The 60,948-nt window shown below is 34.7% G+C and overlaps 9 protein-coding genes across 11 annotated transcripts; 5 read left to right on the forward strand and 4 right to left on the reverse strand.

Annotated features, from left to right (window-relative positions):
- Positions 1-332: 332 nt before the first annotated feature.
- LOC115444277 (zinc finger protein 391) lies at positions 333-7,063 on the reverse strand. 2 transcript variants are annotated; one of them, XM_030169998.2, is made up of 12 exons: positions 6,862-7,063; positions 6,504-6,669; positions 5,916-6,107; positions 5,275-5,403; positions 5,024-5,088; positions 4,382-4,587; positions 4,039-4,134; positions 3,302-3,436; positions 2,976-3,086; positions 2,537-2,742; positions 2,125-2,216; positions 333-1,372 (listed from the first exon to the last, which is right to left on the reverse strand). In XM_030169998.2, the coding sequence occupies exons 1-12, from the start codon at positions 6,979-6,981 to the stop codon at positions 1,325-1,327; spliced, it is 1,566 nt and encodes a 521-aa protein (XP_030025858.1). In that variant the 5' UTR covers positions 6,982-7,063; the 3' UTR covers positions 333-1,324. The 2 variants fall into 2 exon arrangements, with proteins under 2 accessions (XP_030025858.1, XP_030025859.1); XM_030169999.1 differs by lacking the exon at positions 6,862-7,063 and adding an exon at positions 6,744-6,844.
- A 1,288-nt stretch (positions 7,064-8,351) lies between these two features.
- On the reverse strand, positions 8,352-14,022 carry LOC115444276 (zinc finger protein 483). The gene is made up of 12 exons (XM_030169995.2): positions 13,792-14,022; positions 13,443-13,611; positions 12,900-13,091; positions 12,481-12,627; positions 12,109-12,179; positions 11,792-12,006; positions 11,525-11,620; positions 11,241-11,375; positions 10,517-10,627; positions 9,858-10,063; positions 9,251-9,348; positions 8,352-8,815 (listed from the first exon to the last, which is right to left on the reverse strand). The coding sequence occupies exons 1-12, from the start codon at positions 13,909-13,911 to the stop codon at positions 8,771-8,773; spliced, it is 1,605 nt and encodes a 534-aa protein (XP_030025855.1). The 5' UTR covers positions 13,912-14,022; the 3' UTR covers positions 8,352-8,770.
- Positions 14,023-14,381: 359 nt separating this feature from the next.
- LOC115444274 (phosphatidylinositide phosphatase SAC2) lies at positions 14,382-35,885 on the forward strand. 2 transcript variants are annotated; one of them, XM_030169993.2, is made up of 18 exons: positions 14,382-14,629; positions 14,995-15,368; positions 17,001-17,285; positions 18,428-18,612; positions 19,537-19,648; positions 22,712-22,784; positions 22,980-23,172; positions 23,495-23,660; positions 24,403-24,564; positions 24,726-24,796; positions 25,662-25,800; positions 26,514-26,641; positions 27,042-27,210; positions 27,557-27,719; positions 28,024-28,130; positions 28,415-28,538; positions 29,628-30,409; positions 30,708-35,885. In XM_030169993.2, exons 1-18 carry the CDS (start codon positions 14,533-14,535, stop codon positions 30,807-30,809), a joined length of 3,432 nt encoding a protein of 1,143 aa, XP_030025853.1. In that variant the 5' UTR covers positions 14,382-14,532; the 3' UTR covers positions 30,810-35,885. The 2 variants fall into 2 exon arrangements, with proteins under 2 accessions (XP_030025853.1, XP_037295718.1); XM_037439821.1 differs by having other exon boundaries at positions 25,662-25,785.
- A 322-nt stretch (positions 35,886-36,207) lies between these two features.
- Positions 36,208-38,001, forward strand: LOC115444275 (zinc finger protein 766). Its single transcript, XM_030169994.2, has one exon. The coding sequence runs from the start codon at positions 36,299-36,301 to the stop codon at positions 37,973-37,975; it is 1,677 nt and encodes a 558-aa protein (XP_030025854.1). The 5' UTR covers positions 36,208-36,298; the 3' UTR covers positions 37,976-38,001.
- A 4,197-nt stretch (positions 38,002-42,198) lies between these two features.
- Positions 42,199-43,559, forward strand: LOC115444240. The gene has a single exon (XM_037439825.1). The coding sequence runs from the start codon at positions 42,498-42,500 to the stop codon at positions 43,293-43,295; it is 798 nt and encodes a 265-aa protein (XP_037295722.1). The 5' UTR covers positions 42,199-42,497; the 3' UTR covers positions 43,296-43,559.
- A 1,382-nt stretch (positions 43,560-44,941) lies between these two features.
- On the forward strand, positions 44,942-46,963 carry LOC115444243 (zinc finger protein 726-like). Its single transcript, XM_030169938.2, has one exon. The coding sequence runs from the start codon at positions 45,832-45,834 to the stop codon at positions 46,846-46,848; it is 1,017 nt and encodes a 338-aa protein (XP_030025798.1). The 5' UTR covers positions 44,942-45,831; the 3' UTR covers positions 46,849-46,963.
- Positions 46,964-47,057: 94 nt separating this feature from the next.
- On the forward strand, positions 47,058-50,696 carry LOC115444241 (gastrula zinc finger protein XlCGF17.1-like). The gene has a single exon (XM_030169937.2). The coding sequence runs from the start codon at positions 47,563-47,565 to the stop codon at positions 48,664-48,666; it is 1,104 nt and encodes a 367-aa protein (XP_030025797.1). The 5' UTR covers positions 47,058-47,562; the 3' UTR covers positions 48,667-50,696.
- On the reverse strand, positions 49,506-52,422 carry LOC115444244. Its single transcript, XM_030169939.2, has 2 exons — positions 52,034-52,422; positions 49,506-51,632 (listed from the first exon to the last, which is right to left on the reverse strand). The coding sequence occupies exons 1-2, from the start codon at positions 52,269-52,271 to the stop codon at positions 51,439-51,441; spliced, it is 432 nt and encodes a 143-aa protein (XP_030025799.1). The 5' UTR covers positions 52,272-52,422; the 3' UTR covers positions 49,506-51,438.
- A 472-nt stretch (positions 52,423-52,894) lies between these two features.
- LOC115444282 (zinc finger protein 287) lies at positions 52,895-56,012 on the reverse strand. The gene has a single exon (XM_030170007.2). It carries the CDS (start codon positions 53,969-53,971, stop codon positions 52,928-52,930), a length of 1,044 nt encoding a protein of 347 aa, XP_030025867.1. The 5' UTR covers positions 53,972-56,012; the 3' UTR covers positions 52,895-52,927.
- Between the last annotated feature and the right edge of the window lie 4,936 nt (positions 56,013-60,948).

Raw genomic sequence — 60,948 nt, forward strand, 5'->3', positions numbered from 1 at the left:
AGTTACGCAAGTCGAAGAAATGAATATAAATATTGGCATAAAAAACTGGACGGGTTTCCGACAATATCGAAACATATTAATGATCTTATTTATTCTTTTGGTATCTCATTCACTGGTTTGTAAATAGCAGTTTCCTTTTACTATACTCGATTATAAGAAGCCGTAATATAATTATAATTATGAGTTTATATTTTACATTGTAAATCCATAGAACTCTTTAGCCACAATAGAAAACAAAGCATTATGAAAAAAAAAACCTTATAACACCCACAATCCACTGTGACTGCGTAAAAAAGGAGATTCAACGTTTACCAACCTGATAAAAACAACACTTCATTCATAATACAGTTTTATTTAAAAGAAAATACACATTTCATAATATTATAGGTGGTTTATATAAACGAGCTATAATAATGAACAATGATTCTACGCGCATAGAGAATGGACTGAGCAAAACACCTCACAAAATTAACAACTTGGTAATCTACAAAGCGAATATATGACCATTATTAACTCTCTTCTGTATGTAATATCGAAAGGACATGCGCAGTCAATTATAATTCCTGCAGGGGACTAATCGAAATTCCAGAAAAAGACAAATACTGGCAGCACAATAGCTTTATCTCTCTCACTTGTCTACCAATATGTAGTTTGTAATTTTAAAACCATTTTCATCTATGTTTCAGTACATAGTTTACACATTAGATACTTCGAAAATACGTGATTTCATTTTGATAGTCATTTGATGATTTCATAGTCTACTAAGCTCAGGATCTCTTAACAGCTCACTACAATAATTATAATAAAACTAAAATGACAATATATAACTATTATTAGTTTATAATATGCCGTTTAAGTGATTTAGACATGATTATAATTAGTGCCATTTCTATTTACAAAGGGATAACTTTTACACACGATAGGGATGATTACCCTTTCTTCAGAATACCTACTTTAAATACATTTAATACAATCAGTTTTATAGTAACTATGTAAACATTTTAAGGTATGAAAGTGATTAAAATACTTTATTAGACATAGATGACATGACCAGTGACGTCATAGTTCTGTCAGCCATATTAAATGACAGATTTGCGACAGAGACTAAAGATTCTCTTAGAGATAATTTAAACACATATATTTGAAGTATTTTACATGAGGCGATTTTTCTGAATTCATATTAGTATTTCATGAGTGTGTAAAATATATAAGTAACTTTCTTTGATCATATCTATCACATATGTTTAGATATTAGCTAAAGTCTACCTGTTAGTATATTTAAGTGCTGATTACATCAATAGTATTACTGAAAATCACTTAAATATCATTTAACGTCATCGTCTATACAAAAATCGGAGGCGTCCAACACCACCTGAAACAAAAATTGATTACATAAATATTGAACAATAATTAATTGAACAATATAAATATTAATATAAATATAAATCTAATGCCATGTGTATGTAAGAGCGTCACTTGAGAACGACTCGACCAATTTGGGAGATTCCTTTCTTGTTTTGTTAGTAATTATTCGGACAAAGTTTGTATGAAAAAAATCAATTTTGGAAAATAAACAGAAAAGTGATATTTTGATAAAGTTTTTGTAGGAAAATGACTTTCGTGCACGCTAATCTCCGAAACTGGTTAACCGATTGCAATGAAATTGTTTGATTGCTTTGGTTAGTCCCAGGTTTAATTAAAGATAAGATAACTTTCGAGTTGACAACGCGCTGTTGTCGCAACGTAAATGATGAATGGGAGTTTACGTAAAATGTGGTCTATGGCAGGACATGTGCCGAGCCCAACAATGTAATAATAGTAATCATATCTTGCTGTACTAACAAATACCCAGGCAAATTATAACTGCCACTGAAACTTTGAAAAAAAAAAAAAAAAAAAAAACAGACACGCAAAAGCTGATTGGTACCCAAGAATTACTTTTCAAAGTATATTTCGTCGGGACTAGTGCAATACTGCAGTGATAAACAAAATTTTAATAATATCAATCCCAACTTTAGTATAGGAAACATCAATCTCAAATACACTTGTTTCGCCTTTAACTCGATATTCCAATATCCCCGACGCTTGTACACATAGGATTTCAAAATTTTATCTATATATTACCGCCTGCATGCCGGCCACAGCTCTGTCGGTTTCCTTCACGTCATCCTCCTGCTCTTCGTCAAGCCCTTGCATATCGGCTTCTTGATCACCATCTAATTACATAAAAAAAGATATATAACGACTTTACAGGGGAAGTGGGTCAGGTTGGTCGTTCGGGGCAAGCTCTAAGGGCGTCTAGTGTCAAAAAATCGATGCAATATCTATTTAGGCATTATGTATAAAAGGAAGCGATTCCCACAAAAAGTGGAAATATTGTAGTGGCCTAAAATTTTCCGCCCAAGGTATCCCGGTATCAAAGACCGGCTCTGGCAAGGTTTATAAATTGTTCTAGAATTATCGCAAATTATTTGACTATTTTACTTTACCTAGCAGCTACGGACAATGCTTTTTTTAAAAGAAGAAAACATACTACCTTCCGAGTTAGTCTGTATGAACTGCAGAGTACCATCGACCATCTGTCCGGATATGACGCCAGAGAGCCCGGTGACGTTCATCTGGCGGCGCATCTTCTTGGCCTCCTGCTCGAGCTGCTGCTGGATGTACAGCTCCTTATGGTGTACCTTATTGTGGTACTTCAGGTGGTGCGCCTTCGTGAACTTCTTGTTGCATGGACCACATCTGTTGGCAGCAAATGCAATGAGCTTTTTGCTTTTTACTATGTTTGACTCTAATATTGCTATCTCTCTTGCACGCATGCAATATAACAAATGTGACGTCATTTCTGCATAACAGTTTTTTTATTACCAATTCTAAATTTAGCGAGGGCTGAATTCATTTATGTATAGGTTAATATATTTTTTTCTATTTTAAAAATATATAATGGCTACATTTATGAAATGCTAGGTACTTACGAATATTTCTTGACCCCGGTGTGCGTGAGCATGTGGTTCGCTAATACGTACGAGTACGTAAATGACTTGCCACACAGTGAGCATTGGTACGGACGGACACCCATGTGCAATCTGTAATGTAATATCTAGTGAGTAATTATGTATATGACTAATGAATTTTGGTTTTAAAATTGAAAAAGAAAGCAAACACGTTCTTTACAAATCTAATTTGACCGATGTGCCGATAACAGCGCCTTTTACACAGTATTAATAAGAAAACTGTAACCTTATGTAATGTGTGAATAAGTTCTATTTTCTTATCAAAATGGTGAAATATATATTGTTACCTCTCGTGTTTCTGCCGGCTGCCGTAGTCTCCGAAGCGTCGGTCGCACACGCGGCACTTGTAGGGCCGCTGGCCGGTGTGGCGCATCATGTGACGCCGCAGCTCCATGTTTAACACACACGCGTACCCACACACACTGCAATACAACTTTAATATGTTGAGAATGTCTTCTTACTTTTAATAGCATAATAGTCAGAAAATCCAGAAAGTTATTACAGTAGCAAAACCAATCCCTAAATTGATTTGGTTCAGAGGTTTGATGAGTACTATGTAACTATATATGATAAACTACATCGGTTATATCAGCCTTGTATAATATACTGTTGTCCCACTGTTGGGCACGGGCCTACTCTACTACTGAGAGAGATTAGGCCTTAGTCCTCCACGCTGGCCTAGTGTGGATTGGTAGACTTTACCCACCCTCGAAAATTCCTATAGAGAATTTCTCAGGTATACAGGTTTCCTCACGATGTTTTTCTTCACCGTTAAAGCAAGCGATAATTCATAAAGATTACACACATAATTTTTTAGAAAAGTCATAGGTGTGTGCCCTTGGGATTTAAACCTGCAGACATTCGTCTCGGCAGTCCGTTCCGCAACCAACTAACCTATCGCCGCTAGCATCGGTATCTTTATATAAATGTATAGATAATGTGTAAGTTATTAGGTTTCTACAATTATCTAATAGACTAATACAAAGATAAAGGTGCCTCTAGTACATACTCTCGTATACTTTACCTGCACACAAATGGTTTGATGCCCAAATGCCGACGTATGTGCGCCTGTAACGAAGCGTTAGACGCGAACGAAGCTCCACACGTTTCACAGGTATGCCTGCACAAATAATATTATACATAAATTGTGTATAAAGTATATAACCATATAAATAGATATCTGGTATTCAGTTTTATGCTTTATCCATTCTTTTTTAATATAAATAGATACGAAATAGATTTTTTTATTGTATTTTGTTTGCGTTTCTTCTTTAATCCTTTTTGTGCGCATTAAATAAAATGTCGTATAAATAAATAATACCAAAATCGTAATAAAATGATCAAAAATGATGAAGGACAATACTTACGACTTTTCATAAACATATTTCTTTTTATTTACATTTGTTGTGTATTTTTTGGTTTTAGGGTTAAGTAAGTAGTCGGGTAATGGTTCTGATAAGGCCAGCATCGTCTCCTTTGTTATCATGTCATCACTTTCTTCGTTCTTTACAATAATTTTTGCACCAATTGTGTTTTTGCGTGGACGGCCGCGCTTTCTCGGCGCCGGTGCGGGCTGTAATAATGAAATTGGTCATAAAAATGACTGTTGATTATGATAGACTTATGACATGTGCAAAAAAATTCAAAATTCTGTATAAATGTAAAATGGTAGATATTGTTACTATGGACTTGCGGACGACCAACACCTTAGTCCGTCCCGTAACCATGAAGGCAGCAGTCTTTGAAACGTCGGGAGAAAGTAATAATACAAATAACCGCGATAAAATCCGTAAAATAGTTTTATTTAAATGTGCAAAAAGTTAAATTACATAGATTAATTCATTCGATACAACTAAGACTTTAATTATTTTGTAACCAGTTAAATTAAAGTTTGAGGTTTAAAATGGTAGAACCATGCTGTCTTTGTCCCCCACTTGTAGCGCAATGCAATGCAAGTGGTGCAAGTCTACCATGAAATTATGTCTATGCAATAAAAAAAAATATGTTACCTCTACTTCTTCATCGGGCTCAGATTCACCATCAGGAATAAAATCAGGATCATCGTTATGATAACCTAAAACAATTAATAACACAAAATTACCCATCTGATACACATATTATTTTGAAAATTTAACATCTATGCTTTAGTAATTTCCATAATGATTTAAAAATAATAATCAATGACTTAAAAGTATAAAGAATCTAGAAGAACCTATCTACAGATTGATAAAAACAATATCAAAATCTATAAATAACTTACTTTCACCAAAATGCTCATATTCTGTTGGTTCCTGCTTCAAATCCAGGGAACCGTTGGCCAGCAGTGTGGTGAGAGCTTCAGGCTCTTTCTCTGCTTGCTTGGGTTTCTTGCGTTGGTACGGTGATACATCTATCATAAACAATATGTTCAATACGTAAAAAATTCTACACTTAGTCAATTTTTGTCATAAAAATAATGAATTCAGAATAAATAATTTGTTGCTTCAAGCATTTAGCAAATGCCAAAAACTATTAAGTCTTTGGCATTATATTTTGAGAGTAAAATACTTTTCTTAACTCTATTCAGAAATATCTGCTATTTCTTATATATAGCATTACAGTAACATGCCTTACGAACCCAAAAGACTGGCTGCTAGACTTCAAAACATTGAGAGCTCATTCTGCATATCAGACCATCAACAATTTTATTTTATTTATATAATTGTAAAATATGGGTAAATATTATTTTTACTTTTTTGATGAAAAACACTGCAAACTGCCACGTTACCATGAAAGTTGAAGTCTTCAAAATGTCAGAAGGCAATTAAAATATAAAAAAACGCAATAAAATCCGAAAAATATTATTACAAGGATATCTAACATTCACATAAACACTAGAAATCATTATGGCTTATAAGTTACCGATTTGTCCCTGCTCATTCGGATACTTCCGAGGCCGGCCCCGCTTCCTAGGTCCCGGTGCCTTTGTGACAACTGCAGAGTTGGGGGTCTGCACCACTGTCCTAGTCCACTGGCCTTGGGAGTCATTATCCACTGCCAATTCATATTTGAACAATGAACCATTCTCCTGCTTTATTGTTATTGTGTCTGTATCTGCAATGGAAAAAATATGTTTGAAATTTTAGTTAGAGACTAATAGTTACAAAGTTACATAGAGGAATATAATATGTGTTCTGCATATTACAAAGTAATATATTTTATTGACTAATAAATAATAAAATAATAATGATAAATTTATTTGTAAATCAGACAAATGGTAAATATTACAAAACTCAGTTAGTGTATAAATGTTACAGAGTTGTGCATTGCTTTTTTTTATTATATTTGTCACAATAAGAAAATGATCTACTGATACTTATGCTAGGAGAACCTATGTTATAGGTATCAGATATATTCAAAACAATAAAATTCCTATAACCATAGCTTGGTTAATGTTTTTTGGTAACAATTTTTATGCAATATTCACATCAGCAGATATCCAAAACTAACCTTCTGAAATGGATGATGTGGAGGCTGTAGTCTTCAGGAATTCTTCCAGACAATCCTTCAGCGTGTCGTTCGCTATAAGACACTGTTGTTTAAACTGATGCGCGACGGAAAGCTTGTCTACACAAGGCAAGCATATTAGTGTAGGCAAATTGTCCGTACGCGGCACCTGATAAATTCACAAGTGTTGAATATTTTAAGAGGTTATACGTATTTATTTCGATTATAAACATAAACAAATACCTGGGATAACATCAAAAAACGAAAACCAGCAAAATAAACCGATAATAGCAACATTATTGTACGAAAAAATTAATAGGGTGGCCATCGCAACCATTTTGGTGTGGTCATTTCTACTTACTTCCACGCCGCAACAAAATGTGTACTTCTCGCCGAGTTGTTCGTTATTTTCGTCACAGTCGAAGAGGGAAACTGTATCACCACTCTCTAAACATACACGACACGTTTGCTGCCAATCCATTATGAGTTTATTTTATGTTATTGTATTCGTACGCCGTAAAACGCTTGCATGTTAGGGTTGCCAGTATTAACTCAAAATTATACAGTCTCGATTTCCAAAATCTAATATACTAGAATTTTTATGACTGATGATATTTCAACCACTAATATTATATTGCCCTAATAGATATTTTTTTTAATTTATAAATGAAGCTTATAGAAGTATATTGTTTAGTCGTGGTATGAATGATGTTATAGAAAAATCATTCTTTATTTTTAACGTACTAATTAAGTACTCACGTACTAAGTGATTTCGCCGATATTTAAAGCAATATAATCTTTTAATCATTATCATCATCATTCATCACTCGCCTGGCCAATTCAATTTATATACTTATTTTGCTACTGTACTTCTTGTGAATACTAGATACTAATAATAATACTACGTTTGTCGTGAATTTTACTCTGTTAGTATTACAATCCCACTTGTAATAAATTATTTCTATTAAATATCAATAATAAAGTCAATTACATCATGTTCATAGTTGTTGGTAAAAATCTTATGAATAATACTTTGTATGATACTGGCAACCCAATCTATAACCGGAAGTTGATTCATTACTAATAGTACCAACCTTACGTTATCGGTTATTGTTATCATACTTGAATCGTCGTCTACTGGGATTTTTTTATTTTTTCGCGTATAATACTCAATGTACGGCATTACATTGTACGGCAATACAGTTAGTCTTAATAGTCTTGAATAAGAATGCCGTAATCAGGGGGAGGGAGAGTGTAACGTTATCGTTTATCGCAAAAAGTATCAAAACCTATCTATGAATTCACATTGATATTAGAGATTCGTTACGTAACGCCATAATCGAGTTTTATCTAAGGAATACAAGTACTCCGGTCGTAACTTGTAGCATTTATCATAAAAAATATAATATTCTTTTTACCCTTGGTAGCAAGAGAAATACTATTATACTGTCACCTTCGTCTAATGGTCAGTAATGCTGCCTAAGTTTGATAGCATATTCAGGTGTAGCACGGAATATGGAAGTTGGCACTGTTACATCCCTATGCTTTACTATATCCACCTAGTCCACCACCAATGTGATATGACCAATGTCCTACGTCTGATTTCTTTCCAGTCATGTAGAGTTGCCGTCTCGTCTTATTACGAGAGCATTATCATATCTGTTGCGTATTTAGTTTATCTCTATTCTCAATCGAGATATTAATATCTCTATTCTCAATCGAGATATTAACCGCCATAGCCGAAATTAGTTTCCATTCTTAATATTTATAATAGAATATTAAAATATCTTAGTAATTGTATTAAATATAAACAAAATGAGATATAAAGGATGGTAGTGAATTAATTACACGTTTGAATGACATAACCGATATATTATTTATGTTCAAAAACACAATTACGGTGTATAATATCATGTATTTGCAAAAAGTAAACTTATGAGCCTCTTATAAAATAAACTTAACAAAATTTTTATATTTTTTGTTTTACACTAGAAAACTCGGCATTTTTTCCTTTATTACATTTATTGCATCTGATTACATATAAACTATTATAATACGTTAATCAATTTACATAAAACTACTGTACAAGGAATATTTCATCTTCACATAAAAAACAATCTTTTGATCCACTATCTAGGCTATATTCTAAAGAGTTAACATCAAACATTTTAATAAATCAATAATTGTTACAAAGACAATATTTACAGTCATGCTTTACGAAACACATAATTGATGCCAACTTATAAAATAAGTTTATTCCATTTATTACATTATTTGTCATTTGTACGGATACAAAAATCTTCATCCAACACAACCTGAAAAAGAGAAAATTCGATTTAATTTATATTTATCTAGCCGTACCCGGCAAGCGTTAAATGCTACGAACAATATAAATGTCAAAATATTCATTAAAAAAGGGAAAAAAATATTTTGGAGAGGAACCCTCGCGAGCGTCCCCAGAGCATTCTACAAAAGTTTCATCACAATCTGATCGATAGTTTCGGAACGCATTGAGAAGAAACTTGATTTTTATTTATATAACTGTCAATTTACGTTCCACAGAGGTGGTGCTATAGTGAAAGAAATAAAATTAATGGTCATCTTTACAGACACTTAATATCTTTCATTTTTATAATATGGACTTTGGAAGAATGAAAACATTTTCTTTATATACTTTTAAACTTGTTTTAGAACTAATTGTAATTCGATTATTAAACACTATTAATGTTACTCTATACCTATATGCTTACCGCTTGCATGCTGGCAACCGCGCGGTCTGTTTCCTTCTCGTCATCGTCTTGGTTCTGATGCTCTTCCACTACTTGCATTTGGTTATCTTGTTCACCATCTGTATATAATAAAATAGTGGATAATGAAATCATATTTACTGATTGTCAATGATTGAAGGCACAGTGATTATGTGTCATAGGGTCAAAGTAGTAAGAGTGGTCATTGTTTAGAAAGTCAAAACTAAGATCAAGTTTCGGGTATATTAGGTGCAAGTAGCGCTACAACTGATTAAAGTGGTTCCACATTTTAGAGAAAAATATTATATAACAGTCCCAAGCTGTCTGTATGTGATCGATTTTCTCAAAATCTACTGAATGGATTTTTGTACGGTTTTTACTAAAAGATAGTACAATTCTTAAGGAAGGTTTAGGTTAAGAGTACATTACGGTTTTATATAAATTGACTGAAATATAACGATTATTGTTGAAGAGGTCACATGGTAATAAAAAATGTCGTGGGCTGGGATTTACGAAGGAAAAACTTTGTGTTACACTGATTACCACGCGGGCGAAGCCAAGAACAAAAACATCTGAAAAAATTCATTATGCACACGGCATCAATTATTACCTTCTGAGTTAGCCTGTATGAATTGCAGTGTCCCATCAACGATCTGTCCGGATATGACTCCTGAGATTCCGGTGACGTTCATCTGGCGGCGCATCTTCTTGGCCTCCTGCTCGAGCTGCTGCTGAATGTACAGCTCCTTGTGGTGTACTTTGTTATGGTACTTCAGATGATGCGCCTTTGTGAACTTCTTGTTGCACGGGCCACATCTGTCCAATAATAACAAAGTATTCAAATAACAGTTTCAATAATATTCATATGGAATTACCTAAGTTCGGATGAACGAAACGTTGCGTGAAAACGAAAATTTAATGGTGCGTGAACATGATTAACGGAATGAAACATCTTTGAGCAAGAATGAATTCCATAATACAACCAAGCCGCACTAGCATTGAGACAGCTGTGCATCCTTTGAAGAAGCGAACTGGGCTACCAGAAACCGGGGAACTTTTTATTTCTCCGCCTGTGGCCTTGCGTCTTTTTTGTTTCTTTCGCCTTAGGCCATATGTCGTTTAGCAGCAATGTAGCTATGCTTGTATTATTTTATATAAGGCAATGCTTCTGAAGCCAGCTTCATACTGCTTAGTTTAATAGACATGAGACACATTAAATATGTCCAAATATTTTAAAGAGGTGTTGAAGGATATAAATTAATTACTAACGAATATTTCTTCTCTCCAGTGTGCGTGAGCATGTGATTCGCCAACACGTACGAATATGTGAACGATTTGCCGCACAACGAACATTGGTATGGACGTATGCCCATGTGTAACCTGCAAAAAAGATGTTTTTTTTTTACCTAATGGCATAGCTATAATCCTAACATCACAATAGGAGGAATGAAAATACAGAAGTGGTAATATTTAAAATTATGAAGAATATTTGGTTCTATAAGAAAAATATCCCAAACAAATATTACATGCAATATGCAGATCAAGCAATTGAATTTTTTACAATTAACATCTTATTTCACCAAATTATCACATAGTATATGCCAAAGAGATGTTAAAACTCTTTTTAAAGGGCTGTGAATGTGTTATAACTAATGTTTGCACTTAGGTTCAAGGCACCATACTAATTAAGAAAACTCATTTCTGAGTAGAATCTCAAGTAGACATTCAGTTAATTGAACTATTTAATTATCAAAGCTTAAGATGGCATTTAAGAGCTTCTTCTCAACTAGGGCGACGTCATTTAATAAACAAAATACAGATGTCAATATCAATTATATGCTGTGACTTAAGATATTTGAAATATCGATATCTGTCTATTAAATAGCGACGACCTTAAGATGCTGGCTTTTATTTAACAGTATCTCAAGTGCCATCACACTTCTGCGCGAAACTGAGTTGTTTATATTTATATGTTCTTATGAAAATTGCTCACCTTTCATGTTTTTGCCTAGTGCCGTAGTCTCCAAATCGCCTGTCGCATATTCTGCACTTGTACGGCCTCTCTCCGGTGTGTCGCAGCATGTGACGCTTTAGAGCTTCTTTCATCACGCAAGCGAACCCACACACGCTGTGAAATCGATTAGAGATTGTATAACTTGGAATAGGGTATGTGTGAAAATAATGTAAACATGCTACCTTCAATATTCATTCATCAATCATGTACCTAACAAACAAGTTCAATGATGCTTAATAATTTTACGAGTATTTGAAAATTACCTGCACACAAAAGGCTTGATGCCTAAATGCCTACGTATATGGGCCTGCAGGGAAGCATTAGATGTGAACGAGGATCCACAGGTCTCACATGTATGACTGAAAAAACAATATTTGTCTTCATTAGTGGTAGCACAATGTTGACTCATCATTAGAAAATGGTTCAATAAATGTAACTTAAAATGATATTTTACATTGTACACCATTCATATTATTTAAAAGAACTAAGATCATCAATGATTCAACAGTAAGATTTCAAATACAACTTACGTTTTTTCATACACATATTTTTTCTTTTGTTGTGGATACTTTTTCTTAGGCTTGGGGTTGAGGATATGATCTGGTATTGGTTCCGAGAAAGCAAGTATAGTCTCCTTGAGCAAGACATCTTCCCCATCCTCCTCTTTAGGTTTTTGTTTTGGTTCCTTGGGTGCTTTGCGCGGTCTACCCCTCTTTCTTGGTTGCGAGTGCTCTCTAAGATGCAACTTGAAATAACAAATTAAATTAATCTATCTGCCACTAAAATAATAACAATAATAGTATAGTGTTAAAAGAATAAAGCTTAAGGCAAACTTTTTTATACATACCTCTTCATCTTTAAGTCCTTCTCCTTCTGAATCCCCATCAGGTACAAAATCGGGATCATCATCAGGAAAATCTAGAATACATATTCTTGCATGAATAATGAGTAGTTGGATAAACAATGACAGCAGACTGGTATAAATACCAATTTAAGATTTAGATTAAGCAAGGTTTGCAGTGTAAACAATTATGGCAAGCTGACACATGCAAATTTTAAAGCTAGGATGACTTGCAGCATGTTGGATTTCTATAGAAATATTCATATATTGTTGCTAGTGTACATCCATCTAGAATTACTTGTGCAATAAATTGCTGCAAGAATTTCCTCATCTGAACTTTACATTATAAAGGTAGAATTAATTTCTCAAATGTCTTACCACCACCACCACCAAACGGTTCATCATCTACATCAGCGGGTTCCTCCTTCAGTGTCCCTTCTAGTCCACCATTTGCAAGTAGTGTTGTAAGTGAATCAGGTTCCTTGGCGGGTTGTTTTGGCTTCTTACGTTGATATGGGGATATTTCTAAAATGACAAGTACAAAAATATGTATAGTTTTTGTATTTAAAATAAAACAAATTGTATATTTAAATAACACATAGATAAGGTAACCTTTAAGGCAAAATTCATATATTGAAAATAATATTCATGCTGAAAATTAACAAAAACCAAAAGGAAAGTTTTGAGTTATAGTGCTTAGTTCTGGCTAATTTTGTCTAATCAGAATATATAATGCAAAGGTTTCTTGTTTAAAACAACTATTTTTCAATAAAAAAAATGTGATAAGAACATGTTACCTATTCCTCCCTGTTGATTAGGGTACTTCCTAGGTCTTCCCCTTTTTCTCGGTCCTGGTCCTTTAGTGACCACCGTTTTGACTGGACTCTTGACAATGTTCCGAGACCATTGCCCGTGTGGGTCATGCTCCACTGGCAACTCGTATTGCAGCATCATTCCATTTTCCTGCTTTATAGTGATTGTCTCTGTTTCTGATACAAAATTGTACATCCATTAGATGTTAATATAAAAGTTTGTTCATATTTTAATGGTGAATAATAATCAATTTAACCTAATGTATTGAGTTTCTTATTAGTAATGTGTTACGTACAATCGAAGTGATGCTCTATGATTATGCAATATTCTACAAGCCTATGACCTGGTATAAACAAAGTACATTTACATGTAGAATATATATATTAATTAAACTTATGGCACATTCCTAAACCATTTTTTAGTATTTTGAAGCGTATCGTGGCCCTGAATTCATGAATAAATATAAATTGTTTGTAGGATAACAAAAAGGCGCGGTGTACCAAAGAAGAGTTGTGAAGAAATCTTACCTTTTGAAGAATTTGCTGTAACAGCTGCAGAACTTTTCTTGAATTCTTCTAAGCATTCTTTCAGCGTATCGTTGGACGTGAGACATTGTTGCTTAAACTGGTAAGCAAACGTGAGCTTATCTACGCAGTTCAAGCAAATTAGCGTTGGCAATGTATCGTTCTTATTTACCTTGAATGTGAGGAATTTTCAGATTATCTATTGTCCGTAATTACGACACAAAATCAGAATACTTCTGGGATGTCAGGAAAAAAATAACAAAATCGTCAAAATAAACCATAGCAACATTATTATACGAAAAATTAATAGGGTGGCCACTGCAACCATTTTGGTGTGGTAATTTTTACGAACCTCCACGCCACAGCAGTACGTGTACTTGTCGCTCAGTTGTTCATTGTTTTCGTCCCAATCAAACAGAGACACCATATCACCGCTTTCCAAACATACTCTGCACGTTAATTGCCAATCCATTTTGGCGTAAAGTTTTCTGGATCATGAGAAATATACCAAAATTGCTGTAAATTGATAGCGTTCCCAGAAACCGGAAGTTTGCGTTTACGGTTTTGCCAACATGACGTTAGTTATGACAACACAAAAAAGTTCTACTGTCACAAGCAAAGGATGTAAACCATTAAGTCACGTCCAATAAATTTATTTTAAATTAATTAGTTTAAATATTGAATATAATATTGTAAAATATAAAGATAGTTTGTATTTTAGAATAATTTTACTTTTAAAAATAAAATATTAATATCCCTTATGATGTGAATTTTCAATTATAGTACCAAATTTAAATCAACAATATGCATTCATTATCATAACGAAAAAGCTTTGTATTAAATGTTATTTGTTTTTATTTTCTTTATTCAAATGATAATTTAATATTTTTTTTAGGATAAATACTACTTTGTATTCTGTGGTTAGTTTCCTCTCTGAGGGTTCTTCGATACAATATGACAACATAAAGGAACTGGCTGTCAATCTTTACTCCCCTCCCCATTTTCAATCCGTCAAATTGGCACAAATTATAACAATAACAAACAGGATGAAATTAATTCGAGACACAGTGAAATTGTATTAAACACGACCAAAATGGAATTGTTTAGATCAGATTTGTATTATATATTTGTTAGAAACGAATCGAGTTTGTGGTGGAATAGAGTAACGGGATCTTTTTCAGTGCGATCAGGTGAGTCTGGATTTCTGTATTATCTTTCATCTGTTTGACCCAATTTACAGAATTTTACCATACTTAAAAAGAAAATTAATTCTAAAAAATCGTAATAGAAAAAAATATTGCTAAATTAACTTCGATAGAATATTTTAAATAGAAGATCCTTTGTTTCGCAAGAAAAATCAAATGAAAATTTATTTAAATTACCTTAAAAATGTTATTAGATATATTATACAGCGTGTTTATGACAACTTCCCAGTAGTCGCCGTGCTATTTTTCTTTTTTTTTAAGATTGCAATTTATTTTCTCAGAATTAATAATTATCTAATAGTTGTGTCATAGTAAGTGGATTATTGTACCGACAATCATATTTCTTATAGCATGGGACATGTCCGACATCGAAGATATAGAATGTCTAGGTATAACGGAAGGAATCATAGGTAAAGTGGAACACTCAAATATTTTTGAGCCATGTCTGATGATAATAAAGGAGAGTGTGCCCGTTGGCAATATATACTTCCATCACACAATTCACAAAATAAAATCAATATGCTTCCTGAACATGGGAGTGTCAAATCAAGAGTTGGAGCTGTGCGTCTGCACAAAACATGGCTCGTCCAGTTCGGTAGCTAGTACTAACAAAAAGATTGGGAGCAGGCTGTTTGAGAATTCAGCCTTTTTGAACAAAACTGTAGGGGCAGTCAAGAATGTCAGCAACACCATCAAGACCACAACCCAGCAAGCTGCTACTCAGGTAATGACTTATAAATTGAAAAATGATTTTTGGTATAGAGCAACAATAGTAAAGTACAATAATTCATATGAGAGGAGACTTAATTTTACATTAAAAGGAAAATAATAAGTAGAACCACTTTGATAATTTTATTTTTTTATTGTAACTGGAAACAACAAGATCTATTTAGTATTGTAATTATTTCCTGCTTATAAATTATTTCATGCTTTATATTAACTAGAATAGAATTAACCTGAACAAATAATATATCAAGAATTTATTGTTAGTTCAAAACAGGAAAGGCATTGATTACTATGATTCATATTTATTTAATCATAAATTTAACTGTTTATACACTATTATCATTCTGATAACTGTGATATGCAAGTGATGTTGCTGATCCACTCTAAAACTCATTTATATTACATAAGTTGGCAATTATAAAGGCATGTGTTTTTTCTGTTATGTAATTGTTGAAAGAAAATTAACTCATCTTATTATTCATTGATTTCAAGATACCTACTGCTGAACCTCAGTCATGGGTTTTTTTAAATAATGCTATTTAAAATTTCATTTTCTGTACTGGTTGTCGTTGATAAAAAAAAATTGTATAGGTGCAGTTGATATTAAATAACAACACAACATCACGCATTTTATCCCCGAAGGGGTATGCAGCGGCGCAACCATGGCACCCACTTTTCGCCAAGTGTGTTCCGTCCCATGATGTGATAGGGGGCGAGCCTACCGCCATATCGAGCACAAATTCCAGACTCCGGGCTGATACTGAGCAGAAAAACCCAAATATCACTTTGCCCGACCCGGGATTCGAACCCAGGACCTCAGAGCGCTGCCGTACCGCGCATGCAGTACAACTACGCCACCGAGGCAGTTATTATAATACTGATATTAAATATCAGTATTATAATAATTCTTCTTTGTGAAACCAATTCATGAAATTCTTTGTGCTATTTGGAAAATTCAAAGAAAATTGTCCTCTTCAGGGTGAATACAAATTTTATGTATTCCACATTCTATGACACGCAATTTGTGTTGTCAGAGGTCATCTGCACAGTACTATTCTATTATTGTATAGCGCCCTTTAAACCTCTTCCTAGCCGAATTTCGACCACGGCGGCCAATCTCAACGGAGATCAGCTAGGTACGCAGGAAATATTATAGTGCACATGTGTGTGCGCAATACACAGGTGCGCTCTCTGGTCCTTCACTCTCACAGTTCGGTGAGGCGGAAAGCCGACATTACCGAAGAGAGATCATTAAATATATAGATACTACAGTCACTCAGCGGCGTAGCGTAGTTGGGTTATTGAGGGGAAAGAAACATTAAACTTAAACAGTGTATGAGAAGGGGCGAACAACGGGCGCGTCTCATCCCGGGACGTGAGATTCTCGAGCCTCTAGAGCCGGCTCAAAACCTTTTTTTACCCGGGGCGTCCGGATAGCCTCCCACCCGGTTCCATGGGGCAGCCAGCAGATCGTGTCCGCCCCGGGAGGCAAAAACCCGTGCTACGCCACTATAGGTATTCAAAGATGCCCCGCTTGAAGTCGACCAGTCTTGACAAAATTATCATTTTAAGGGAGCAGCACATAAGGCCAGAATATGAGTAAACATGAACAATATTTCTTGCTTATCAGGTAAAACAGACAGTGAAAAAACAGAGAGATCCAAAAGTGGCCGAGCGTTTCGAAAAGCGCCTCACGGATGAACTGCACAAGATCTTCGACGACTCCGACAGTTTCTATTACTCTCGCACTCTGGACCTGACGAACAGTCTTCAGCGGCAGTACGAGATAGAGAAGGTTCTGGAGTCGGAGGAAGGCACGGGCCGCCCGTTGACGGACATCACGCGCTGGTGGAAACACGTCGACGATAGATTCTTTTGGAATAAGCATATGCTCAAAGACATCATCGCTTTAGGGGTGAGTACTTAAATGTGGATTACCTTCTTTTTATTTTTAAAATTATACCTTCATCATTACAGCTGTGATATTGCCGACATGATAAAAGCGTAACTTTTAATTTGATTAGTTATCTTTATAGTTACTAATAAATACATACATAAAATAGTCTGTTTTGTTTTATAACACGGATTTTTTACTAACAAATAGCCACATTATCCGAGACTCTTATAACTACTTTTGTTTTCGGGTATGGACTTTAACCGCAAGCCAAATCTAGTAATTTGTGTTACAATAATATATCCCCTCACAGGCCTACATTATCCTGTGCCATATATAACTAAACTAAATATAATTTATTTGATCTAACAAGCTAAACTAATAAGGAGATCAGTAGACTATAAACTACCTTATTATACTTATAACGGTATGGAATTTTGGTTTTTTTGCTGACTTGAACGAAGCCGTTCGCCTGATGGTAAGCGATACGACCGCCTACAAATAATAGAAACACCATCCAACGACACCTTGAATTTCAAAGTATTATATGGTATAGTACTAGTATTATACTAGTACAATACTATTTGATACTAGTTCTGTTTTTTCGTTTTGTTTTGTTGAAATGCCCCTCTTTTTACTCTCACCCAGTGTCATTTAAATGGGATCGCTAGAATCTGCCTTCCAGAGCCTGCCTTTAGTACTGACTACTGAGACTGCTAGTGATCTTACGTTTGTACTGAATACTATGTTAAAATTTAAAGCTTCTATAATCCGTATTGGCGGTTAACATGTTCTAGTTGGTTGAGCATCAACATTACTATGAGCAAGGTTATATGATATATCGCAATTTTACAACATATTTGGTATTTGTTTTCATACGTTTCGTTAGTATAGGTAATATGTTATCATGTAGGTAAGGATTTATTTTAAAGACTGCATATTTCTTAGCATAAAGATTGTAAGAAATTGAAAGTTGTTCATTCTTTTTCTATGTATAATTTTCAAATATCTCAAATTCGTATTAAACATTTGTGTATATTTATTTACAATCAACTATACATACTTCCTGCTACTATTATACCTATAAAATATTATCATCCTTCTGGAGCAGTCTTCCATCACAATACTTAAAAAAAAGAGAAATACACATTAGCAACTTGTAGAGCCCGGACTGCGACCAATGGATCCTGCCCGTAATCCAAGGGTACGTGCACCTGTCACAAATCGCAGTGGAGCCCGCGGACGCCAACCCGCTCAACACTGAGAGCCTCTCCAGCACGAACAGCTGCGACGAGACCTTTACACTGGGACTTATATCCAGGCGCTCGAGGTACCAGGCGGGGACGAGGTGAGTTTACCTTCTAGAATGGTCTAGATGTTAAATATTTTTTGGATGTTTTAAAAGGCGTTGTTTTTAAATTTGTTTACAGCATGTAAGGTTTAACTCGCTTCGGGTATTTTTTCTGTCTCAAAAACAAGGAAGCGACAGTTTGCTGTTCAGAACAATGACAAGCAGTTTGCTATTATGTTTCGTATACTTAGTGAATCTTTCGAAAATCTAAACTGTAACCATCTACACTTTTTTTATAATACTGATAGTTCTTGGTATTGTTGATATTAAAAATTGGTGGACATTTACTACTGCCGGAGTTTCTTTAAAACCAGCTTCTAGCATGAAAGATAATGCCGTAGGTCATACGATCCATTTGCTCGTTCGCCGTGCCATGCTATAAAAACAACATGTTTTAAAAATCCAATATTCCACATTTGGCAAAGGAAGATATTGCTTCCCTATGTGGTATTGGTGAATTGGCGACATTGTTGTTTTGGCGTTGGGCCAACATTTTCTATGACCGTCCGGCCTTGACCAAATTGCCATGCATGGGCGGGTTGTATGGCTCTCATCTCGCGAGTAGGAGTGGCAGGAGTAACTTGACATTCATGATAGTTTATATACTTGGAAATGTAGGAAATGAATAAGTACATTAAAAAATCTTTACATCACAAAATGTGGATCAACATGACAAAGTAATTACATCTTAACTAAAGGTCCTATTTAGGTATCTAGGGCAAAAAGACACGCCAAATATGAATTTCTCTTTATGATCCAATAGATCGTATTAGGCTTTATTTTTATCGATGTTTTTATGCTTATTCCTTGTCTTAAAATCTTCGAGTCTTCTGGTGTTGTCAATATTCATCAATTCATCATTCACAAATATAACTTATTCATATTACATATAGAGTCAAATATCGATATTCCTGTTCCAAGGTACAACCGGCGCGGTATAGAGCCAGGCGGCAACGTCGCTAACTACGTGGAGACTGAGCAGATCGTGTCAATTATATGTACCGACAGCATACACAGAGCTTCCTTTGTACAGGTCAGTACATATGCTACACATCACGCCTTTATCCCCGAAGGGATAAGCAGGGATGTAACTAAGGCACCCACTTTTCGCCATGTGTGTTAATCCATTATATGCTAGGAGTAAGCTTATGGCCATATCACATATATTCCGGACTCCGGGGTTATGCTCAGCAGAAAAATGCAATATCACTGCCCATCCCGGGATTCGAACCCAGGAGGGGACGGAGCGGTGTTGTATCGTGCACGCAATACAACTACGCTACTGAGTTACTATGTACACTAAATACGCCGGAACTATTGATTATAGTTATAACTAATATAACCTATGATTATTATAAGAAGCTACGTCAGGGATTTCATCAAAAACCTATTAACTTCGTGGAGACCAGCGATCATACTACTTATATGTACCGATAGAATACATAGGATATAGTATGTGCATAATAACAAACACACACTCATCACGGCTTTATCCTGGAAGCGCTAGGCAGAGGTCCAACCAGGGCTCCCACTTTCGAGGTGTAATCGGTCAGTATCGACTTTCACTTTTGAACGTAGGCCTCTTCAAGCGACCGTCGACCACCCAGGTCTTAAGATTGAGGTTCCATATTTAGTGACGATGCCAACTAAGTACCACGATAAATGAAAATACAAATTCAATATAAATTTTACAATTAATAAATAATACAAATGAAAACTTTTGTTGCTTACATGTACAATGTATTATTTGTTAACTGCCGTTTATTTTGGGCTCAGATACGTTGACATTACAACAGTTCTACTTTTGAAAGGTCAAACCAAATAATGGTGGAATTAGGTTATGTGGGAGTGAATTTTTTTTTGATAAAATAAGCAAATATAAAGATATTTAGTTTGCAAGTATGGGTAGTACAATTGTCCGTATTATGAGATTGTTACCATAATTATATTTAACCAAAAGTTAGTATTTAAATCGTAGTAATTTATACATTTGTTATATTTAGAAAAGGAAAAACAAAATTTTAATAGTTCGTGCCTTTTCAAAGTTAGCAGCCTGTTCAGATGTTACTTAGGTAATTGATTTTAAAACCAAAATTAAAATGCTTTATTCAGTTTGTGTAGTAAATAATAATTTTTTGTAAATGTTATCGCAAGGATAACTATTTTATTTGAAATGCATTAAAATATTTTTTCAAAATAAAAAGTCGTTATATAATTTTATTTATGCGGTGCCTAGTGAATATATCTTGCCATGTTCCTCGTACGTAAAATTTTAGCCGCACCTACTTTCACTATCATTTGAACTGCAATATATGGAAGGTATTTTTTATATATTTATTTTAAAGCGGATTCATTAATTTTTTACGTATTCGCTTTACCTAATATATTAATTATTAATCACGCTGTTATGCACTGTTGAAATATCCTGTATTTTCGTCTAAATTCACACTCGTTCAACACCCAATAACGGCAAGTTACGTAGTACAGTTATATATTTTGTAAAGCAAGTAAAAATAAAACGTCACGCGCCGTCGATCTGGTTCAGTTTTTGTTACAATTTGTAACGGTTATTACTTTATTTTAAATCTATACATATTATCAAACAAAGTCTCCTTTTCTGTATGTATCTTATTGATTTTCTCAAAATCTACTGAATGGATTTTTATGAAATTTGGTATGGAGATAGTTTAAGACCCTGGGAAGATTATAGACTTCCTATCTCGGGAAAACATATAGCGGGACTTTTATCCCGAAAAATCCTCCACGCGGACGAAGCCGCGAGCAAAAGCTAGTTTTTTTTATATTTACATTGTTCGTACTATAATGGTCGTAGGGTGTTAGCTAGGAAATAATAACATATACCTCGTTATTTATCATATTCCGTAGTCTTGTAGTGAACTAGGTATTTTGTAATCGGATTGACTTAGTTTGATTTTTTTCTAGCTTAAAGAGACCGTAGACCCGAGTAGGTATTTGATATAAATTTCAACTAGATACTTCTGCAGGTGCTATAAAGGGTTTTGACATACAGACAGACGCACAGAAAAGTGATCTTATACGGGCTTCTTTAGGGGACGGAACCATAAAACGAAGATGATTTTGGACTTTCTTTTATTGCTTTGAATGACGAGACGAGCTTGCCGTTCGCTGGATGGTAAGCGATACGACCGCCTACGAACAATAAAAACACCATCCACACTTTGAAATAGAAAGTATTGTTTGGTTAAGGTTATAGCTTAAGGTCCATTTTCATACATTTTGTTTCACCTTTAATCTGGGTAACTAAACAAGTATTGACAAGTAAAGAATTTAAATTCACGTCTAGTTAGTGATTAGTTCTCGCAGTTGAAGAAAAACGTATAAATAATTAATATGCATGGATATTTCGGCCTTTAAAATTTAATATGACGAAATTTAAAAGGCCGAAATATCCTTGCATATTAATTATTTTTACGTTTTTCTTTCAACTGCGAGAACTAATCACTAACTAGACGTGAATTTAATTTATTTAGTTCACAATACTTGTTTAGTTACCCAGATTAAAGGTGAAACAAAATGTATGAAAAATGGACCTTAAGCTATAACCTTAAAGCAATAAAAGAAAATGGTTGCAATAATATTATAGCTACCACTATTTCAGTTATAGTAAGGAAGACGAGTTTGTGGTTTAACAACATCAACATAGACCACAGTATCATTTTCCTCGTGTGGACGCTAACTAACCGTTTTATTGCTGAATGAGGTTTTCGAATTATAACTTTCGTTTGTATGTATTAGCGTTTGTTCATGGTTCTGCATGCTCCGTTTTTGTACAATAAAAGTTCTACAGGAACAGTGTATTTCGCTCTTCGGCCGATATAATAACAAAACGTATTTCATTATAATGTGTTTCATATTTCATTTGTATTATGTGTGTTTGTATGTGTGTATTTTATTATAATACATAATTTTGGACAAGATTGTGTTCCACTGGGCTTGCCTTCTGGTACATGGGACCTAACGTAGTTGGCGAAATGTTGAAATGTTACACTTAGGGGAAAAGGCATGACTATATATGTTATGAACAGGTTTTAAAAATAAATTAATTTCTTGACAGGTCCGTGGTTCCGTGCCTATATTTTGGAGCCAACCTGAATATAAATTCAGACCTCCACCACGTCTCGATAGAAGTAAGTATTTAATAATAGCTATTAGCCTATACATATTCCAGGAAGACTGGAGTTAGGTCCAGCTACCGTCTCGGTGCTGTAAGAGTTCATTTAGAGATCCTAAAAATCCTTAAAATAGTCCCTCCCGCATTTTCAACGACAGAAGACCTTACCACCTGATGAATTAATATAATGAAAATGTGAACATTTCTACAGCCGAAGACGAATCACACGCCGCGTTCAAGAAGCACTTCGACAACGAGATAAACTTGTACAAGCAGGTGTGTATAGTGAACCTGGTGGAGCAGCAGGGCAGGGAGCGCGTCATATGGGAGGCGTACGGGAACCACGTGCTCAGATACAACAGCCCCAACCTCATATACGCGACCTTCGACTTCCACGAGTATTGGTGAGTTTGGATATTATGCGAGTACCTTGAAATCCAAAAAAGTGCCCGACTATTTTTTTTTATATAACCAAGGGCATGGAAAATCTAGTATACTGCCAGTTGGCGTAGTGCGGATTGGAAAGTTTCACATACCTTTAAAGTTCTTATGGAGAATTCTCAGGCAGGATTCGTAACGAGGTTTTCCTTCACCGTGAAAGCAAACGATAAATGTAATTCACAGAGGTGAGTGCCTTAGTGGTGAGTGGATATTCGTCTCTGCTATCAGCTCCATTCTAACTAGGCTTATCGTCGATTATTTTATAATTTAAACCTATGTTCCCAGTCGCGGCATGCACTACGAGAACGTGAGCATCCTGATAAACGCGATCGCGGACGTGATATCGGAGATGCGGTTCTGCTGGCGCGACGACCGCGGCCTCATCTGCACGCAGAGCGGCGTCTTCAGGGTCAACTGCATCGACTGCCTCGACCGGACCAATGTCGTGCAGGTGGGGATGGAGTACCAGATGATATACCACTGTTAAATATTTTTTTAGGCACGGCAAAATGACTCTTATGGGATGGAGTGGAGTCTAAATAAGAAAGAAAGGTTTTTATCGTTGGAATAGAACAAAAAAATAACAGGGTTATGTTTATGTTATAAAAATATATACTATATGATATTGTTCCAACAATGAGAACCCCCATTCAGTTCCATATTGCAGTACAGCGTAACCGATACTGCAGCGCTGAATTTCGATGAGAGGCCCAAGTGACGTACGATCACTAAATCGGTGGGATACCATTTACATATTTTTTAAGGAATTTTAAATAGTGTATTGATTAGAAAGATTGTTATCCCTTGCCACTCGACACTATTACGCCGATTGCTGGTCTGTTTGAATCCTAATGCGCAGGTTGATTCCAACCCTTCGTTCATTATACGGCGAGTTGTCCACTCTATGTTGGATGATGTCCGGCTGGATAAAAACATCGCACCATCTTCCAAAATCCCGAATAATAAATCGGTATATCGATTTTCTGCCGTTTTAACGATCCCAATCTTAATTCTTGATCCCATCCCACTAAACCAAAAAAAAATCCAAAACAAGTCATTTGTAAGCATGTAAAAAATAACTTTATTGTGATTGGTCTCTTTTCACGATGGATCGAAAAAAGCGATTGGGATTGTTTATCGAAAACGGCCGTTATTGATATGACAATGTATGGGTGTTTATTGATGTATTTCAGACGGCAATAGCGAAGTACGTGCTGGAGCTGCAGCTGTGCCGCCTCGGGCTCGGCACGCCGGGCTGCGGCCTGCCGCCGGCGCTGCGCCAGGCCTTCCTCACCATGTGGGCCGACAACGGCGACGTCGTGTCGCGCCAGTACGCAGGCACTAAGGCCTTAAAGGTATACCTTACTTACTCAATATTTACAGATATATTTCTTTGAAGGGCACAGAAAATGATAGGAGCAGAGATGACCAAATATAAACATGTTTTAAATAACTGATCCGTATGTTATTGATTTGTTATTTGTTCTTAGCTAATAGCCATAATCGTTTTCCGCAGGGCGACTACACACGAACAGGCGAGAGAAAGTTCACTGGCATGATGAAAGACGGCGTTGCTTCGGCAAACCGGTGAGTTTTCAACATACACAAAAACTACACTTTATACAAAAGGCTATAGGGCCTATTTTTCCCTACCACAGATTCATCATACACCACTTTAACGACGCGATGACACAGTGCGCCATAGATGTAGCTCTAGGCCAGCCTATCGATATATCGATAGTCGATAAATTCAACGATTTTTGGCGTGACGTTAGAGTTGCGTCCATGATGATATTTGAGAATATGGACACTGAAAGGCCGAAGTTAGAGCTGATGCCGAGTTATTTCGGACACTCGCTGACCAATGAGTTTGTGTCGATGGAGATTGCCTACGGACTGACGAGGTCAGTTTAGTTTTGTTTAACTGAAATTGATCTCTATCGAATAGTAATGAGTTTCCTACGTGGCATTATATTTCTTGTAAGTAATAAACATTACATTTTTGAAATGACAAATATGTATCTTTGCGACATACTTTCGAAACGTCTGTTTAGTTGCCTGATATACGAGTACCTATTACGTTAGTTGAGCTTATAATTTTACATCGTAAACGGGATAAATCATGAGCACACTTTTCATTAGTCGTCCTCGATTGATTCCTTAGTCGACACTCGTTGCCTATTAAAGGTGGCATGTTCACAGTACTCACGCCAATACAATTTTAAAGTGTGTTAAAAATATCAAATTAATACCAAGTTAACTGATTATAGAATTAAAGGGATACATGGATTCCAACAAAACATGCTATGTATATTTTCTGTAGTTGTTGATGCGTGAGCATTGCGTCATAATGGCGACTATCGTATGTTAATTCATACACACTACACACGCGCAACATGCGCATGTGTTGTACGTGGCGGGATTAGATGATGGAGGACTCCTGTTGTTCCAGATACTACCTGTCGACGTTCAAGGACGCGCTGCGGCAGGTGGCGATCGACGTGATGACGGGCGAGTCGCGCGCCATCCCCGAGCAGCTCATGGTGCCCGACTGCGGCCGCTGCACCGCCGTCAAGGTGCTCATGTTCAACGTGCGTGCATGCTCTCTGCTTGGTTCATTTACTGCCACATGTGTACATAATTATCGATTATTATGCTGTTGAAATCGATATGGAAACGATGGAGTAAGCATCGATTATAAAGTTACTGTAGCGCGTAACTGCATTACGCCAGTGTTAATGCATATTTTGCTTTCTCATTTTAACTATATGGCATTTTGATTTTTGATTTTTTTTTTTGCTTTATGTTACTATAAATTGTAAAAAAAGACTGCCATTCTGTACTATACTAATAAAATGGATACCAACGTCGTATGACTTGTATCGTAGTTGGAAATAAGGTTTGTGTGACTATTGAGACATTTGTTAGCTAGTTGTTCAACTGCCTAGCTATCTTCATATCTATGTCATCATCATCAACCGCAGGATGTCCACAGCTAAACATGGGCCTCCCCTAAAGATTTCCAGATCGACCTATTGGTAGCGGCCCGCATCCAGAGACTTCCTGCGACCTATCTCCATATCTATGTACCTAATAAAAAAAATTATAAACGACTTTACGTCACTCATTGCATTACGTAACTAATGAATAGCTGCTAATCACCAAATACAGAATTATTTGCGTGCAAACTTACTCATCTGCAGAGCGACTGCTATAAAAGCACTACAAACTTCATTCCTTTCTTTGGTAGTTAATAAGTTTGTCTACATTAGTGTATTAAAATATTATGTATATCCAATTCCAGGACCAAACGGAACCGGACACGGCCGCCATGGCGCAACACGTGAAATCCCTTATAGACGACTGTAAGAAGCTCCTAGTGGACACCGAACCGATCCTGGGCTCGTGGGGACTCATCGATGCAGATCCAAAGTACGTAAACCGTCTTATAACTGACCGTGTGGTGCAGAATTGAATGGTTTATATTGAAGTATTGATATTAAAAAATCCAAATTCAACTATTTTTATAAGCTTTTCTTTTTTAATAATACAAACGCATTTAGTTCTGACAGCGGTTTTTTTGACCAGGTTATGGGTTAAATAATTTCTGCACGTGATGGTCCAAGTGTATTATTATGTCGCATACATAAATCAGTCTGTGTTTATCTGGTTTTTAACGGTGCATAATTATATTGACTTGCAAGGGATAAACTGCTTCTTCGTCCGTCGACTAGACCCCAATCCGCTTACCATCATGTGCAGTGCGGTTACATAGTTAAATAAAAAAGTAAGGTAATGGCTGTCGAAACATATTATGAATTACAACCCCCAGCACGGGTGACCCTCAAGAGTCGGAGATGGACACGGTGATGGTGCTGACGAGCTCGGCGTACTACGTGGCGGACTACGACGAGACCTCGGACCGGCTGCTCGCCGTGCAGAGGGTGCCGCTCGCCGACCTCACCTCCATCGAGCAGGGGACTTACGATGCCAACACTACGGTAAAACATGCAGTCAATATATTCGAGAGGAACAGTTTTGTTGTGGTTCGGTATACTGCAAGCGCCTGATGATAATAAGTTGTGTTTATTCGAAATATAACGTCGGGTAAGAGATATTTGAGTACTACAAATATTGACAGCCACAAGACTGCTAACGAACTTCGAAGGTTGAAATTAATAAACGATCTTAATCCCCATATTCATATCAATGTCCCCAATTTATCAAAAGGAAGTGATCTGTAAACACGTCATGTAAACTATTGATCTGAAAAGGCGGTTATGGTAATTTATTGCAAATCAATATCGATACTTCGTGTCGATATCGATAATAAATCGATATGTTTAGATATTCGGCGTGGGGCGCAAGACCGGTTCGGAGCCGGTATACTGCATGCGAGTGAACTACATGCACAACGGCGAGCCGGGATACTTCCACATGTTCCGCTCCACCTCGCTGCGGTTCTTCAACAACATGGCGGTCGTCATCAACACTAGGGATGAGATGATCGGTATTAAGTTTTAATTATTTATTAATTTAATATAACGAAATAGCACAATAGCTTTATAATTCGCTCCCTTACAATAACAATGACGTAAATGCTAAAAAAATATACTAAAGTGTATTGATATCACTTTATTAAAGAGTTGATTAAAGTGTAAATTGTGGAATTGCTGGGAAAATTCCTGAAAAACCTTCCACCTTTCCCGTTATTAATTAGAGGTTTTTGGTTATATCGAAAGTCCAAAGCATGTTGGTTGGTCGTCAAGGCCATCTTCGTTCAATATTCATGTCATTTCATCCGTTGTTTACAGAATCGCTGCACTCGATATGCGAGTCGTTGCTCGTAGCCAGGGATGTTGCCAAACTACCACCGATACCCTTCCACGAAGGAATAAAGCTCGAGAAGAAGAAGTCTAAGGTAAGAAAAAATACTCTTGACAATTTTTTGCCAACCGTTTTGAAATTACGTATTAATCTTTATCTTTTTATCGTCTTTAATAATATAATAATAATATCAGCCCTGTGTTATATACTGTCCCACTGTTGAGCACGGGCCTCCTATACTACTGAGAGGGAATAGGCTTCTTTGATCCTTTGGAAATTTCATTGGTAGTGAGAAATTTAATAGCGATTTTTTTTTGTCTATGACATCACTCCATTCAAGCCGGTCGTTTGTACCAATTATCATTCCTTTATTTTCAGGTGCACCCGAACCACGCGCAGTCAGGTGGCACTCGCTCGTCTCTGTACCTCGACCTGTCCCGCCTGCCCACCCTCACGCGGAACGTCAGCGAAACACAACTCGTTGCTGATATCAGGAGTGTTGGTGCGTATCTTTGTTTTTCTGCTTTCCTAGTACTTTAACTGTCTAGAGCTAAGTTTAGACTAGCAAGTTTTCGTAGCAATTTATTGCGTAAGAACTTCTAGATGTGTTTACAGTAGTGTCAATATGAAAAAATCTATACACAAATGACTCGCCGCAAGTCCTGCAAGCTTCAAGATTTGCTAAAGTCAGTTTCTCGTGACTGCTTCCATTGTAAAAATCGCTTTCGGAAGATGTCTTTTAAAAGTTAGTTTGCTAATTTAAACCCTAAAAAGTCGATGTTTAATAGATTACCGTTCAGTAGCGTGAAGTAGTTTGACTATAAGTCCGGCTTCATATTTTTTTGCTTTCAATAATTATTCCACAAGTTTTGTCAATATAAACAATTAATCAATGTTTCCAGAATGAGCGGGGAGGGTTAGTTACCATTTAGTAATTTATTTGCTTGTTACCTGCGTTATAAAGTATCTAGAACCGGTGTTGTAGTCAGTACATCGATACCTATAGCTAAACGTACAAAAAATATAATTACAAATAGAGGCACAAGTCGTGAGCACACTCGTAATTGGCCAGTTTGACGTGCAACGCGGCGATGTTTCGCGCGATTGGTTCCCATAGATAAGTATTATCTATTGACTCCACTCCCCCCCCCCCCCCTGTTCACGTGTGTCCTCCCCCTGCGCCAGGCTGGCGGCAGGGCGCGGGCACGAGCGGCGTGTTGTCGGCGCTGATGCGGGCGAGCCCGACGCGGCCGCAGTGTCGGTACATACACGTCGCGCTCACGCACACTGTTAGTCGATACATCGATTTGTTTTCATTTATCTTGTTTTGTATTTTATTAGAATTTAGAAGTAGGAAATGTGCGATTTAGATTTGTGAGCTCGGAGTGGTGATCAATTTTTTCACTTATGGTTCCTGTGGCGTAATATTCGGCAACTTAAATACATTAATAGCTGATTCGAATACCAGTCAATTTTCGAATTGGTTTTTTTTTTTGATAATACTAGTTAAAACCATATACCAATAATGCCGTTCATGATAAATCAATCGATAGCCGAATCTAAATATCATAAAATGACTACTTAATTACAGGATCAAAAGCCTTCAACAACATGACCGAACAGTTCAGCAAGCTCAACAAGCTAAGCCATTCCCTAAACGCACGCGCTCGGCCTAGCCTGCAATTAAAATTCGACCAGGGTGCCTCAAAAACAAAGAAAATATTCACGCTGGGTCACCACAAGTCAGACAATAAGAAGAAGGGGAGTCTCTCCGACGGAATGAGCTCCGATTACTCTTCCGACGACGAAAACAGAACTAATATATTCGAACCGACGTTGGACAACTTCGAAAACTCACAACACTACATAGGAAAAGTGGAACAGAAGGACGAGAACGATTGTGAATTAATCGAGAACCCTTTGTATTCGTCTAAAATCGAACCCAGTGAGAATCCAGTATTCCTGCACACGGAAGTCGTCCAGCCGAAACAGTTAAAGACTCCGAGCCACGTCAATAAAATCAATCCTTTCGACTCAGAGATGAAAACTCCAGAGATACAAGTCGAACACGAGAATCATAAGCCGACACCGCCGAACTCTTTGATGCTGTCTCAGAAGTTATCGCACAGTTCCAACGATGTGAACTACGATGAAAATCAAGCCGAGGGGGTCAATTATCATGTACGTTCTAACTCTCAGCACGAGATCACGTTGAATATCGCACAGTCGCACAGCGAGTCGGCGCTGAGACAGTTGAAAAATATCGCCAGTCCAGTGTCGAGCGCTACTAAAGACATGGTGTTATCGCCGCTGACGAAATTGGCAAAAGGCGTGCAGACTTTGGGTGCCAATTTGGATCCCAGGAAAATTAAAGTAAGTCGATGATTTTATGTTAAATCTCAACAATTAATTTCGAGGTCTTAAAGAAGGAATTTTCAGAAGTCTTAAAACGTCAGTAAAAATAGACACCGTCTTCAGTATAGACAAAAATAGTTATGAAATAAAATTGTAATAAAAATCGGGTTCTATTAAAATTTCCCCATCGTTTTATCGCTTACGTATTTTATACGCGTAAAACCTCCTACCTAATACTTCTATACTATATTGCTATTTCTATACTAAACATGAACGACCCCCAAATTAGACACTAAATACATTTATTTATTTCTAGGGCTCAGTAAACGTAAAACACGTAACAGAACAGCAATACGAGGAGCATCGGAAACTGCAAGAGAAATGGCGCGACTGCAACACCAGGCTCGTCGCGTTGTGAGTTGTTCAAGAGTTGATGGACAGTTGTACGAGAGGTTTAGTTAATGTTCATTGACTTAGCGCAAAGCGTTTTGTTTAGTTAGCAGTAATGCAGTATGTTGTACCAGTTTGTAGACTAGTCTTATTCTTGTTTGAACTGTGCTTTACAATACGCTGAAATATAAAATTGATACGTCATGAGTACATAAGGTCGAATGTCGATTTTTTTGCACATATTTTAATGTGATTTTTACGAGATTATAATTTTATTGCGGATATCGCTTCTAAATCATAAGCATGAAAATATGCCACAATACGTCAATTATGAAATATCTTTAAAACTGGTATAACATACTAAAAACTACCTGATAATTTATTGACATTATAATTTGTGATGTTTTATTATTTTATATCATCGTACCGTCTCATTCGTAACAGTTTTTAGTGAAATTTTGCTGTTTTAATGTCGTTTGTATTGTTCGCTTTGTGTATTTATTGATAGTATTGTTCGACTATATTAATGTAGGTACAGAATTTGAAGTTATGAGTAACGACTGCAGTTATTATTGGTTTGTAAATCTGAGAAAGGTAGGCAAAGACCACTGCTCATGGGCGCCATAGGGGAGTGCAAGCGGGTGCACGCGCACCCCCCTGTCCGAAATGAATCACAAAAAAGTCACTGAATTGACCAATGAGGTTTTATTATGTTTTACCAGATACAAATACCCACGCGATTTTTATAAATAAAAACAAATTTAATATCATGTAGTACCTACTTATAGTGTGTACTGTGTAGATGCAGATGCACCCATGCCACTATCTATCCTTTTCTTGAACTTATAATGATTTGTACAATTTCTGTTATGGCCAGGCCATGGTTCAATGCAGTTTGGTCGATCGACAGTTGCTTGTTTTTCAAAATACAGTTAAATTAATCTTGGGTCTCAAAGGTGTTAAGACTCCTGTTTCCCACATACTTTTACTATTCGCTATACGTACCACAATTCATATCCTAAACTTCATTCACGCATTCGAGATAAATTTTCCGCTCCGTAGAAACACGATCAAATCCCTAATGTTCACTTTGAATATGACGCATTAGCTCTTGAAAATTCCAAATGTTAATATAAATTCTCCCTTTAATTACTGCCAAACTAGAAAATTGTTTTCAATAGTAATCATTTTAAGCAGTTGTTACTTGTAACTCCGAATTTTCCTTAGTGATTATTAGACATCAGGGTCAAAATTCTGTCCCTTAATGGTAGGAAACCAAGAACAGCGAATTTGAAAGAACCGGCGACGGTCGATAAGATTTTGCTATAATTCCATATTTAACGCTATATTTATATCGAGGTCTATATAACGAATGTGCATAAATACACGGGAAAAAAATCAAAACTATTTGTTTTAGAGCGCCATTTTAACAGTTACTATGCTATGCAGTTTTTTTTTTGTGTACAATAGTGTAGTTAGACTCAAAAAACTCAAAATATCGACAAATATGCGCGTACGCATTATTGTTATTACGTCCTCGATATTTATTACTTTTTGGCCGTTGCGTATTTAATTATGCACTTTTTACTACAAATACATTATTGTACCTATTGTAATCTCACATTCCATTTTAGTGTATTTCCCTGACTTAGTTAATAAAAAACATACTAAGTAGGAAATGTTTGTCTTGAGAATAAAATGTTTTGCATGCCAAAATAGAAGCGATACGTAATTCCTAAAAAGGTATGGCTTAATGCAATGGTTATTAAGATGTTCCTTAGCACGATTTCTAAAAAAACTATTTTGTATTTAGATGTTTAAATTAAAATATTTGGATGAAAACTATTACCACACATATATTGGAAACTTAATTTTTTTTTACTATAACTTCATTTTTTGAATTTTTATATCTATAAATAAAATAGTATTCTTAAATATACAAATACATAGGAAAAATATATTTTAACTTGTCCATGCGTCGCTTTCATTCACGATAACCTTAGGGACGATGTTTAAAATGTATCACGTTTTATTTAATTACTAATTTAGTTTAATTATCAAGCATAAAGCATTCAAAAGCCCAGTATGAAAGTATATTACCTCATACCAAAAAGTATAGTTATCATACAAATTACAGTATTAAAATACAATAAATAAATTAATGATTGCTAATGTTTCAAAAACATAATATTGCTTTAGTTTTAGGCTGGTTTATAATGTAAGTCTATACTCCATTTTATCGTATTATAGCATCCTTAAACCACCACGTTAAAGTACATAGAAATAGTAAAATTACAAAGTTATGTGTATATTAGAAGGCTAGCAAAATGGGTAATAGCAAATAGCAATACATATAAGATATTAAAATAGTACGCGGAATGCTTCTGTCATGCTGTAACGTTACTCGGATGTATATCCTATGTTTCTTGTTATGTGTTTCTGAAAAAATGACTATCTGGTTAGTTGTTGAGTAGGGCCTTATCGGCTTTTCACCGTTCCCCTTTTCCTACAAATTCGTGACGTATGCAAGTAACATATTGTAAGATTTTTTTAAGATACTAAATTATTGTTTTTTTTTTAATTGAGTTATCTAGAAAAAAATATGATTGTAATAGTACAAACAAGCCAATATCCGAGTAACTTTATGGTAAGATGCTATTATATAAAAATATATTTGAAGCTTGCTACGAAAATTATAATCAATGTCATATCAATGCATTTTAAGTATAGTGAATCCATGTGTGAAATGTGAAACAATACAAAACTCGTGGGATTAAAAAACCTATCACTTTCAAAGTGTGTACTTAACTATTTATTTAAATAAATAGAAGTGATTAATTTTATCGACCACATGCAACTGTAATGATATTCCTCTCTCTTTACAAAAATATGTATCACTAGGAATATACTTCTCGGCTGACAAAATTTCGAGTTGGGGCGCTATTTTTAAAACGCATTGACATGCATTCACGTTCTCACGTTATATATTTATATTAAACGCGCACCAATTAATGTAATATAAACAATTCGAATGATGTTTAGTAGTATTAGTTGAATACAATCGATATCGCTACTGACAATTTACTACATCACGATTGCATCTGTGATGAAAAATCGACCAGGCACGAGTCTTACTTGCGCACTGAACAATTCTTGCTTTCTTTTTATAATTTTTAATTCGGCCAGCAATATGTGATATTTTTAAGTACGTAGTTATTACGTTTAAAGAAATGGTAAAGGGTTCCATGAGAGATGAGACAGACAAAGCCTACAGTGATGCCTTAGTAATAGGGATGCGTTGATATATAATACATGTATGGGATGGAATACTCTAGAGCATTTTTATAAATTTTCTAATATTTGTGAGTTTTTTTTTCCACAAAATCTACTAGAGATGTCTCTAGTTTATACTATTGTACTAAGCGATATCGATTGTATCTAAAATAAACAATAACACCGTACAAGTTTTTAATGCATGACAAAATATGAACTTCAATTATTATCGAACACATATGGTTGAATTATAATCGTTAAATTATTTATTACGTAAATAGTAACATGTAAAGTGAGATGAAATAGTATTAGCGTGTATAGTCTGTAGTTAGAATATTTGGACAAGCTGTTGGAAAGGAAGGTGTCCACGTCAGGCGAGCTGCTAATATTAATTAGCTAATATTAATTAGCGGTAACGACATGCTTGTAGTAACTGTCTTGGAAAGTAAAATGGCAATTTTCCCTGAACGTTACTTAGTGTTTCAGGTTGATCAATACCCTAAATATCCCCCTACCCCGCACAATTCCTCATTATTCTTTTTTTATTTTACATAGAGATCAGAATCGCACCTATTATTTCTCAAGGCATTGCGGTACTGTGAGTAAATCTGAGCAATGGAACTTATCATTAGGGTGCTTATTCTGTATGATAGTGTAAACGCGTAACGCGGCCGTGTCATGTTATCCTTGAGAGATGTGCGTGGAATGGTATTCTGGAAGCCAAATTTCTATAGTCCTAAACATGATGTGTTGTGTTACGTGCTTGTTACGCACTGTTAAAATAACGTGCGGGATAGAGAATAAGGCTCCAGATGGCTACATTGTAAGATAAATAGTCGTTTCGTGACCTGTGTGTTGAAAATTAGTTTTTTTTTTTATTTCGAATTATTTTCTAATTCAAATATACCAGTTATTTACAACCTTTTAGTTGGATGTCGAGATGTGGGCACGTTAGCCACGTAGTGTGCAGGATATTGTAATCGAAAGGAAATGTGGAGCGCTTTTAGAATCGAATACTTAGGTATATCGATAGTGTAAAGCCGACTTTTGACGTAATATTATACTTGTAATTACTTGCTAATATGCAATATGTTGCCAATGTTAATGAAAAATTGTATTAAATGTCTTGTTCTAATTATATTTCAGTTTGTTTCTTGTTCTAATTATATGTCTTGTTAAAGGAATATAATGTTTTGGTAAAATTGTTTGATATGAAATAATTCCAATATTCCGTATTGTTCTTTAATATGTCTTAAAGTAGTTATTTTCATTGTGTCTCCAAATAAATGTTAACAAGAAAATCCTCAAAAATCTAATATAATATTGAATAATAATATTACAAAAAAATTATTTTATGTAATTTAGTGTATTGTTTAAAATATATCTTTTCCTTTTGAGAACTTAGTATTTATTATGTGATAATTATTATGATTATGAATTATCGAATTTACTCAAATTGTTTGTAATACAAATTGGAAATAAATACTGTTATACTTCCTGCATTTGCAGACGGTATTCTGAATGAATATTTTTCCAAACAGGTGTATTGTATTGTGGAAAACAATTGCATTTTCAACAGTTGCAATGAAAATATTATAAGTATCGGATGAATGTTCAAAAATTTGAAACACCCATGTTACTTAACTACAAAATTACCCCAACCATGATAAACCTCTGTTTTAATAACTTGTTTCTTTTTCAACCAATATTATGTTGTCTCATAATTCGTTATTTATTTATGTAAATGTATTTTTATTCTGTGTAAATATTATATCACTTAACTATTTATTTTGAAATTACATTAATATACAGTGAATATGCTTTTGACGAAGCTGTGTATTTTATTCATTTAATAATGTCCCTTTGCACTGAAACAAAAATGTTGCGGCTTTGGCTTTGTAAAATATTTTTCTAAAGTGCAGCAAACAGTAGCCCTTAAGACGCCTTAAAACTAACCGCTCGGCAATACCTATACTGCAGCCACGCTGCTTCCGCGCGGTTAATTTGAAGGCGCCCTTCGATACAGTGAGTTATCCTATAAGCCAGTAAGAATTTAAGATTTTGTTTTACACCATGGAGAGCTTTTCCATTATTATTATTATTATTGTCAATTCTATGTCTATAGTGCTTTTATAGTAGCAACATTTCATCATAAACGTCATTTTGACATTTCGAGGTTGTGTTTTAAAAACAAAGGTGCTTATTCTTACAAATTTAGTAAGTAAATCGGAACAAGTTTTTAAAATGCTAACAGACATTAGAAACGAAAGAGATTTATCATTGGAACCGGAAGATATAAGTGAAGGACAATACGAAACCGCTATATGTCGGATATGTTTAAAGCCAGGCGAAATACCAATCTTCGATGACGAAGACGTTGTATCCAACGTCGTCGAGTTTGGAGCTATCCAGCTCAATGAAAATGATAATCTTCCAAAGCATCTTTGTGAGGCTTGCCATTTACTACTTGAAGCCGCTGTCGTCTTCAGACAGACTGCAAAAAAAACTGAACAAATACTGCAAGGTTTTAAAGGATTCGGCTTTGTAAATGTTTCTTACGAGGGTTTAGAATATCTGCGGGTCGTTGGGGGTGTACTAGCTTATAAAACACGTGATACAAATTCATATTCAGAATTCAGTGAGCACAGTGTTTCTAATGATTTGTGGTCTGATCTTGAATCTAAAAACGAGGACTCCGATGATACCGACAACCTATCCAGCGACAGTGCGAGCAGCGCTGATATTAAAAAAGAAAAAGAATACTTATTTGTCAAAAATTATTCTGATGAGGAAGGTGACAGTGATGGTAATAGCATAGTTACAGAAGGAGTAAAAAATGATACATTTATGATTGTAGTGCATGATGATGAAAATAAGGTAAATAAGAAAACAGATCCTTTCACATGCAGTCATTGTGAAGCAAGTTTCAAATCCATGGGCGAACTAGAAAACCATAATGAATTAGAACACAATATAAAATTAACTGACAAAGTCAATTGTGCAGTGTGTAAGGAGGTAGTAAGTAAATCATTTTATAAAGTGCACATGAAACTGCATAGAGAGAAGTATTTAGAGAAGAAAAAGACTTATAAGAAAGTGGAATGTAAAATATGTAACAAATATGTCACCAAAGCATATTACAAGCAACACATGAAGATGCATGGCTCAGAGGATGGAAGAGCTGAGAGGATGCGTGACTGCACATTGTGTAAAAAATCAATTTCAATAAATTACTACAATGATCACATGAGACGAATTCATAAATTAGGGCCCAATGGGGAAAAGTTACATGATGCATTCAAAAAACGAAAACAAAAAGATATACAGTGCCCTGTTTGTGACAAAAAAATTAAAGAGGATAAATATAAAAATCATTTAGCACAGCATGGAAAGCCTCCAAAAAAGTATATCTGTGAGCATTGTGCCAAGGAATTTATTCATCCCTCAGCATTTAAAACCCATTGTTTATTACATAAAGGAGAGTTTAAATACAAATGTTTCTTCTGTCCCTACCGGGCTCAACATGTAGGATTATTAAAAGTGCATGTCCGTACTCACACAGGGGACTATAATTACAAATGTACAATATGTACTGCCCGATTTATTACTAAAAGTAATCTAAACCAGCATATGCAACGTCATAAAGGTCCAGGAAATATAAAATGTTATGAATGTGACAGAATGTTTTATCGTAAACGTAACATGGAGGAGCACTACAAAACTATTCATTTAGCAGTCAAAGATGTAATTTGCAATCTGTGTGGTAAGGGTTTTAGTAACAGAGACGGAATGTTAAGCCACCAGATTAAAATACATAAAAGGAGTAGACTGTTGCCTCGTATGGCCTCATATTTAAAATTTGATAAGGAGGATCCTCAAAAGATCGAAAATGAAAATTTAAATAAAGAAAAGGAAAATTAATAATAAATTTAATTGTGTAGATAAATATTTTTGTAATAAATAAATATTTTTTTTTATCATTTTACTATTTCACTGTTTGTAGTTTAAGAATACATAAAATTATTATTATAAATTAGAATTAAATGTGGATTTTGACTAATCAAAATCCATTTTCTGCTGACTACTGAAATTACTGACACTGCACTACAACTTTTTTTTTGCACATTATACATGCAAGAGAGAATATTATACATAATTATCTGCTTGTGGTTTGTTTAATTATTTATGGTTTTTATTATAGTTATCTAAAGGATACTGAAGAACACAAACTTTATCTTGTTAGTAGTACTAAGTAGGTATTTTTGTTTGATAATTAATTTAAATTACTATTTTTAAGTGAAGTATCTATTGCCCGTTTGAACAATCCTACAATTGTAATTTGTAATGTTTTTACAACAATAACTACATTCTTTTAATGTGGCAACAAATTACAATTCTGTAATTTGCCAATTAATATTAAATTCCCCGAAATTACAACGTCGATAGTAAAAATTATGCTAATGTTACTGCAGTTCGATATCACAAACTTTGACATAACAAATGGGTCCAACCGCCGCGCCGCGCCGCACAGTGGACGGAAAAACGGGGCTCCCTTTCATAGGAATTTTGAAAAAAAATTGCAATTTTCCTTAAATCTAAGTATGTGGTATTGTTACTATCATCTTAACATTTAATATTATTATAATTTTATCGGTTTTTTTGGTCCCAATAAATAAAAAAATGCACTTTGCAGGTTTTAAATGTATGAAAACGGGTTTAGTTTTCGTCATAACTTTTTTTTATATTAAGATGTAAAGCTGAAACTTTCAGGTATTGTAACTTAGATCCTACCTAAGCTATATGACGTATGACCTTGACCCCAACCGTGCCCGTTTAGAAGATATGAGGTCAATAAAAATGCATGTTTAGCCCATATTCTGATCAAGGCTAATGTGCCTTAAATAAATTAGTTTCTTGAATTTGTCTATGCAGTAATATTATATGATAACTAAAGACCCCACACCACTTATGGTCTTGACCTTAAAGAACCACGCTCCAAAGATATGAATTAATTAAAAGTTTACATTTTGACCACATTGATACACGGACATACCTTAATACATTAAACAAATTATTGTCTTAAATTGATTGTTCTGGTATTGTAATACATTAACTGAAGACCCCATGTGACTTTTGACCTTGACCTTGAAGAGACCCCGTATAAAGGATGAATAAATCAAAAAATCTTTAGTCTATATTACCACCCGAGATTATGAACTTCAAACAATACTGTGTTTCGTACTAGATTTGAGACACAGTATTATACTTAATCAGTAAATACTTTATATGACCTTTGACCTTAATTCCTAATGACTCAACCCAAGAAGTATGAAAATTAGAGAACTGAGTCACTGACTTTTTAAACTACTTAGGCTAAAATCATTAAATTTGGGACAAAGTTTCTTTAGACAAGAAAAGAACTTTGCAAATTAATCTCAAGAGTGAAGAAACAGATAATATTTGTTGACAAAAAATACACTATCCAAGAAAAGTAAAATTTTGTATTTTGTTTATAACTATAAATAAATGATGGATCTAACTATTTGAAAAAAAAATGATAATAGATGATGTCTGTTAACATAATTTCCTAATTTGCACTAGAGGGTGACACTAATAATAATTTGGCTTCTTCTAAAAGTGGTTGATTACAAATTTGACTTATTCTTGGTCTAAAACTAGAGAGATATGGGTCAGATGAAATCAATAATGTCCTCATTCGTAGCAATTCTACTGTTTTTCCGTGAGTGAAAAGTTCTGAAATATTTAAAATCTTTGTTTCGCGCTTCGGATACCTCCTCGGAGAGTTTGCCTATTGGAATGAAGTTATTATGCTCAATTATGTCTGCACCATGTATAAGTAATTTATGCACACTAGATGGCATATGATACCATGCATACAGCTCGACATATTTGTGAGCGGTTGTAGTAGAATATTGTCGAAATTTTTCAACATCAACTAATTCTCCACATGAAATTACTTGAAGGATGACTTGAAACCGTTTAATTAATTCTGCATCTACTCCTGTGATCCGTGCTGTGGTTTCAGGATCAGCAAAAAATCTTCTAGCTGTATTTCCATCATTGGTGGTTCCTGTACCTTGCTTTACAACATCTATGAGAAGTCCAAGTTCATCTCGAAATTGATCTTGGATTGCTTTTTTTTATTCGCCAATTGTTGTTTGAGATCATCTCCTTTACCTTGCCATTTCTTGAAATCAAGGCGGTAAGCTATGTGCAATATGCATTCCATGCATCTTATACGTGTATGCAGAGAAGACAAGCCAAACTTAAGCATATCCACAGAAAAACTTCTTTGCGAAAACATGTCGATATTATTCATATCCTTAGGTTTTGCTTTGCAAATATCACATGGCGCTGTAGATGTATCTGAGAGATGTGAGATTATCTTGCCGTTAATCATGGTCATATGAAATTTGTGGTTGACGCTTACATGTTCAACTCTAATTGGCTGCAGAGCAGCAATTTCCCTTTCTACTGAAGCCATTTCCTCCTTAATATCTAAATCATTTTCTTTTGCAAATTTAAAATAAATTGGCCGACAGTAAAATGTTGAATCTGCTTTCGGATTTTCCCATACTACTTCATCAGTGTAATCTCTTGCCAGTTTCAACGGAACAACTGAACACATAAAAATGCTGGAATCATCACCGTCCATTTTTTGTTTAAAATTGCTGTGTCCAAATGCACTATCAAATCCCCATTTACTGGTAAGAATTAAATTGGAGCCCGTAGAGTCAATTTCCAATGTTTTGAATATTCTTTTAACAGTGATATCCATAAGAGATTGAAGTTGAAGTTTCTGATTCAGTAATCACCATACCTTTTTTTTCTATATAGCACTCTTGCTTCTCATTCTGTATTAATTCATATGAAGGGAAAACATGACATCCCATATTTTTCATTTCTTTTCTTAATGTTTTATATTGCCATTTAGATAATTTTAAAGACGTTGCGATACCCAATGCTTTGTCAGCAGAGCAAGCTCTCTGATTTGCATTCAGACTGGCTCGTAGCATTGGAGCATCTTCCGGATGTTTAATTAGGTGCTTTAATAATTCAGCAAAGTCGGTCAGTTTTTCATTTTCGCCTGCTTTTTTGGCCAACGCATAAGCTAAAGTGTCGAAGTCATTGTCTGATAGCAGAGCTTCCGTTATTAACGGGGTACTTCAAGGTCAAGGTCAAAAATCATATTAAGTCTTTAGATAATGTATAATAATACCAGGATAAGTTATTTTAGACAGTGAGTTGTTTAATGAATTTACGGTACTGTGACAACATGGTCAAAATGTGCACTTTTAATTAATTCATATCTTTGGAACGTGGTTCTTTAAGGTCAAGGCCATAAGTGGTGTGGGGTCTTTAGTTATCATATAATATTACTGCATAGACAAATTCAAGAAACTAATTTATTTAAGGCACATTAGCCTTGATCAGAATATGGGCTAAACATGCATTTTTATTGACCTCATATCTTCTAAACGGGCACGGTTGGGGTCAAGGTCATACGTCATATAGCTTAGGTAGGATCTAAGTTGCAATACCTGAAAGTTTCAGCTTTACATCTTAATATAAAAAAAAGTTATGACGAAAACAAAACCCGTTTTCATACATTTAAAACGAGCAAAGTGCATTTTTTTATTTATTGAGACCAAAAAATCGATAAAAATTATAATAATATTAAATATTGAGATGATAGTAATAATACCACATACTTAGATTTAAGAAAAATTGCAATTTTTTTTTCAAAATTCCTATGAAAGGGAGCCCTGTTTTTCCGTCCACTGTGCGTCGTAGCGTTGTATTTTTGCACTGAGTCTTTTATGGAGATATTCTTCATAAAGTGTGTAAGTAATATACTACGTAAGAGTATTCTTGTCTGTCTTTGTTTATAGAAACAATTTAACTATCAAAAGAAAGTATTTCAACTCTTACTTAGTCGTAAAGTCTTTCAATAAAATATCGAGACCGGCTAGGCTGTGTAAATATATAAAAACCGGCTATATGCAATATCTAACATAAAGTTTTTACCACTTTTTCTTTTTCAATTCTCGCTAATATGTGTAATATTTTTTTTGTACATTCCTCAAAATAACTTCATGGATACAATTTACTGATAATATAAATTAGTTAAATGGTAACACTGTACAGAAATATTTGAAAACAAGAAAAGAAATAAAAATGGTCACTGGTCATTGATTGGAAAAAATAGTAACCGTTTTCTGTAATTAAATATGTAAGTTAACAGTTTCCTACCAAACTACTATATTCTTATAAATACACTATATGAATATGTTACGCAGCGCCCCGTTCAGGGCTTCTTTCTAATAACGTAATGCCTAGATTGAAAGCTTTGTAATTACGGTCTACTAAACAGTGAATTACCAACTGGAATAAATAAGTATCGGCAACGAAAGGATTAACAATGACTGCGGATAGTGTAGCAGTGGACAGAATATGCCGAATTTGTCTAAAAGAAGGTAATATACCCATATATGGAAAAACCGTAGACACCGATTTCTCGTTCGATGTGCGGACGTTTGGCGACATAGAACTTACAGAAGAAGACCGATATCCAAAACACTTGTGTGCGCCATGCCATGCGTTGTTACAATCCGCCAAACTTTTCAGAAAGACTGCGAAATTATCAGACGACATACTAAAAAAATATGACAGTGATGAAGAATCAGATGAAGAACTGCTTTCAGATGACCTTGAATGGGACTCCGAGGACAACATTAAAGTCTCGGAACTGTCTAAAACACTTGATGAGGATATAAACTTAAATAAAGATATGGAAGATGTAAAGGTGGGTGAAAGTTTTGTAGACAAATTAAACTTAGACACAACTGTTGAGAACTTATCCTGTGCAGTTGATCCATGCGACATAATGGATAGCAAACTATTTCAATGTGAGAGCAAGGCAAACACCAGTAAACAAAGTGAGAAGGATTATAAGCTGTCCACTGCTTTTTTAGTGGAAAATTTCTTCATAGAAGTCCCACAAGTAAGTGAAGACAGTAATTTTAAATGCAGATTGAAGTATTCAAAATACCAGTGTAAAGTATGCTCAATCCAAATGTACCCAAACATACATGCAACATCTGTGGTAAAAACTTTGTACAGAAGGACGCACTATTTAACCACAGATTTATACACAGTACTGAATTCACATTTCGATGCAAACTGTGTCCATACAAAGGACGCAGTTCAAAATACTTAAAAACTCACATGCGCACCCATCTTAGAGACTATAGATATTTCTGCAATGAGTGTCCAGCAAAATTTTTGACTAAAAGTAACTATAATAGACACATAGCACGACACAAGGAACCTACATATCAGTGTGAGGCTTGTGATAAGAGTTTCCGTTGGAAATGCAGACTGAAACATCATTATGACACTGAACATTTGGGTCTGAGGAGCCATATTTGCACTCTTTGTGGCAAAGGTTTCTCTTATAGAAAAGATCTAAGACGACATGAGATAAGAATACATAAAAGTAAAAAGAAAGGTGTCGGAAGAACACAGTCATGTACTGATGAAGATGAAGAGGAACCAGAAAAAGAATAAAATTAAATATAACATAGTGACAATGTAACTTTCTTTTTTTAAAATGCTGTATTTATTTGATTCATAGAAATAAGGTCTTTATATTTTTTTTTATTCATTATTATTGTACAATGTATTTAATTAAAAAAACATGTTTATTATAATTAAATAAAATACTAGGTATTTCTTAGGTAAGTTATTAATTAAGATAAATGTTATAGTAATAAATATATATACATTTAAATAACTCTCTCCATTGTTATTCATAAAAAATAGTACATATTTAAATGTTAAAAAAATATGATATTAATAAATATATTATCCTACACCATAAATATCAATGAATAACGGTACAATATGTATTATCTAAGTTAATAATTTCTCTAGATTTTATTGTATTTAGCTATAGCCATAATTATTAAATTAGTGTTTGTTATTATCTCAAATTAGTAGGTATGCATAAATATTTTTTCCCACTGTTAAAACTAGGGATGTTGCAGATGCAGAATTTTAGACATGCAGTTTTTTTTTCAATAAACATCACAGATGCAGATGCAAATGTTAGGTCTTATTTAAGAGACACTTATTTTTTTTTTGTGGAATGGATGGGTGAAGTTTTCTACTTTAAAACAACATAATGCACAGACAAACTACAGCTTTACCGAAAAGCTGGTTCTCACTTTTACTTGCCTAGATACTTGCTATGCCATATGCCGTACGTCATAGCGCTTTGATTAATGCGGATGTCGAAATAATTGCGGAAGTTTCGCGACCGTGCATGCGGAATAAATATCCGCAACATCCCTACTGAAAAGTCATCCTTTGCTAGAGGAAATTACTATAAATCATATTTTAATAAGAAGGTAGAGTCAATCAGTGTTAGATTTGAAAAAAGGAAGATGCATAGTAGTGAAAGATAGCAACTCTTAATATAAAAAGACCTTTCTTGGTTTAAATGTGGTAAAATATAAAAATACTAAGAAACTTATCTACGCAAGTATCTTGAACTTTAAGGGCGTACAGACGGTAGAACAAAATCCGAATTTTCCGATCCGAAATTTATAATACTTAGATTTATTTAGAAAATAATATTAATTAAACACGTTATTCCTACATGTTATCTATACTTTAGTTGATATATTTTTTTTTATAGTGGAGAATATTTATCCACCCTTAGACTGGGAGAGAATGCCTTTGGCATTAAGTCCGCCGATATACTTATTATGTATATAAAGTGCAAATAAATAAATATTTTTGTTTCATTAAATAATAATCAAATAGCCACTAAAATTGTTGATTCTGTGAATCTCCTAAAGTACACATCATATTAATTTGCAACTAAATTTATTAGATAGAGTATTTATTAAAGAAAATGATGTAGTATAAATATTTTAAAAAGACCTAAATAATATTTTTTAAAGCATTTATTTACAAATCTGTATATTTTCGCCCGTAAATAATGTAATTGGGAGAGGGCCTTAGTGTAAAATGGACGATGCGTGTATTAGCACTGTAGCAGTAAGTACATTATATTGACTTATCACGTTATACGCATGCGTACTGTCAGAAAATTAATTTATTGTTAATTTCTACTAAAGAAGTTAAAAATCCATGATAAAAGTATTTTCCTCTAATTCTTCTCTTCTATTATTTGACTAAAATCTATAAGATATTTATTAGTGTAATTTAGATAAAAGATTGTCTAGTATATAATGTGGGTATTTTTAAAAAATAGCCACCTAGTACCTTCTTATTACATCAATGATTAAATATCTATCCAATTAATTAATAATTCAAGTTATTTTGTATAACTTAATTTTTGAGAATAGCCAATATTGTATAGTTATAAGCGACCTATTTTTGTAATGGCGACATCGTTCGCCATTTGTCATGTACACTGTGCGCTGGTGCAGTAGATCTACCTAAACATAACAACAAACGAAAGCCGGAAGAATGTCGGCTCTTTTTTATTGTCCAATTTATCATTAAATATATCAATTATTGGTTTCTCTACTTGTTCTTGAAATATGGAATTTACGTGACGTTATAATAAAGCGTAATAAACTACGGAAATTACAGTTCTCTACAATAATCAAATATGATAGTTTATAGTACCGCTGTAATAAGTGATTGAAGAATCGCATAGAATTGTATGAAAGAAAGAGCCCACGTGCACTGCCTGAATATTTCATAAGTTAAACTGTAATATGTCTGGTAAAAGGATCAAGAAAACGTTCTCCAAACAATGCCGAATATGTTTAAAGGCTGGTGAAATTCCAATATATGGCGAGGATTGCCATTCAGATTTATCATTTGATGTGAGAATCTTTGGAGATATTGATATGAGCGAAGACGATGAATACCCTAAACATTTGTGCGAACAGTGTCATAAGCTTTTACAATGCGCAATATTATTTAGAAGCACTGCACAAAAATCCGATATGAATCTCAGAGAACCGAAAGTTAAATGCGAATTTACTTCAGATGATTCTAGTGAACCTGCTTTATTAGAAAATAATTCTATTAAAGCTAAGCAGTATAGAGAACCTACGCAAACTTCCTCAGTGTTTGATTATTTTTCTGATGTCTTTAGTGACGACGGTACGCAGGAAAATAAAATCGTAAAATGTCGCAGTAAATCCAGAATAAGTAAAGTACAATGTCGTGTGTGCCGCAAAATAATAACAAAGGCTTATTATAAAGAACATTATGCTCTCCACGATCCTGCTATAGCTAAGTATATATGTGATATTTGCGGGAAATCTTTTCGACAGCGTAGTGCACACGTGACCCATCGTTTTACTCACAGTACTGAATTCAAATTTAAATGCAAAGTGTGCCCATATCGCGGCCGCAGTTCAGGATTGTTAAAAACTCATCTCCGGATACATACAGGAGACTATAAATACATGTGTTCAGAATGCCCGGCCAGATTTCTCACGAAAAGTAATCTCAACAGACACGCTTTAAAACATAAAGATCCGCAGTTCAAGTGCGATACTTGTAAAAGAGCTTTTCATTTGAAACTAACTTTGGAACGCCACATCGAAGCTATTCACCGCGGTATAAAAAATCACGTATGTGATTTTTGTGGCAAAGCATTTGGGTATAGAAAAGCACTGATGCAGCATGAACGCGATGTCCATAAAAGAGAGAAAAAGTCTCATGGACGAGCACCAGCTTATTTACAAGCTGAAGATAAAAAACAACACGTCGAACAATAAACCTTATTGTAATACCTATAGACTATTCGTAAAATGTTTACACGAGTAACTTATTCTGTACAAGTAGGTACATATTTTTATGGGAACACGATAATATAATTATATGAGAAAAAAATGCTTTTCCAAATCTTTCATTTATTCCGGATTTCCAGAATAGTAATATTTGTAGGTATTCCCTTTCACAGTTATGCAACACATGGTAATAGTAAATTCTTGAAACAAAATGTAGTGTTGCCATATAAACTTAAAGCAGGATTTGAAGTTACAAGAAATTCAAGTTTTTCACGTGATATGTAAACTATGGAAATATTATTTTTAGAACGTCATTGGTACTTGACTAATAATCTTTTTAGAGAATCTTAGGTTTATGAAAAATGGTTTAAAATGCGCCATACACTCAAATAATATTAACGGAACCCTTCGTTTATTTAATATTATCAAATACACAATTCATATTGACGTAATATTTTAGTTAATGTCGGGCTCCGAGGACCAAAGTTTCTAGTTGCTATAGAGTATCGACCGCAAAGATATCGATAGGATTTGAGTATTGCAAACCCTAGTTGTCTATTCTAAAGTGATTCACACTGAGTCGGTGCCATTGGCCGTCACCAACAGTACGTTTTCACGTGTGATTGGCCTATTCTTTGTTGTTGTTAGCCCTACTGCAGTAGATATCAGAAATCGAAAGTAAACAATATACAAAAAAGGAGAATGGCTTCAGCATATTTCATGTTACGAATGTTAAAACGTAAACGACAAAGAAAATTACAAACAATAAAAAATTTAGAGGAAAATGATTTTGAAAGTGAAACAATATGCAACTCGGATAACCCAATTACGGAAAATAGTTTTGAAAAATGCAGAATTTGTTTAAAAGAGGGTAACATACCAATTTACGGTGAAAATAATTCTTTTAACATATCTGAATCTATAACAACATTTGGAGGTGTTGAAATAAACGAGAACGATGCATTTCCGAAATATTTATGTCATTATTGTTATTCATGGCTACAACGAGCATTGGTATTTAGAAAAACTGCCAAAGAATCTGATAAGATACTTAGACAAACATCGTCAATAGATGAAGATCATTATAGTGATTTCGAGACTACTAATGAGCCCACACAAGATCCCGAAGATCAGAAGATAGCTGTTAAGTCGCATAGATGTAAAATATGCAACATAAAATTTAATTCTTGGGACGATTATGTAACTCACAAAAGCTCCCGCCAGCATAGAAATGTTAGGGTCCAATGTCCAATATGTCATGGAATACTAACTGCACAACTGTATAAAAAACACTTAGCTAGACATCAGTCAGCCTCGCACCTTGTATGCGACATTTGTGGTAAATTGTACCGAAAGGATAACTTAGTCCGTCATCTCCAACTTCATAATTATGAACTACCTTACCACTGCCAAGTATGTCCATACCGCGGAAGGTTTCTGGAATCGTTAAAAATCCACATGAGAACCCACACAGGGCAGAAACCATTTTCATGTGATAAATGCGAATTACGGTTTCTGACTCGAAGTAATCTTAACAGACATCTTCTCACTCATAAAAAAGAAAGACCTCACAAATGTATTGAATGCGGGAGAGGATTTTATACAAAGAGAGATCTTGATGTGCATTTCAAAGCTGATCATGTTGGTGTAAAAGATTTTGGATGCAGATTTTGTGGAAATAAATATGGTACTAGAAAAGCATTGATGAGACATGAATTACGAGTGCATAAGAGAGACAAAATGGCGAAGGGTAGGATGCCATTATACTTACAAGAAGAATATATTAAGAATAATGCAACTACTTAAAAGTTTCAAACAGTCCATCACATGGGCAATAATCGTCATGACACGAGAGGTGTTGAGTACTGCATAAAAATCTGACCTAATATGCTAGAACTATTTATGAATTTTCATAGTTTTATAGACCTCGAATTTTGACTACACAATTACATAGTAAGAACATTGAAGATTCATTAAATCTACTGCGTGTACCCACACCCTAAAGGTTGAAGACCCGAAGGTCTTTTAAATCCGGCCAGGGACTCGGATTTTTCTAAATTATTTATAGGGGGAATTTATCTCTCCGAAAGGTTTGACGTCAGCCAGGCGATTGCGATTAATTGTGATGTCCAACCGCAGTTTTAATAAACCATCCCAAAAGCTATTTCCAATCCATTTCGAAAGCGTACCTATCAGAAGTTTTTTACATGCTTACAAACAACTTATTGTGATTGGCTAATCAAAATAAGTCGTCCGTTCGTCGTGCTGGATTGTTGGAGTCAGGTAATGGCAGGTAGAAGGGAAAGAGAGAGAGAAGACACGAGCTCGGTAAATAATGTGTTCTGTCGGTTAAAAGAATATAGATTAGAGGCGGTATATTTTTTATAAAATAAATACTATATTATGATATACCTACTACAATAAATACTACACTGTGCACTTGACTGTAACGATTACATCAATAATTATAATTTTAGATAATGCAAACAGATAAATCTTACGATGTTTTTTATTAATTAATAATCACGAGTTATCGTAATGATTTTGGTGTGCGGTAGGTAAACTGAAAGATAGGCATTTACATTTCAAAGCAGTTCACAGTTAAAGGCAAGTTTAGGATGTGTATATTGTAAAAATAATATCAGTGCAGGCATGTTATATTTTATTTTCATAAATAGACAAAAGATTACATAAACATTTGTATAATAATGTTTTAAATAAAATAACTATCTTTAGAATAAAGAGAGACTTTTAAGTTTTAACATCTGTGAATTAGAGTGTATAAATTATTAAATTTATGGTTTGATGTATTTTATGAAATGTATGTATGTACAATGTGATTTTGATAGATTTCAATCCTAATTATTATATTAAAATTTTGTAGTCAACTACAAATCTTTGGTATAAATAAATAAGATAATTTCCTCTACTGAACAATGGAAGATTTTGATAGTAACTATTTTGTATAAATATCTAAATAAAGGCCACATTATCACTTATGTTCATACAACACAGACTGAATTTAATTATGCATCCATCAGAGGTATCACATACCACTACACATGAAACATTTGATTGGATGTAAGGGGTTTTATCACACTACATGTATCAGTTAAGGCAGTCATCACACATTAACCTGTAATACATATTTGCAGTTTGATTATAGATCAATTTCTCCGGAAGAGGTCCTAAGCTTGAGGTAGATTTTAACATATTGCTTTACCTAATTACTGTTTCATGTCCTCAACTTAACATTGAATATATCTTTACTATCATGAAAAGTGACAAAACACAAACCATGTGAGTTTGCATGATAAAAATATATCACACCATTAAGAGATGTGTTTTGCCTGTTTTTAAAAACATATTTAAAAACATTTATATGTGAATATATTCAAAATAAATCAGCAATTAGTTAAAACTCTTAAGGTTCTAAAAATATGGTAGCACAACCTTCATTGTACAATGTAATTTGAGACTTATATTTATACTATTGTCCAAGGATACAAAAATGAATTATTTAAGTATAGTATACATGTGTTCATCACAATCACACATCAGTACGGAATACCTCTGACAGATGCTAATACAATTAATTTTATGGACAAAGGGAAAGGCTTATTAACAACAATTAAGTATATCTAACATGAACATTGATAATTTCTTTGGTACTCAACACTTATTTTAAGAGAAAATATGCAGAAAAACTGCAGTAAAAATATACACTTTCAATTTGTGCTACATTTAAACATCAAAAATACATGATAACACTAACACACAAAGAATATATAAACTACATGTTTCATTTGTTGTAATAAATATGACAAAATACTTTATACTGACTAGACTCTTATTTAAATTATTAGCAACAAATATTGCACAAAAGCTATGATTTAAGCACCAATACATAAATATTTGACTGCCACATTAAAAAAAAATTATCCTAGATGCATATTAAATATTGTGTATATTATAATGAAAAAGTGTTAAAAGAATATAAACAATTATTTCTATGATGAATAGATTATTAAATAGAAATATTATTTTTTTGTGATAGTATTTATAAATATCACTAATTCCTACAATCATGGATGTGGCAGCCAATAAAAGTATAGTACCTTTTACAATTGGTATAAACATATTGTCAGTGTTTCCAAATCATTTTTACTCACACCAGTACAATTGTAATTTATACACTTTAACCCCCATATTCATAGACGTTTTTTATCTAAGGACATAGCAAAGCTGTGATAACTAGTCTGTTTTTCAGTGCTGACGGCATGGCAGCTTTTGCAGTGCATAGTCATAGGGCCATTGATTGGCTAATATTGTTGTATCTCATAATAAGGGGGTAAGTGATTTTCACAAGGAAGATATTTAAAACTGAACTGTCTGATCATAATATCTATATTCAATAAGAAACTTCAAACTATTTATTATTCTAATTCACCTGGAATTAAGTAGCTTTTAGTTTTTTCTTTAGCTGCATAGTTTAACAATTTTACCAATTGCAAGAGGTCATTTTCTACAATATAATATAAAAACTTTTCAACACAGTCTACAATAGTATCAAAATACTTAATCGTAAGACGGTTCCCTACACATTGTGACTATAAACATGGACGCAAATACAAACTCTAATGTTTGGAGGCACAGCATCAGAGTACACCAGATGTACTCTATCCTCAGCACCACAACTTGAAACACTAGGAGATATAGGACACCCATTATTGATGGCACGGTCAGCAGTACCGAGAACATTACCGGTATATCTGCAAACAAGGTTGGCCATGATATAGATTCAAGGAAATGAGACTCTAAAAATAACAATATAATTAAATCTTATAATTTTCACACAATAATAAAAGTACTGCTTTAAATAGCTACAAGACTTGCAATTATGAACATTTTTGAGTTTGGAAAATGGCCACATTGAGGAGGCACTGTAATACGAAATCTCTGAGATTTCTATAGTCTTAACATTAATAAATCAGTAGTTGTAGTTCTAAGTACAAAGCTATAAAAAGTTAATTAGCAAATGAGGTCATCAATGTTAAATCAAAGGCGCTGTATTTTCCTACATAGTTTTTAGTTGTACTTGAAACCGGTACATATTACACACATTAATGTTCTGACTTTTTATACAAAAAGACATAGCTAATGATAGACTCACCTCTTTCACTAAGACTGCCTTTTCTTCCTATCAAAAGTCTAAGCGCCTCGACAACAAAAAGACCAACCAACACACCGTAATCACGGCCCAGTTTCGTTGGGTCCTTCTCAACATCATATTTCTCTATAATCAATACAGATTTCAGAATAAGTGTGCCTAATTCACATGTAGCGAATAGCCCGAAATAGAATGAATTGATGTACAACAGTATTTCATAAGCCAAACTAGAGTTAACCATTTCCGTATACTTAGATATCGATCGCACATCTAACACAAACTCATTGGATTCAAATTAAAAGTATAGTAATGTATATAAAAATAGATTACAAGGGAAATGAGAAATATTTCTTTCTTAATATAACGTACTACTGTCAACTGTCAAATTGGCATTAATAGTTTTTTTAGTCATTCCGCAAGGACCGGTTAAAACCATAAGACCATACTGCCAAGTAATAAGTTCAAAAAATGAATTCTAAAATATTATTATGAACCTATATAATTTTTTTAAGATTTCCACCGAAGTACTGGTGTAGCAGTATAATACAATAATTATTATACATGATTTTTATTATTTATTACAGCTTGTAATAAACTTACCCTAGGCAATAGGTTTTCAAGTCACCTATATATAATATTTTACTGAATACTTAAGGATACTCAGCTGTTACGAAAATGTATACCAGGGATTTTATTAATCAACTAAAATGTAACCATAATTAATTATGTAGTATTTTATGATTGTGCTATGTGGCACTATAATAAGTCAATTTTATTAGTATATAAAACACTTCCATAAATATTTATTACTTCTACCATTTATTTCTTTAAATATATGTAGTAGTTCATAAAAGAAAAACAAGATTATATATTATTTTTATTAAAATTTACATTCCATTATTCACCTCTTTTCTTAAGCTCCGCCTGTAAGTAAGATGGCATCCGTCCATATAACATTTTCTCCCTCTTGTGGACATGACGCTGATGTTTCATCATAGCATTCCTGTAGCCAAATGCCTTGCCACACATATTACAAACATGGTTCTTGATGCCAAGATGATCTGCTTCGTAATGCCTCTGTAACATTAACTTTGTATGGAATGCTCTTTTACATCCATCACATTTAAACTGTGGTTCTTTGTGCTTTAACATATGACTATTCAAGTTACTCTTAAATAAGAACCTGGCAGGACATTCAGTACACATGTACCTGTAATCGCCAGTGTGTGTACGCATGTGAGTTTTGAGAAGTTCCAAATACCTTCCTCGGTAGGGACAGAATTGACATTTATAAGGGAAATCATCTTTATGACGCAAACTATGGTTGTGATAGGCACAGCGTAATCTAAATGACTTTCCACAAACATCACAAATGTATTTTGGGTGATCTGGATCATGCATAGTCATGTGTTCCTTATAATAAGATCTATTTAATACTTTATTGCATACATGGCATGTTACTTTTGGGGGGTATTTGGGTTTAGCCTTTTTTTCTGTCTTTACAATAGTGTCCGGAAAGTCAATATTCTGCCATTTACTAGGTTCCTTGGCGTCAAAAATATCATCATAGTCATGGGTAGAATCATGTGGTTCTACAAATTTTTCTTCCTTTACTGTTTGATTCAGAGCTTCTTCAGTCTCTCTTGCCATTTTTCTAAATAATATTGCACCTCTTAGAAATTTATGGCAAACCTTACACAAGTTTTTTGGGTACTCATCATTATTTTCATTTATTGATATATCAGCGAAAATTTGCAAAGCTTCCAGTAATTCTGCATAGTTTTCATTGTCAGACAATGATATGGTTCCTTTGCTTAAACAAACTCTGCACTTGGATGCTATATCTTGTTTTGTTTTGGCGTTGTGTTTAAAATTGCGATAGTAATCTTCATAATCAATTGGTCTTTTACTAGATTTCATTTGATACAAAAGGGCTAACATTGTGGCAAGCACTGGGCGGCGGCTGCAGTTGAAGCTTTTTAGAATTCAATCGAATGATACTTGAACTCCAGTGTTTAATAAAACAATTAACAAATTAAAATAGTAACATAATAATTACATAGAATGATAGAATTTCCCATAATTTTTCAACGTTTATTTTGTTTTTTTTTTTTTTTTTTTATGGCTACAAGCACTATGTTGCTGTGCTACGCCAATGTCAATAAAGCTAGGGAAACATATTACAGGAAGGAAATTGGTTTCGGAATTAGGATTAAGTCAGGAAAGTTGTCAAGATATAATATATTAATAATAATAATATTCGTCAATACAATATATTAATAAGTATATACAAACTATATTTTTATGTTATTATGTACAATAAATGAGGAAATAGCTTTATAAATATTTACATTAAATAAGAGGAGGGAAGAAATACAACAAGGAAAAGGAACACCAAAGGAAATGAGTTGACTTATAAAATGAGCATTATCAAAAAGCGGACAAGCGAAGAAGATATGATTGAGGTCACCCTCCTCTTCACCGCATTCACAAGTTCTACTACCAATAATACCAAGTCTAGCAAGGTGAGCTGGCGAACACACATGACCCAAGCGCATTCTCATTAATATACTAGTAGATCGCTTACCAAGATTTAATTTGCAAAACCATGGCTTCTCCGGTATACCCAATTGGACTTTCGAATACAATTTGCCTTTTATCTGACTGCTTTCTTCCCAGCATTTTTCCCAGGATTCCCTGAGAAAAGTACTCGGAAGTGCAGCCAGATCGTTGCAATAATTTATGTACGGATATACATCACCACTTGTTATCGCCTCCTTAGCCAAAAGGTCGGCTTTTACATTTCCTTTTATATTAGCATGACCAGGGACCCAACATAAAACTACAATTACGTTTTTGGAAAGGCATTCTATGAGCTTTTCTCTTATATTCATTATCACAATTGAGTGGGATTTTGATTTGAAAGGAAATTTTTCAACGGCCTGAAGGGCACTATATGAATCTGAAAAATAACAGTTTTACTAAGTCTAGCAATAAGAATAAATTCTAACGCTTTATATATTCCATAACATTCCCCTGTAAAGACTGAAGTTTCTGGAGGAAGCTTTATTTTTGTATAATGTTATACTGAGTATGGTAAACGCCCACGCCCGTATAATCTGACAAAGAGTGTTTTGATGCGTCAGTGAATATGTGGTGAGAATCAGGCCATTTAATGCTTACTAATTCATTAAACTGAGTATTAGTGTTAGGGTGGTCTCTATCAACGCCCAAGGAATAACATATCACCGGCGAAAGCAAAAGTGATTTAAACCCAACCATAAAAATTGGGAGAGAAACTGATCTATAAGTGGGCGCTTGAAAACTTATAAATTTACGAAAACTTATAACTAAACAAGGAAGTGATTTTTCTTTCCACGATGAAGACGTTGCAATATATTGAGAAAGAGATTGAAGAATTGGAAAAGAGCGTGATTAGAAAATTGCAAGGCTTTAAACAAAAATCTGTCTGACAAGTACTGTCTTCGCAATTTAAGAGGAGGTTCTACACACTCAACTTCTAGGGCGTTAATTGGACTGGATTTCATCGCACCAGCAATTATTCTAAGAGCCTTGTTCTGAATTAAATCAAGTTTTTTGAACGCTGCTGAATTAGCCGGTTCCAAGATAAATGTACCATAGTCTAAAAGACTTCTAATTAATGCATTATATATAAGTCGTAAAGAAAACGGATGCGCCCCCCACCAAACACCTGTAAGACAACGTAAAATATTCAAGTTCCGTTCACATTTAGTAACTAAGTAATCACTATGTTGAGAACCTGTAAGTTTTGAGTCTAATAAAACACCAAGAAATTTCACTTCGGTCTTTACCGGAATCATAACATGTTTATATTTTACTTCTATTAAAGGACATTGGCGTTTTCTGGTAAACAAAACTAAACAGCTTTTAGAGGTTGAAAGATCTAATCCATTTAGAGTCATCCAGGACTCTAAATATCTCATAACTGATGACATAGAGGAACAAGAACTAGAAGTAATTTTTTCTGATGTATAAAGAAGGAGGTCATCTGCATATTGTAGGATTTTTTACGGAACTATTTAAAGCTGATTCCAGGTCATATGTGTAAATATTGTATAGTAAGGGACTTAGCACTGACCCTGGGGTAGACCCCTACATACGGTTCTAGATAATTTGGTAGCATCATCTGGACAAATATGAATACATCGTTCTCTTATTAAATTTGTAATAAAATTAGATAGCATACCGGGGATGTTAAGATCATGCATTTTTTGCTTAGAATGGAGGGAACGACATTGTCGTATGCTGAATTAATATCTAAAAATGTGGCAACCACTGATTTGCTCTCAGAAAAGCTAGGCGGATATCGGACACAAAAATACTAATACTATCTATCGTGCTTTTGCCTTTTCGGAATCCATATTGGCTATCTGACAGAAGGCGGTTACCCTCGATATACCATTCCAATCGGTTTTAACCATATGTTCAGCGAGTTTTAACAGTACGGAGGATAAAACTATTGGACGATAAGATGAGGCCTGGCACGCAATTTTACCAGGTTTCAGAATAGGTAATACAATTTGTGATCGCCATGAGGCAGGTATGTTACCAGTTATCATAATAGAATTAATAATGTTTAAAAAATAAAGTAATGCTGTTTCACTAAGATTACAAAAAAAAGAGTAGGGAATACCATCTTCACCTGGGGAAGAATCTTTGACGCTAGTTAAAACACCTTTGAGCTCTGATAGTGAAAATGGGGAGTTTAAGTCATCATCTATTTTCAGGACTGCGGATGGACAAAGTTGTTGTGGAACAGTAGGAGGAGCCAAATGATCTAAAATATCTTCTGTTAGGGAAGGCGAGAGTGAACAGACGGAATTATCACTAAAAGCTGATCGAAATCTTCGAATATTTCGCCAAACCATAGATGGACGAGTATCTGGGGAAATAGAATGACAAAATGATTTCCAACCTTCAGATTTTTTCTTTTGAAATAAATTTTTCGTCTGTTTAGAAATCAGTATGTAGTAATCAAAATTATCGGAAGTCATGTTTTGACAGTAAGCCCTTTCGGCTTCTTTTCCTTTTTCTTTGCAGCTTCTGTACACTCTCGGTCCCACCATGGTGGAGAAGGAATTCTACTGTTCTTGGTGCTTTTAATGGGAAATATCTCATCCGCAACCTCCGTCATTACTTTAGCGAGAGCCACAGAACACACTGTTTCGTTATTATTTTCTATGTCAGAAAGATTTGAAATTTTTTTATCAAGTCGTTTTTATATTCATTCCAATCTACATCGTTTAATATATATTTTAAACGTGGTGACCGCGAAACAGAAGGCTTTTGCTATGAGGAAAGCTAATCAGAATTGGTAGGTGATCGCTCCCATAAGAATAAGAGAGAGTTTCCCAAGTAAGAGAAGAAGCTAGGCTCGGTGAACTAATGGCTAAATCTACGGCACTTTGACCTTCATCAGGGTTGGTACGGCGGGTAGGAGAACCTGAGTTTATAATACAAAGATTATGAGAATCGATAATATCAACAAGGTCTCTTCCACAAGTTTTGGTTGTGAGAACAACCCCATGACTCATGATGAGAATTAAAATCTCCTAACATTAAAAATGGTTTAGGTAAAATAGAAATAATGTTGTTTATTTCTCTAAATATAGAAGGACACGGACGCGGGATATAAATAGATACAAAACAAATATTATTAACAATGGATGCTATTATGGAAAAATCATTATGGTGAGATGGTAAGTCAAACTGGGAAAAATTAAGGGACTTTTTGATGAGTATGGCAACACCGCCATACCCATCGGCTCTATCTTCCCTGAGACAGGAATAACCAGGAATTTTAAAACAAAATTCCCTTTTTTTGGGTACTCGATACGGTCAAGCGTGCACGTATAACCTCAAAACTTTGTTATCTTTCACTGTTTTTGTATATTTAATTGTTTGTTTATTTAATTTTTAAAAAAAAAAAAAAAAAAAAAAAACTCTTTTCGTAGGTGGTTTCTCTGTGTAAGCGTTTCTTTTGGTTTCCTTTGAAATTGTATTGGATTTTTTTTTTTTATTTATTTTTTTTTTTATTTTTTTCTTTTTCTGTTTTTGTTTTCCTTGGTATCTGGTAAGTGGTTGTTTTATTTTGTAATGTAATATCTTTGACTCAATTATGGATCCGGATCCGCCCAGCCCCCAGATCCTCCAGCCCCCTGTTCCTAAGAAAACATTAAACCCTCCCTCTGCTTCCCTTCAAAATGTGTATACTCACCCTGATTTTCTCGAAAATTCTCTATTAAAATATGACGACTATGCTAATGGTCCTTATTTAGTCCATGTCACCAGAGTGGAACCAGACCCATCTGCTGGCTTGACTATACGACCATTAAAGCTAGGGCAACTTCTTTTTCAAAACGCTATCTCCGGAATCACAATTGACGGTATAAAAGCTATTGGTCGCAATCGGGTTTCTATTGAATTTAAATCATTAACAGATGCTAATAACTTCTTAGTGAATCCATTATTAGCTCAACATAAATTTTCGGCCCTGATTCCTAAGTTCCATGTTACTCGTATGGGAATAGTTAAAAATGTGCCAGTTGAGTGGTCCATGGAGGAATTAGTTCATGCGATTGTTTGTCCTGATAATTGTGGCTCAGTAATTAAAGCAAGGCGTTTGAATAGGAAAATATTTCAGGATAATTCACCAGTTTGGATTCCTACCCAAACTGTGGTTATCACATTTCAAGGACAAACCCTCCCTTCCAGAGTTTTTTGCTTTAATTCCTCCCTGCCTGTAAGCGTTTACCAGCTCCCAACCATCCAGTGCTTGGCTTGCTGCCGTTTCGGACATACAAAAAGCCAATGCCGCTCCAAACCTCGCTGCTTCAGATGTGCCCAACAGCATACTGGAGACAGTTGTGTAGTGCCTGAGTCGGAGGCTTTATGTCTTTTCTGTTCTGGATCCCATTTTTCTAGTAACAGGGCTTGTCCGGAGCATTCTAGACAGAAATCCATTAAAATAGTTATGTCTGAAAACAACATCTCATACACTGAGGCTTCCCAAAAATTTCCAATAACTTCCCGTAGACCTTATTCTGATGCCACCAAATCACAACCAATGCCCCAAACTTCTTCTAGTTCTTCTTCTCCTAGATCCCCTCCTCCTTTCATAGCAAACCCCTCGCCTTCGCAGTCTTCCCATAAAAACTATTGTTAAACCCCGTCTGCCAAGGCCTTTTCTTGGAGTATCCTATGATCATGAAGCTCACAATTTTATAACATCTACCCTCTCTCTTCTATGCCTAATGGTCATGCTTTGTTGCAGCAACAAGACCCATCACAAAATGACAGCCTTATTGGTTTACTTTCTGACCTCTTAATAAACATTGTGACTAAATTTAATGATGCCATACCGTACAATGTCATTCAAAAGCTACAAGAAATTATCTCTGCAATTGATAAAAATGGCTTCGAGTCAATCCCTCCTACAATGGAATGTTAAAAGTATTAATCATAAAAAATATGACCTTATTTTTCTTATTAACAGGTTCAACCCATTTGTTCTTGCCATTTCTGAGACATGGCTTAAGGCTGGTTCTCACTTTAGAGTTTCTGGCTTTTCCTGTCTCCGGGATGACAGGATGGATGGATATGGTGGTTGTGCTTTGCTAATCAAAAGGAATTTTCCATTTAATCAAATTCCCCTTCCATCCCACAGTCCGGATTTCAATATTGTTGCTGCTAGAGTTAATAATATCACAATTCTTTCTGTTTACATTCCTTATCCTAATTCCTCCATCGTGTCTGAACTGTCTAGTATTTTTTCAACTCTTCCTCGTCCTGTTATTATTTTGGGTGACTTTAATTGCCATCACCCTGCGTGGGGCTCTCACTTGGCATCATCTAATTCAGTGGCATTGCTTGACCTTCTCGACTCTGAGAACTTATGCCTTTTAAATGATGGTTCCCCACTCGAAGAGTTTCCCCAACTCAAAACTCTAGTCATGTAGATTTATCATTTGTTTCTCCAAATTTGGCTTCATTATTATCTTGGAAAGATTTGTCGTCTTCATATGGTAGTGATCATTTTCCTATTTTAATATCATTTCCCCATTCCCTAATTCCGCTTCCTGCCCTCCCTCCTTTACTAAAGTTTAGACTAGATTATGCTGATTGGGACCTCTTTTCTAAATTAGTCGAAGTTAAAACTTCGTCTTTTCCTCCCGTTGATAATTATAATTTTATTAACTTATATTTCTCTCTAACCGACACTCTTTTGTCAGTTGCGAGCTCTATTTTTCCTCTAAAAAATCTTCATGTCGTAAATTACCTTCCCTCCTTGGTGGGACTCGGAGTGCTCTGCCATGGTGAGTCAGCGTAAAGATGTTGAATCTATTTATAATTATAATATGAGTACAGAAAATTACCTTTGTTATAAACGAGTCGCAGCCAGCACTACCAGATTTTTATCATTAAAAAAGAAACAGGGTTGGAAAAGTTCTGTGAAAGTCTCTCACCCCGTACCCATGCTTCAGTTATTTGGAAAAATATTAAAAGCTTCCGTAGAGCTTCTTCCGTGAATTGCAATATTTCTTCTAACGATGCTTCTTCGTGGATTGGCGCATTTGTTGACAATTTAGCTCCCCCTTTGTTCCTTGTTTTAATTGTTTTCCTCCCCCAATCTCTCATCTAACCTCTTCACATAAAATGGATCAAATATTCTCGTTTGAAGAACTGTCTTCTGTTCTAAATAACCTTAGTGACTCTGCTCCTGGTGCAGACGGTATCCCATATTCTTTTGTTTGCAAAGCTTCACCTTCAACAAAACATCTGTTTCTAAATATTATTAACCAAATATTTCTCTCTGGTAATTTTCCAAAATCTTGGAAAAGTCAGATTATAATTCCAATTCCAAAGCCCGGAAAAGA

This window comes from Manduca sexta, chromosome 18, assembly GCF_014839805.1.
Source record: "Manduca sexta isolate Smith_Timp_Sample1 chromosome 18, JHU_Msex_v1.0, whole genome shotgun sequence".
Classification (NCBI taxonomy): Eukaryota; Metazoa; Arthropoda; class Insecta; order Lepidoptera; family Sphingidae; genus Manduca; species Manduca sexta.

Bases quoted from the DNA above. Each gene is read 5' to 3' on its own strand.
- LOC115444282 (XM_030170007.2), bottom strand. From the start codon at position 53,971: ATGTTAGCCCTTTTGTATCAAATGAAATCTAGTAAAAGACCAATTGAT.
- LOC115444276 (XM_030169995.2), bottom strand. From the start codon at position 13,911: ATGGATTGGCAATTAACGTGCAGAGTATGTTTGGAAAGCGGTGATATG. The intron at 12,007-12,108 runs GTATGTATAAAA...TGTTATTTCAAG, and splicing joins AAGGACTTAAAGATGAAGAG to TTGCATCTTAGAGAGCACTC. The intron at 10,628-11,240 runs GTGAGCAATTTT...TCTTTTTTGCAG, and splicing joins ACTAGGCAAAAACATGAAAG to GTTACACATGGGCATACGTC.
- LOC115444275 (XM_030169994.2), top strand. From the start codon at position 36,299: ATGCTAACAGACATTAGAAACGAAAGAGATTTATCATTGGAACCGGAA.
- LOC115444243 (XM_030169938.2), top strand. From the start codon at position 45,832: ATGTCTGGTAAAAGGATCAAGAAAACGTTCTCCAAACAATGCCGAATA.
- LOC115444277 (XM_030169998.2), bottom strand. From the start codon at position 6,981: ATGGATTGGCAGCAAACGTGTCGTGTATGTTTAGAGAGTGGTGATACA. The intron at 5,404-5,915 runs GTAACTTATAAG...TGTTTATGATAG, and splicing joins GAATGAGCAGGGACAAATCG to ATGTATCACCGTACCAACGC. The intron at 3,437-4,038 runs GTAAAGTATACG...GTTGTATTGCAG, and splicing joins ATCAAACCATTTGTGTGCAG to TGTGTGTGGGTACGCGTGTG.
- LOC115444244 (XM_030169939.2), bottom strand. From the start codon at position 52,271: ATGGTTAACTCTAGTTTGGCTTATGAAATACTGTTGTACATCAATTCA. The intron at 51,633-52,033 runs GTGAGTCTATCA...CCTTGTTTGCAG, and splicing joins AGGCAGTCTTAGTGAAAGAG to ATATACCGGTAATGTTCTCG.
- LOC115444240 (XM_037439825.1), top strand. From the start codon at position 42,498: ATGACTGCGGATAGTGTAGCAGTGGACAGAATATGCCGAATTTGTCTA.
- LOC115444274 (XM_030169993.2), top strand. From the start codon at position 14,533: ATGGAATTGTTTAGATCAGATTTGTATTATATATTTGTTAGAAACGAA. The intron at 15,369-17,000 runs GTAATGACTTAT...CTTGCTTATCAG, and splicing joins CCCAGCAAGCTGCTACTCAG to GTAAAACAGACAGTGAAAAA. The intron at 22,785-22,979 runs GTAAGTATTTAA...ACATTTCTACAG, and splicing joins TCCACCACGTCTCGATAGAA to CCGAAGACGAATCACACGCC.
- LOC115444241 (XM_030169937.2), top strand. From the start codon at position 47,563: ATGGCTTCAGCATATTTCATGTTACGAATGTTAAAACGTAAACGACAA.